At 50.6% G+C, this 71186-nt stretch overlaps 1 protein-coding gene across 1 annotated transcript; it reads left to right on the top strand.

The window, feature by feature from the left end:
* The first annotated feature begins 45592 nt into the window (after window positions 1–45592).
* Window positions 45593–70378, top strand: RSPO4 (R-spondin 4). The gene is made up of 5 exons (XM_054045914.1): window positions 45593–45886; window positions 63072–63260; window positions 63727–63870; window positions 64331–64516; window positions 70197–70378. The coding sequence occupies exons 1-5, from the start codon at window positions 45808–45810 to the stop codon at window positions 70274–70276; spliced, it is 678 nt and encodes a 225-aa protein (XP_053901889.1). The 5' UTR covers window positions 45593–45807; the 3' UTR covers window positions 70277–70378.
* The last annotated feature ends 808 nt before the right edge of the window (window positions 70379–71186 follow it).

The following is a 71186-nucleotide window of genomic DNA, read 5'->3' as shown; positions in this document are numbered from 1 at the left end:
ACAGCCGAGATACTGAACCGCGCAGCGTCGGTTGCCCGAACACGGTCATGACTTTCCAGAAGCCGTTTGATCTTGTATTTAATATAATGGCTCCACACCACGCAAAGCATGGTGAGAATACTCCACGTCACGCGGTAACTTACCCTGCGTTTCAGTGGGTGAGCGGAGCGGATTCTGACTCCAGAAAGAGGCTCTGACTCCAGGAATGGCAACCACCCAATTGTAGCCATTTGCCAGTCCAAAAGCAGGGTGCTGCTGGAGACAAAGACGTTAGATCCCCCGGAATGCAGCGGGGTGGCATGAACGGATTGTTCAAAGGGAGGCAAGGGGGTGTCAGCCACTCTCCGTCAAAACCAAAGCGAGCTAGAGGGGATTTAGCTACAGAACATCCAGGCCTTTAGGAGCTGTTACTTGCCAGCTGTCAGGATGACTTTGAGAGACCCCTGAAGTGATCGGAGGTGGCAATTCCTGTGTTCCTTTGGAAATATGCGCAGATCAAACCCTCATGAGTAAAGAATTCTAAGCTGAGGCTGAAACTCACTCCCTAGCTGCACCGATGGGTGTGGGGGCCTCCGAGGTCCCAGAACAGTGGCTAGTCTCACACGTATGGAGCATGATTTGGTTCTTAGTTACTCCCTGTATTTGGCCCTAACTAGGAAGGTGTTGGAGTGCAGGGATATGTACGAAGGGACAGACAGAGTGCTATATATGTGCATCTATATTTGCCAGAAGCTGGGAACGGGCGACAGGGGATGGATCACTTGATGATTCCCTGTTCTGGTCATTCCCTCTGGGGCACCTGGCATTGGCCACTGTCGGTAGACAGGATACTGGGCTGGATGGACCTTTGGTCTGACCCAGTGTGGCCGTTCTGATGTTCTTGTAGCTACCCTAACTTGGGGAGGTGCAAGCTATCTCTTAGGGACCCATTCCGCTCTCCTTTGCATAGAGTGATCCCTCTGACGATAGTGGAGTTGCCCTGGATTTACACACATGGAACTGAAGCAGGATTTGGCCCTTGCGCTGCATTTCCCCAGAGATGTGCCTGATCTGCGCAACCATCACAAGTCTAAATGCATTTGCATTTGCACCCTATTTGACATTTTCCACGGGCAGGGCTTACGAGGATACAAATCTACCGAGCACCAGAAATAAAAGGCTAAAAAAAGGAGAGTGCCTAACCCAGAGCATGAAAATAAATGGGCAGGCCGGGGACGTGCAATTTAAATATGCAAGCGCCTCTTCCAACAGTTAGCAACCTAAATGTGGTGCTTAAATACAGCTGAGGCATTTACACATGTAAGGCATTAGGGTTTGTTTAGAAGCCCTTTATTGCAATACTTGGTTCTTTATTTCCTACAAATTAAATTTACTGAGGGATACATTTTGATTGTGCAATTATTTTGAAAATAGTTCCTTTGGGCTTTTTAATTTCCTTTGTTGTAAAGATTTAAAACGCTTAAAATGAAAGGACAAAAAAAAAGAGAGGACAAAATACAAAGAAGGAATGAAGGTGTGTGTGTGGGGTGGGGGGAAAGGTGACTTAATGGAGATTGGAAAAGAGAAGCGTCTAGATCCAGGCTGCCATTGACATCTTGGATGTGTCTGTGTCACTTTCCCCATCCATTACATAGGGGTATTGATCTCAGCGGGTGGCATTCGTTCATAGGTAATTCTCTGGACACACAGTGTGGGAGGCGGGGCAGGGCTGTTATCCCCACTATACAGATTGGGATTGGAGGCACAGAGAGGCTAAGTGACCTGCCCAAAGGTCATACAGAAAATCTGTGGTAGGACAGGGACTCGAAGCCAGGTGTCCCAATCCTAGACTCGTGCCCTGACCACCCTTCCTCTCTCTGTCAGTTGCTATGTTTCCAACTCTTGCAACCAGGGCCGGCTCCAGGCACCAGCAAACCAAGCACGTGCTGGGGGCGGCACATTTTCAGGGGTGGCATTCCGGCCATTTTTTTTTTTTTAAACTTGGGGCGGCAAAAGCCTAGAGCCGGCCCTGGCAGCACCAGCGCGTCCCACATGGGAGGCGCCCTGTGGCCGCTGCGGTTCGCGTCGGGGAGCAGCGCCCGCACCTTATGGATGCGCAGACTCCGAGTGCAGGAACACTCGGGCTGGGGGCCGCCCCGCGGGGCACACAGAGCCGCCTGCAAGTGCGCAGGGCGGCCACCCCCCAGCTCTGCAGCCGGGGCTGGGCGAAGCAGCAGGGCAGACAGGAGCAGCAGCAGCAGCGGGGCCATAGTGGGGACCGGTGCCCGGGGCGCTGCCGTGCGGGGCCCGCGTAGAAGCTCTGCTCCCTTTGGGGCTGCCCGGTCCCGGCCGGTCCTGGAAGCGGGAGCCCCGGCTGGAGGGACCCTGGGCTGAGGCGCGGCCCGGGAGCCCCGCTGCTTACCCCAACCCTGCCAGTGCCAGACCGGCTGGAGGCGAGGGGGGAGCGGGCAGAGTCAGCACTGGTGGGGGGAAGCCCGGAGTTGGGGTGGCAGGGGGTGCGGGTGGGGGGGAGAGCCCAGCTCTGGGGTGGCAGGGAGTGCGGGTGGGGGGAGAGCCCAGGGCTGGGGCGGCAGGAGTGTGCGGATGTGGGGGAAAGCCCAGGGCTGGGGCGGCAGGGGGTGTGGGTGGGGGGGGAGAGCCCAGCTCTGGGGTGGCAGGGGGTGCGGGTGGGGTGGGGGGCAGCCAAAATTTTTTTTGCTTGGGACAGCAAAAAACCTAGAGCCAGCCCTTCTTGCAACCCTCATGTTATTTGCTGTTTTCCTTAAGGCCCCAGCTCCTGGAGTCAGGTGATTATGGGAGAATCTCAGCTTTCTTCTAGACCTCATGGTTGCTGAGAGAACTTTGAAAATAGGAACCCTAAAGCCTCAAAAAGCAAAGGCAAAAAGAGCCCGATATTGATTATTTTCTGGGCTCTTATGCATTTTCTCTTTATTTTTCTATCAGAGGGTAGCCGTGTTAGTCTGAATCTGTAAAAAGCAACAGAGGGTCCTGTGGCACCTTTGAGACTAACCAAAGTCTCACTTGCATCTGAAGAAGTGAGGTTCTTACCCACGAAAGCTTATGCTCCCAATACTTCTGTTAGTCTCAAAGGTGCCACAGGACCCTCTGTTGCTTTTTATTTTTCTAGTTGCTCCATTTGTGCAGCTCTTGACTTTTGAGCCTGGGGAGGTGTGCAATGCACAGGGATCCTTGTAAGCAAACTATTCAGATACACGGTGGCAGACCCCTCACAGAAACACATGTGCGCACATGCTCATACACAGAGCAATTTTCTTTTGCTGACACGAAGGTGATGTGGTAAATAAAAGCCATTGGCCGGAATATCGGATACCTGTAAACAATTTCCTGGTGATAATGGTTCAAATTATCCTTCCAAGCTGAAACCGCTGCACAAAATTGAGCTCATCCCCTTGAAGAGCTGCTACATCTTAAATAGTGTCTTACCTCCTATGGCAGCGTGCCTGGCATTCTAGCACCCACCTGCTAGGAGCAGCCCTCCCGCGGCCCCATCCTCCATGTTGGCCTTTCCCACCTCACTGATGTTCAGACACATTTTTCATCTCTTACATTTCTTTTACTGTTATCATCGTCGTTTCACCTTCTGGGTCTGATTCACCCCTGTGTCTTGTGTCATCACTTAGCCCCCTGCGTGCAAGTGTGAAATATTCCCGGATTTGCTAGCATTTTCCAAGAGCCAATGACTCACTACTCAAGGCACGAGTCCGTAGAGAATCAGGACAAGCCCTTTGAGACGCTCAGATCCTCACCTCTAAGGGAGATGTTTCACCATCAAAATATTTATCTCTTGTGTCTATTTATTTTGGTCAAGTTGATATCTGTATATACCAGTTCCCCCACGGATTGCAGCAGGGGAGCTGGACTGGTGCCAGAGCCTTGTGTGGTGTAATTCGGTGTAGACCCATTGAAGTCAAGCCCTTAGCGATAGGATTCTCACACGGGAATCATACTGTAAGTGCAGTTCTTGTTGTTGATCATTACCATGCACGGGGTGGAGGAATATCAAAAAGACTTGAAAGGGAAATTGATTCATGAATCGCACATTTGTTTGCTCAGTGTGAAAACCTCCCCTTTAAGAAAAGCTTTCCTTTTTTTTAGCCCCTCCTGTCAACAATTCTTATTCCATCTATAAACCATAAGGGAATTTCCTTCCCATCTGGTTCAGCAATGGCCAAATTAGCAAAAAAACGGCTGAGAAATACCCAGCCTCCACGTTTATTTGGAACTTATTTTACCAGGAAAATCTCAAGGACATCCATCCATCTTGTTTCCACCAGCATCCCGATGCTCCCCTCTCAGCGTCTAAAATCAGGGTGAAACGCTTGGAGCCATCAGTTCTTCCCAAGTGAACCAAAAATGCCCCACCGTGAATGGCGAGTCCATCAAGTGCCAGAGGAAGGAAACAAGTGGCTTTGAAAAAATGCTCCCTAGCCAGTCTGCTATTTCATTAACAAAGCACAACCTGACAGAATAGACGTAGAAAAGGCTCTCTTTCGAAAAGGTCTCTCTCCGGTAATAGTTATTGGGAAACTTCCTGGAAGTTCAAGTTAGATTGAGGCTGACAGATTAGCTGCAACACAGATCCAATCCAGAGCCAGCTCCCAGGCTACATTCATCTGTTCTATTGCCCCCCTGAATTTCATCACCTACTCAGGATAAGGAGTTACCATGAATAAATTCTCCGCATGACCGTACAGTAATTAATCCTTTGGCGGATAATACTCTGTTTACATGCCTCAAATGCCTGCCCAGAACTGCCAGCGTTCCTTACATATATGGCTGTAGTCTGCCACCTTATCTCTGAGAAATACTGCACCATGGCCTGGATTATAACCCCCCTACACTGGTGAACAGTTACTCATTGAAATCAACATGATTACTCATGTGAGTAACTGCTCACCAATGACAATAGGGGTTCACCGTCTGACCCTGTGTGAACAGTCCCACTGATTTGCATGGGACTACGTGTGGAGTGTGGGGTTACTCGATGTAAGTAAGGCGGACATCACCTGGCCCTATCGTGAGTGTGACTGAGAGAAGATTTCATTCCACCCCCTTCACTATCCTTCCCCCCCAGCAACAACATCAAACCAAATTCTTGCTCCTGAACATCCCCCCACCCTTCCCCACACCTGCCCAGAGCCCTGTCTTTGCTGATATTATGTATCTCTAGCAGGTTCCTACGATAAGCCGCGGAGACACTAAGTTTTAAAATTAGCAAAAGTTACGTATTTTCCATTCACCTTGATTTCCGAAGTGGTTGAACCATTTTTGCTTAAACTTTCTCTCTCTCTCTCTTCACACAAACACACAGGTGCATGCACAGACACACACACACACACAAATGTCAAACTAAGGCACACACCTGGCATGGGAAATTTCAGCCCGACAGGTGAAAGTCTGTCCAAAGCACATTACACATCTGAAAACAGAGAGGTACAATGGAAAGTGTTAGGCAACCTGGTCACTAGGCACCACTGCTGCTCCATCTAAAGGCTCTCTCTAGATAAAGAGATGGAGCCATAGAGTATCATTTGGGGTAAGGATGTTGAGGGCTGGTGTATATTCAAAATCTCCTTTGGAAGGGTAGTCGGGTGTGTGAAACTCCTTCCCCTGAGCCTCTAAGCTCAGTTCAGTCTACTGAAAAATGTACAGACTCGAGGAGTGAACGCCTGCCACCCTGATGTCAATGGCACAATTCCCATAGATTCAGTGGGGACAGAGTTTCACCCCAAGAGATCTAGAAGCAAGACTTCAGGGGGAATTTTCTAAGGCACAAAGGGCAGTTAGGGGCTTTGCTTCCCTTTGTGCCCTGGAAAATTGTCTCTGGATTATCTCCAGACGTGCAGAACTCTGTGCGTTGCATCAAAGCCACACTGTATCGTCATCGGGCCCTCAGCTGAGTGCAACATGGGAGACCCCGAGTGACAGTGACGATATTTTTTCCTGTGAAATTACACATGACCATTTTTGGCTGTTGTTGGTCAGGGCTATTTTGCAACTCGGCATTTGGGGTTTTCCACGATGATTCTGGGAAATGGCCCTTTTTACGTTGACAACATGGACAGTTTGAAATTTTGCATGTTTTCTATGCAAGTAGATGTTTGCCCTATCTTGAAATTTTGTATTTAAACTACGGCGTGTTTCTTGATTGACAATAGGAAACATTTGGAATGCAACGGACCCATTTTCACACAAACCTGAGCGTAAATGTCTGTGAAATTTTGCCTCATTTTGTACAAACTGGCAATTTTTGCACATTCAAATAATAGGCAAAAAAATCTCAATGTCAAGGTGTTGAGATTTGCTTCTGAAACAGAGCATGTAACAATGCACGTAGCAAGAGCCAGATCTATGAAATAAGACCTCAGACCAGGGCAAGATCACTTACATGTTCACACACAACTGCGTATAGTGTCTCCAGGTTCCCAGTAAAAGGGAGTTTCAATTCCAAGTGGCCTCTCAGCAATTTTCCTGCTGTCTTTGAGTTTGTCTCCTTTTGTTTGGTTGTTTCACTATCGGAAAAATAAATCAATGTTATGATTTAATCACTGGCCCTAAGAAACTGGCTTGAAGGTCTGGAGTGAGAACTGGCAGAGGTCCAATGCAAAGGTGGAGTTTAGTGACCCCCAGTCGGTGAAAGCAGGAAGACTATTCCCTGGCCCTTAAACTTTTCCTTTGGTTTGATCAATGGAACTTCACCAGTGCTGGTGCTTCTGCATAGGGAACTTGATCTATTACTTTAACCTGTTGTTGTACAGCTCTGGGTCTGGTTTGCTCTACCCTGCCTCCCCCTTGCAGCACTGGTATAGGAGCCGCCACTCTATGTTTAGAGTCTGACACCTCATTTTCTTTGTGTTCCTGGGCACGATGACACTAGCAGGCTCTGCCCTCATTGACACATGCCGCTGCCACATGCTAACATGGGCAACTGGAGGTGAAAGTGATTGAGGGAAGGGACTGGAGAGCCTCCTGACACTCCTCTCTCACCCCAGATTCACACCAATGTAACCCCACTGACTCAGTTGTGTGACTCCTGATTCACAGGAGAGAAGAACCAAGCCTTCAGGTCTTATCTACACTATTCTTTCCCATCCTACTCTCTAACTTCCCAATGTTGCTACCACCAACTTGATTCCACCAATCCGAGGATGGGGAGCCCTGGTGTAGAAGAGACACCCGTGGCTGCTAGTGTTTTCATCACTGTGTCATTCCCCCATGCTCAGAATGGGGTAGGCAGCACCATGGTGAAAATGGTGGTGGCCATGGCAGTCTTGTCTACCCAAGCACCTCCCCCATTGCTGTAACTGGTGAACCTGAACTGGCGATAGTGGGAAATTTTGAGGACAAAAGGGCAATGTAGACCTAGCCATGGGTTCCAACTTGGACCAATGCTTTGTGGCTGCAAAGAAGTTTCTTAGGAAACCCATCCAATTAGTTGGTGCAATTTAAAGTCAAGAAAAGGGCGATTAAGGACTTTGGGAGTCTGGATATGGCACACAGGTTCAGCCTTCATCCCCCTTCTATTGCAATATCCAAGGACGCACCACACCAATGATTTCAAATTTCTTTGATGCACCGACATTTTCTTCTCTCTCTGAACGCTGTTGGCAACCCCCATTTATCCCATCGCCTTTTTCTGAAACTTGGAACCAAGCGAGATGATACGGCGGTCAAATTTCTCACCCAGCAGCCCCCTAGGACGAGGGAAGCTCTCGCTCCCCTCCAACATCCCATCACCCCTTCAAGAAACTCTCCCTACTTGTGCTCCGTTCACATTTGGTTCCAGTTTGGGTGATTCGCGACACCTGGGGCGTTGTATCCCAGCAGCAACAGATTCCAGAGCCTGTTACCACCTTGTAAATCTGACGCACATTAAACAGCAACACGTGCAGGGACGTTAGTTCTGTAGTAATCGAGGTTTCTTTTTTAATGACAGGAAAACCCTCTGGGCATAAACCATGAGCTACTGACACACCTCGTGCTCCAGGAATATGTCCCACTTGCCCATTTCTCTCTGGAAAGTCTGGGATTCGCTTGCCAGTGGTGCTAGGCAGGGGACGGATGTTGAGTTCCTTTATCTCTTCTGGCGGAAAATTTGTAAGTGGACAAAATCAGGAGTGGGAGGAAGGCAGTGTGGCGCAGAAGCTTGCTGGGCTTTTGTGACTGAGTGTCGGGCACAAGGAGCATCAGCCGGTAAGTACCCGCCACGCGGTGCCCAGCACGTCCACAGGTCGCTGATTCCCAGCACTGCATGTTTCTAGAACGACTGCCTCTGGGCATCCAGGTCAAGACAGATCAACCCTCTCAAAACTCCCTGGGAAAGGTGTGTGTGTGGGAAGGGGACATCCCTGGCACGGCGGCTGAACTCAAGGAGGCTTTGAACCCTTTGGGCCAGGGATAAAACCACAGTCCTCAATCACTCTGAAAGGTCCACAGTCGTCATATTTCCTGTTAGCTCAGCACTTCGGTTATAGGCTTCCTGACCCCCCATCTGCCCCTGCTACCCAGCCTCACCCCTCACAAATGACTATGCAGAGGAGATGAGAGCTAGGGAAAACTGGCTCACACCTGGCAGCAGGACTCTTTGACAAAAAACATCACAGACACCTTGAAAGGAGACAAACCCTGAGCTCCCGCCCTTCTGATGTCCGTCTTCGACGTTCCAGTTTCATTGTGGACATCGTTTTCCTACTGGAACCTATTAGCGGGCAGAGGAATGTGATGCTCACAGAGATGAAAATGACCAGCAGCCCTTTAATGAGAAACAGTGACATTTAAATGGGGTGGAACGAGGGAACAAAATGCAAAATTGGCCAAGAGGATGAATGGGTTCCTTTATGAGAGCAAGCTGGGAAGACATGGCTGCTACATACTGCACTCTTAGGCCATTAAATAAATGCCTGAGCTGCAGGAGGTGGAAAGAGAGAAGTAATGTGGTGGAACTGGGATCATTCAGCCAAGGAAGGGTGCTATTGTCTCTACTGGACAATAGGAACAAAGCATCCCTGGAAGTCCCCATATGGGAGAACGACAGAAAAACACGATAGAAGATTTCAGTAAGAGGAGGGGTAAAGGAGGCTGTTGTGAGGCTGAGCGGCCTTTTTCCGAACTGGAGTGTGAGGGAGGAACCACTACACTCCCCTGGGTGGGCGGAGCCAAACCCGCCCCGCCCCCTCCCTGGAAGTACCAGGAAGTAGAAAAGGAGAGCCCTGGAGCTCAGTGGCTGCTGAACCACAGGACAGACCGGATGTCTCTTCTTGGGAGCAGACCCCTCTGCAAGAACCCAGAGCGAACCGACGTCTTGCTGTCAGGGGAGGCAGATGAGGACCCTGAGGAGCTGCCGGAGCGACGAGTGTACCCCGAGGAGACAGGGGATCTTTGGACCACGGGACCTTCACCAAGACTGTGGTAGGAAGTAGCCCAGGGGGACCAGACTCTAGTCCGGTGCTGCTGCTGGAGTGTGAGTTGGTGTATTGCGGCGGGAATCCCCGCTGACCCAGTGCCAGATCACCCTGCCACTGTTAGGGCCCTGGGCGGGGACGTAGTGTAGTTGGGTGGGACCGCGTCCCCCTACCCCCTGCCACTCCACCATAGGCCAGAAGGCCTGTGTTGGCATTCACCCCCTGCCTGAGCCCCGAGACTGCTTTGATGCTCACCCCTGCAAGAGCCCTAACTGTTTGCCAGCCTGCCCTGCTTTAGGGCCTGGTCTTATAGACTGCTACAGCTCTGTCTTGAATACAGGCCAGAGCCCTAACTGTTTGTGGTTCTGCCCTGCCCAGAGGGCCAGAGCTCAGTGACAGACTGCTAATTACAGGCTGTTAATTACTGTCTGCCCTAGCCAGGTGGCTGTGGGCCAAAGACTGTTTGTGGCTCTGCCCCGCCCAGAGGGCTGGGGCTCTGTCCTATAAGACTGTTACTTGCGGTCTGCCAGTAGGCAGGCAGAGTGGCCTCCCTTCCTGCTCGAGCATGAGAGACCCCTACAGAGGCACCATCAATTCCTAGAGACACTTGCATTGTGAAACGTATCTTTATCTTCATCTTCTCGTTCCATCCATCCATCCAATTTTTAAGGCACCCATCATTGTAGTATCTCAATTGAAGATACATCCGGGATGCTCTGAGAAAACAGATTTCTGAGGAGTTTACACAAACTGAGCAGATGAATTGGTTGCCTAGATCCCACTGTGAAAGCGTTATGTTATCTCCTGGGAGAATAGCCATTGACTGGGTGGGAGGAAAGTTGGGCACTATGTCTTATCTATCTTATCTATCTATCTTATCCCTCCACACTGCTCCACTGTGGAAACATGATTCTGACCTGCACAGACCACTTTCTCCTGAGTGAGACGGGATCTTCATCCTTCTTCATTCCCAGGCCATGCCAGCTAGCCTGCTTGCCCTGCTGGGAGACATCTATCTCACCTAAGACTCTGAAGAAAAGCTTCAGACGAGAAAGGAATTGCTCTAGTTCTTGACAGCAGGTTTGAATTTCCAAACAACGGGGAGTGTTTTCTGTTTTCTTTTTTTTTTTTTTCGTGGCGGTAAAGCAAAGAGGCATGCATAGCAATCCCAACCATATGGGCATGGGCCAACTGCTAATATGGAAAATAATTAAATGGATGGATTTTTCTATTAATAACAAGGAAGGGGAAGAAATTAGAGTGAGTCTGACTGTGGAAGGAGGACAAAAATATACCAGGAACCTCCATAACCAGGTCATTTAGATGTGTAGGGTGCGATTGGAATCCCAGAGACATGGCCCAACCAGGGGAATGCCTGAGGGTTTTAAAATGACCTGGGAACATACCAGCCCTCCTGGACGACCTCCCATAGGGAGAAAGAGGAAACCAGCTCCTAATGGGAATGTAACCGCCATACAGTATGGCCCTGCAGCAGGGAAGATGGTTGTGGCTTCATTCTGTGCCAATTACTTCAAGGCAAGCACTATAAAAGGCACGGGATCCCATTCCCACCCAATATGGAACCATATGCCCAGTAACCAAGTGCATTTGCAGCCGGCACGGTAGGTGGGAGCAGGAGTCATTGCAACATCACACTTGTACATTATTACAAGGGAAGTGAACCAAAGAAATGAACTGAGCAGAAACAAACTCAAAATGATCCCCAGGCTAGGGACTCTGTGTGCTCTGTGGCTGAGCCAGGAGACACTCAATGCAGGGCAGGACGGTGACCATCACAGCACACAAATGCTCCGTCTTCTGTTTATCAGACCCATTGCAGATCTCACCACAACTGTCCCCTGGCACCAACGGCTCTGCCCCTGCTGGGTCTTCATCATTCCTACCTCAGCTGTCTCTGCATCTGTCCTGCCACATCCCTATCTGCTATGCCTTTGCCATTTCACTGTCCACCACGCTGCTGTCTGTCTCTCCGCTATCCACAGTGGCCTCTGTCTTTCACATGTCTCTGCTCTCTCTCCTCCTGCCCCAGATGCTGCCATTCCAGGTTCTGTCCCTGCTCCACTGTGGCATCTGTTTGACCTTATATCGGAAGCTCACCATGCCCCTTTGCCATGAGGGGTGGCTGACCGTTTTCCTGCCAAGCGGTTGGCAGAAATTTGACACAGAATAACAGACTCAGCCTCTGCTCTTGGGGTTCATCAAATTTTAGTTATTTCTTGCTGGGAGGGGTCTGAGCTCCTAGGATTCCAATACAGCAAGAATCAGGAGGGCAGGAATTGACGCTGGGCTGAAGGGTCCCAAGGACGTAGCTGGGGATGGACCCAGGAGTCCTGGGCATGGAAGCCTATCCCTAATCATTCTGTTCTTTATTCCCACTACAAAACATTACGTTTCATTCTCCCGTCTAAGGACAGATTGTTACGTGATCAGCTGGCTGATACAGTCTCGCTGCTCATGGTTGTCTGCAGCCAAGGCCAATGACTTGCACGTTTGGCTCAGAGTTTCCGTCACTGTGATTTTCTTCATTCTCTTTGAAGGTGGCGGTTATATCCGGCCGGTGTGACTGTGGCGACCCCTGTGTTTTGACCGCAGTCCATGTGGAACGACGGGTGGACTTGCATCAGCCTGAACAGAGGACACAAGCCCCTATCAGAGGGCTTCTCTTCAGACCAAAACCTTGGGGGTGGAACTTAGCACCCAGGACATGACAGAGACTAGTGGAGCTGCTGGAGAAATGACCCTTGGTTTTATCTAATTGGTTCCACACCGGGGTCAGTGACAGGATGTTTGACGTGGGCCTTGAGATCAGCGGCCAGTGCCACTAAAGAGGATGCCAGTGAGGTAGATGAAGATAACGATAGTGAGGCACAAGATGATGTTGGTAAAGCAGATGCAGATTCTTTAACCTTGAAAAAGTTTCCCACATCACCTTTTAAGCTGCATTAAAAATACCCTTAGGTCCAGCTACAATATATTGAAACATCTCGAGCGCTTTCTTCTCAAGCAACTCCCTAGTGATCTGAAAGTGCACATGTGGGTAGATTCCGTGCTACTGATGGCGCTGCAGAGGGACGAAGGCATTATTTTTCCTGAACGTAAGGACAGGCAGATCCTCTGAAGAATTCCTTAAAGAGCTTTACAGAAACTCAGCTGCCTTTGAAGTTACTGGCTGCAGGAGACTCAATTTTTGAATCAAAAGACACCAGGACCTCATTAGTGGGAATAGAGCTAGGTGAATGCAGTCTGTGGCTGTCCGTTTGGCTTTCTGAACATATCAGCTGGCCTTTGTTCTCTTTCTGCAGATAGTCTAGCTAATTGGCTTGATTCATGTCTTACTTATACTAGTGTGAGACTGGAAGTGTCAGGTAACCATGGGTAGGTTTTCTATAATAGGTCAGTATGTGGTTTCTTGTACCTTGCTTCAAAGTACCTTGTTTCAAAGACAATGGGCTAGATGGACCTCGGAGCCAATCTGGTCTGGCCAATCCTATAACAGGAAAGTATCCTAAGATTAAAAGTACAGAATGATTCACCAAATCCCTCAGCTCCCACAGTACAGAGTGACTGGGGAATAGATCATGTGCGCAACCCAGCTGGTCATTGGAAATCTCTCATGATATCGACGTTGCAGGGTTTTAAAGTGCATTTCTTGACACTTTTTGTTGCTCTATAAATGTTTTATAATGTTTGTCTGTCTCTGACTCTTCAATAAGCCCACAATGCTTTGTAGGCTACATTGCACCTCTTTGCCAACAGCTGCTCTGTTCTGGTGGCTAAGCCCGACTGCAGGAAGCGCTGAATACAAGCGGCTCGATCCCGCTTCAGATCACAAAGCAGTGCAGAATTATTTCAGCGGTTATCAAATTAAAATCACCTGAAAGAACTGAAGACCCACAATTCTATGTTTATAGGTGGGACACATTTCAAAAAAGGGCTTTTAGATAATTTCACTCAAAATAAAGTATTTCTAAGGAAAGCGAGACCCCTAGAATTTAAAAATACCTTTTCACTCCCTTTATCAAACCTCCACAGAGGCTTGAAATGAAATGGCTTTGCCTTCCTTGCTATTTGCCAAATATTGGTTTGCTTCTTGTATTTCCAGCAATGATCCTTTTGTTTCCCAATTAAAAATGTTTTCACTCATCTAGCCCAAAGCGCCAGCTGCACAACACCCAGCAGTCAGTGCTCAGCGGATCTACATTCAGTAGGTCCAAGGAAAGTCATCTCTGCTTATAAGAACCGTTCTGCAAACGGTACTACAGAGGGGCAATTGTTCTGACGTCTCGCCCGCGTTCATCTGGTACAGATTACAGCTGTGAAGAGGCATAGGCCAGGCTGCCTGCATACATGTGAGAAAAGTATCCAAAATACAGAGGAGATCCGAAGTGTAGCCAAGTGACCATGCCTTGTAGGGACCCGGATCACCAGCCCAGCCCTGCTCAGGTTTTGGTTGAATTGTGTTTAATCCCATTCTGTTAATTTAGGGCCTATGGTAAATAAATAGACTAATAGCGCTTCTCTGTGTGCTAACTGCAGGCTCCCCCAATACCAAATGTTATGCCTCATTTACATGACACCCCCAGATTATATAAAGACTAGGTGCTATTCACAATGGGCTTGACCCTGCAAAGTGCTGCTGAGAGCTGCGCTCCAATCCAGCCACGCCCGTTCAGGACATGTGTCTTTTAGAAGATGAGTAATCCCATTGGCTTTAATGGGGGCTGCTGGGGGCTCAGCGTGTTTGAAAATAAGGCCAATTATCTAGGAGCCTAAATATAGGTTTCAGCAACAAACGTGAGGTCCTCGTTTTTTAAATCTTGACCTTGGTTGATGGGGAAGCACAATGCTCTGTCAAGGTTTGATTTCCTTTTAAGTCACTGATATGATTTACTGCTAACCCCATCTTAACAAAGTCTGGATTTCTTAAACTGGGAATGCTCTGAGGGCTTTTTTACAGAATCAATGAAAGGTGAGAATAAAAACGAACACAATGCAGAACAAAGCCATGGGCTTCTGCAGGGAGCGTGCTGCATGCGCTCGGAAAGGATGTGCTGCATGTGCACTGCAGGGAGCGTGCTGCATGCGCTCGGAAAGGATGTGCTGCATGTGCACTGCGGGGAGCAGGCTGCATGCGCTCGGAAAGGATGTGCTGCATGTGCACTGCAGGGAGCGTGCTGCATGCGCTCGGAAAGGATGTGCTGCATGTGCACTGCAGGGAGCGTGCTGCATGCACTTGGAAAGGATGTGCTGCATGTGCACTGCGGGGAGCGTGCTGCATGCGCTCGGAAAGGATGTGCTGCATGTGCACTGCGGGGAGCGTGCTGCATGCGCTCGGAAAGGATGTGCTGCATGTGCACTGCAGGGAGCGTGCTGCATGCGCTCGGAAAGGATGCATGCACTGTGAAGGGGCACGTTACATGAGCTCTAGACAGACGTACTGCATGCAATCTAGAGAGATGTGCTGCATGCTCTCTGGAGGGGTGGGCTACCAGGGTGCTCCTTTCTTCTACTCCCCTTTTTAGATCTCGCCCATGTGTCCACAGGGAATTCCCCCTCCAGGCCAGATTGACAATCTTCTGTTCAATCCCCTGCCTAGGTCTTTTCTGCTCATTGGACGTGCTGGGACAATGAAACCTTCCTTCTGTTGTGAAGATGCCCCAAGCCAAGGGAAGACTGTCTGGGTTTGGGGTTCACATTGTGATGTCTTCTGGTTAGGGAATGGGCAGAGAGCAGCAGTTGTGCTGAAGGCGGCTTTGTTACCTCCGGGTTGTTAGTCTGACGGTTTCTAAATCACACAGCATGTTCCCCACCATGGAGTCTCCACTGGCTCCTGTCATGGATGGATTGGCTTCCATTAATCTGGAATCAGGGAGATACCAAGCATTATTCCCTTAGCCAGGCAACTGTCGAATGCCTTTTGCCTGAATGAGAAATGCAAGTTCTTTTTTTTTTAAATGGTATTTATTTGTTTGTGGTCTCAGTGGTCTCCAGTTGTGTTTGTTTTAGTCTGGAGCTAAATGAGTTGCTGTTCGGATATCTATAGCCTACACATACCCCCAAACCACCAGCACTGTAAACCTGGATGCATTCAAGTATACAAGGCCAAATTCTGTTCTGTTTCACACGTACGACCCCTTGCACTTCAATGGAGTTGCTCCAAACGATCTGAGAGCAGAATTGGCCCCATTGTGTTTGAAGGCAATGGGACAACTCATGGGACATCAAGCAATTGCTTTCCCTTAATTATGCGTTTGCAGGGTCCAGGTAGCTAGATCACTGACCTAAGGGACACACCTTCTAAGCAGTGAAGAGAGAATTCACGAGTTTAAAACGAATGGCGTCTAGGGGAAAGAAGGAAGAACAGCAAAATCCATTTTCATTTATTCTGCTATTTTGTGGTTGCCAGAATCAAAAACAACAAGAATAAGTCAAATTCAAATTCAGTTTATAGCTCTTGGAATACATTGGATTCACCTCTCTCTCTCTTTGAAGTCTTCTGCTTCCATGGACAATCATCTCTAGGACCGTATTGCTTTTAGGTGGATCTTTTTTGGACTCAAGGCAAGTAACTGACGGAAACAAAGGATTAACATGGAAGCCCTACTCCTCAGTAAGCACCAGAGAGAGATTTCTCAATGGAAAAAGTACATGAGAGGGTTTCTAGCCAAGAAAGTGACCGTTGGTTGTGTGGTCTTCAGAGAGAGCCTCAAAATAGCAAAACAACATAATTAAAAAGCACAGCACGCCATTGCTTCTAATGATCCCCCCGTTCCCAGTAGAGGAGGCATTCTACATTGGGGAAGGGGGGTTGTGCCACTCTCCGCTCCTTCATTATGATACGGTATTAAGATATTTTCTGCAAAAGGCCAGCCGTTGGAAACAGAGCGGTTGTACATTGCCACGGTGCTGCCTTTGTCTTTGCTGTACATAGATCTGCAATGAGCAAAGAACATAGGCCAACGTTTTCCAAAGTGACTAGTGATTTCAGGGGCCTCAATTTGGGGAGGAAGGAGCTGAGAAGCCTTAAAGGGGCCACATTTTCACAGCGCTTGCTCCCTAAAAATCAGGCCCTTTAAGATGTCTCAAGCGGGGCCACAGATTCTTTTCCTGCAGCAACTGCCCTGCTGTCTTCTGCAAAGAGGAGGAAAACTGGTTATTACAAACCGACGTTTCCCACAATGGAATAGGGCCTCAGTTTCATCCTGGAGGAATTATTCGCCTTTCGGTCACGAGGGAAATGTGCCTTTATTCACATTTCACTGATGGAGTTTGAAGGAAATAGTTCATCCTCTTCCTTCCAGGTTTTCCCACCCTGAGTTATTCAGCAGCTGGGAGAAGCTCTCCTGGAGTGGAAGGCAGGAGATGGGCATTTTCTACTATCCTTATTAATTTGATCAGTAAACAGAATTAGAGCTGTATTGGCAAAGGAAAGCTGCGTGAGCCAAAACAGGACCATCTAGGCAGAGAGGAAGGATTGTCCAGCAGTTAGACAGCTGCACGGTGTCTCCTGGAAATCTGTCCTTGATGTGTCAGAAGATTTTTCATTCCATCACCTCACTACTCCATCCTTGCCTTTAATACTGGGCCATTTTCATCTGATTCCCAGTTCCCACCCCACCAACTTGCCGAGGCCTTTCGCCAAATGCTCTTGCTTTGTCTCTCTCTCTCCGAGTCTGTTCCCTTTTCCTCTCAGTTTTGCGGTTCAGCATTTTTTGAAAGGATCGTAAATGGAACTTCATCTGTGCACTCGAACCGACGCGCTTCCCACAAAGACATAACATTTGAAACAACTCAAACATATTAAAGCTAACTTTGTTTTTAGTCCAACTCCTGAAAATTAAATTTGGTGGTGGTATAAACAGGATATAAAGTGCTGCAAAAAAAAGGGCTCGGAGAGGAATATTTTTCTCCCTCGCTCACCCTGAAAGAGAGGAAGCAACCTGTGGGGATCACATCACATGGCATTCCTATACAATATTAAAAACCCAACAGCTAATCACAACCAGATCCGCTTCCCTTTACTCCATTCTTTTTAAATATCGTACGAGAAAATTGACATCCGTTCAGTTTCATCTACGTGCCACCAGCAAGCTGATCAGAACGTTGTGCGTTGTGGGAAAATAACAGGCCAATGAGAGTTTCCGCAGGATCAGATGTTTTGTTTAATTCTCACGTGGATGGATAAAGATGGGGGGAGAAATGATGGGGGTGAGGGGTGAAGGGACATTGCTTGAAAACGGGAGACAGAATGTGGGATGGCAAAGAGACAGGACTGTGAAATGAGACCTCTGAAAACACTGCAGCCAGCACAGTTCTGATGGGAGCTAAAGCCTGCTATCCTAAAAGGGGATGAAGGATTTAAAGCCGCTTGATTCAGCAGTACCATTCTATGGCCCTTGACAACTGCTTCCATCAAAGGAGGCTTGCAAAGCGTCTCCTTTAAAAAAACTCTCATTGTCTCATTGCTTTTTCATGAAACCTTTATTGTCTGAGTGTTTCATTTCTTAATTGGGTGTATTTCTGTAATTAGAAAAAATCTTTTTGTGAGGCCCCAAAATAAATGGGGATAAAATAAAACAGAGTGAGTGAAACCAGAATGACGAGTCTGTTTTTACACACAATCTGAGAAGATTTTCTGCTCCTTTAATTATGGCCAGAGTCTGAGTGGAACTAGGGTGTTCTTTGTTCCCTGGGCCTGAGAAAGCAAGTTCATAAAGTCCCAAACCCTAGAGTGGGAACAGCTGGACAATGCAGCTAACAGAGCATAAACCATTGTGGAGATATTATTTATTAAGGACAATTACTTACATTTCTAATAGCACCTTTCACCAGAGGATCTCAAAGCACATTCACAAACATTCAGTAACTGAGTCTATCAGCTTGTGGTAGTTGAGGGACAGCAGTGACACCTGGAGGGTGGGATTCCGCTGCTCTTTAGCCCCCTTGGAACAGTGGGAGTCAGGAAGCGAAGAAGACGATCACATCTGGACGAGAAAGTCCTGACTTCAGACAGCATTTGGTAAAACCGCAAGGGTGAGCGCCGCGCCTCTACTAGACATGAGTTCTTTAATGACCACAATTCATTAATAGTCATGCTCTGTATTATAGTTGTATCGAGAGGCCCCCAGCTCCAAGATCAAAACCCCATTATGCAAAGCACTGCACAGACGTAATCAAGATCAGGGGCCCCCTTGTGCTGGGTGTGACGGTGTACCCCATAAGGCTTCATGGGAATATGCTTATGAATGTATATATGGTATAACTGGAATATGTTTTATGCTACATATGCCATGTAACATATCTATGTAAAGGTTATGATCTATTGAATACATTCCTCCTATTTGTATGCATGTATCATTTTTGTACTTGAAGTTAGGAATATCAGCTGTATACTTGTTTGATTTCTAAGTAGTCTTAGTAAAGCATTTGGTCAGCTTCTTGGCACATCAGTTAGCAGTTTCCAAGGGGGTTTCTGTGATCAAACCCGTCACAATGGGCACAGACCCCCTTGTGTCGTCACTTTTCTAGGCTCCTTGCTCCCATCTCCTGACCCTCACCGTGGTGTCTGGGCACTGCACCCCCGACTCCTTTAGTGGCGGAGGGAGCTTCTGATTTGAGAGTCCTGCTTGAGGTTAATTTAAATCATAAACCCGAGTGGTCAACTTCAGCTTCTGTTTATGCTTCAGTTTCACTAGGACTTAAAGGCCCCTAGATGTCCAGTACAACTAGTTCTTTGCATTAGAGCTGATGGAAAATGTTTGAATTTAGAATTTTTCTGACGAAAACAGGAACATGTTCTTTGCAACCAATGTTTCCATTTTTCAACCACCTCTAACTCGATTTATTTTTACAGCTTGCCTGGCGTTTTGGCAGACCGCCCGACGCCGTGGTGGGGGATCAGGAGAAGAAAACAAAAACAACCTTTAATTACAAATAAAAACACATCACACACAAACAAAGTAATGCACAGCTGTCAACTAATCACACCGTCATTGCATCATTTGCGTAAAATCTCCTGATTTCTGGACCATCGGCCTCAGCCTGTTTGTGGTAGGACTTCAGTTTTCTGCCACAGTTTAATGGCACCTCCAGCACACAATGCCATATCATACCATGTTGATGAATTGGTTCAATCCTGACTTGAGAGCCCCTAACACCTAAGAGGGTCAATGATATAATGAAAGGTTTGAACCAAAAGTCACCTTTCTCCAAAGGGACTGGATGGCAAGCTGCTTAGCTCCACCATGCAGTGAAAAGGGAGCCAATGGGAATGATTCTCAGATGCACCAAGGCCATTTTACACCTCTGCCAGAGCTGTGTGAAACAGTCTGGCGTGTAAATAAGAATCGGGCCCTGTAAGTTTACAACCAGGAGATTCTGTTACAAACTCTCGCAGGGCAGTTTGCCCACATGGCTCTGCCTTGGCTGGTTTGTAGAGGAGCCCCCAGGGGCTGACATTCGTTTAGACCATGATCCCACAAAAACTTATCCATGTGCACCTTTAAGTCAGCGGGGGCCACTCACATAAACGGAGTTACACACGTGTGAATCTTTGCATGACTGGGGCCTTGCCTGGTAGAACACTAATCCACCATCTGGTGACAGTAGTTGGTGTTTATTATAATCCAGGGGTTTATATCTCTTTATATTAGTAAGTAAGAATTGTGCGGCTGCTGAATCATTGAATATTTCACTCTGTTAACAGCAAATTCTGTAGTAGAACAATGTTCCTCTGAGGAATTTGCTGTTAAGAGAGTGAAATATTCAATGATTCAGCCGCCACACAGTGCTAACTTACTAATAAAAAACACCAAGTCCTCCTGAGGCACATTACTTGTTGGGTGCAGAGAGGAGGCGGAGCTGAGAGTGAGGCTGAGTTTGAGTCAAACTTTTCACGCTAGTTGCACTCGCAGCTTCTCTTTGAGGTGGGGCTTACGTGAGCTGTGGTGCTGCATTGGCTGAGGAGAGAAGGTTGAAATCTCCATGTGCAATGCAGCAACTCTGCCCCAGCAAATGTACCGCTGGCGACTTCATGTAAGCAGCCGTGTGGCTGGCGAGGTTTAATATGCCCATTTTAAAGACAGAGAAAGTGAGATGAGGAGCAGCTAACTGACTTTAGGCCACACCAAGAATCAGTGGCAGCGTGAGCCCACCCCAGGCTCCTTCCTCTCTCCTGGCCGTGAATCTAGACGTGAACTCTCTGATTGATCCCTAGCTGTATAAAGGACTGAGGTGATTGCCTTCGACAGCAGGGGTTGGAATCAGTGACCCATGAGATCCCTACCAATCTTGCATTCTTAAAACCCCACCTTGAAACAACACTAAGCTAGAGGGAAGTTCAGGCTGAGATCCAAGCTTTGTGGCCATACCCAGGAGTCCTAACTCACAGTCCCTGGCTCTAACCTCTGGATCCCTACTACTGCTACTCGCATGCATCTCTCATCTCTGGTCCTCCACCCTACTACCTCCAAAGCAACCAGACGGCAGTGGGTTGAGATAGCACTGTGTGCTCTGCCAGGGAAGATTTCCTGGGAAAGTTTTCTTGTTAGGTTTGCAATTGTTAAAATGTGAGCCAAGCCCCAAGACGCTGAGAGGGGTGTTCCGGAGCAGCCCACCCCTGCAGGGCAGCTCTATTAAGCCCTGCGGTCCCAGCCGTTCCTCTCATCTAAAATGAAAATTTTTCAGTCAAATAAACAAAAGTCCTGTGATTTGGCAGGTCATTTGAACTGGCTTCTTCCAGTTCCTGCCATTAGAACTATTACCAGTTATTTTTTTATTAAAGCAAGCATCTTCCCCTCACCATTTCCGCTTTTTATTTTTATTTTTCGCCAGATTTTCCGAAATTCACATAGGTTTGTGGTGCTTTCTGACATCAGCGACGACTGCAGCTTCTCAGGGGAAATGATTTTCTCAAATTTTGACCAAAAAGATATAATTACTGCTCTCATTCCACTCCAGAAATATTGAAGGTTTTTTCCCTCTGGTTTTATTAATTCTGAGAAAAGCATTTGTAGGTCACCTTAACACAGGCACACAGACTCTCTCTCTTCCCCGCACTGCTTTACCAAGAATCTTACTCAGACACTTCAAAGAGCTGATGTTTTTCTGGTGACAAGCTGTTCCCCGGCTATGATCTGTTTAGCACTCACAAGCTAGGAAAAGCAGAATCCAGTTAGCGCTTCGGCAGGAGATCTCCAAGGTAAATAGGGTCCTAGATGGAGAGGAGTGGCTGAGAAACCAAAGATCTCCTGTGGTTCTACTAGAACAGATAGGATAGCTGGCGAGATAGTTAGAAGCACCAGCGGTGACTTATTTGTTTGGGAAGGGCAGAATTTATTGGGGAAGGGAGAATTTATTAATTTGATTGGGGGCCAAGTTGATTATTCAGGGAGTGATGGAATGGAGTTTTGGGGGGTGGGGCTGACTTCCCAATGGGAAACCTACATGATGTGCTAGTCCCCAGCAGACTGAGCTGAAAAAACAAAGTTCCTTCTGAGAACCACAGCCCATGAGCTATTTTGTGGTGTGTGTGTCATCCTGATCTGGCTCTTAGGAAAATACGATTTCCAATGAGTAAGCAGACAGATAAGGATGACCCTCAAAGGCCTATTCCCTAGGGGACATGTCCATTTCCCCCTAATCCAGAACCTACAAGGTGCCACAGATTGTAGTTCCCGTCATCTGGCAGTTGCTACAGATTACTGGGCTAGGACAGGCCGCAGTAGGGTACCATACAGCTGAGTGGTGTGGCTAGTCTCAGGGTTGGAATGTTTTCTGACTTTCATAAAAATTGGAACTGAAAAACAATAAATGGGAAAAATCCAATCAACCAAAGGCCAGGATGGGGGAAGGAGATATGATGGGAGTGGATTTTATCATCAATCTGTCTCTCTGTTTTACCAGTGCACCGGAGTCGCCACTGTGCATATGGAAACAGGAAGACAACATCACAATACTCAACCTTTTCAAGAGACTTGGAGCTTCCCAATAAAAGCAACACATGCAGGCGAGAACTGGGCAGCCCACTGCAGAGGCTCCAGATGTGGAGACATGAACTTTTAATTAATAATAAAATGCAATGAATGAAAAAAGGCCCTGTCCGCTCAAGCTGGCTGGGAAGGGTTTTGCATGACTGGGCCCTCGTTGAATTACAAAGGAACAATATGTTTTCACGTAATTAAGACATTAAATCAAAGCCCATGTTGTGAACACCAGCATACCCCATCTCGAAGGGACGTGTGTCAAATTAAAAGTCAAGCGGTAAAAAAAAAGTTTTGTCAGTTGCTGCATCTGCGGCGTGCCCCCTCTTTTAAAAGGCTGGCCCGGGGTTGTCGTTCTGTGTGGCAATGGAGCACTGCTTCGAGATGTCAAGACGGTTTAGGGATCCCGGGACACATTTTCTGAGGTGTGGCCTCCCTTCCGGTGATTCCACACCAGTGTTTGCATCACGTGTGCATGTAACTACCCACCCAAATCAGGCCGACATAGGTGCACATTTGATGGGTGCAAAGGGGCTGGTGGGCCTCTTCTCAGTTGGAAATATAGACCTATCTGTCTGCCTGGGCACTCTTGTAAATGTGCCGTCTGTTCACAGCGCACGCAATATGGTCCAGCCATTGGCTTTCTGCTCCATAAAAGACATCAGGGTGGAGAGTGGCTTAAGAGATACTGTGACTCGCATGGACATGGGCCTGTTTTTTGCACTTTGACCTCCACTGGTGCATGCTCTACAGGGGACAAATACTAGCGCCTGCAGGGGCTAGGTTCTGCTACCTGGAGACAGGTGTTTTGTGGGAGAGAATTCCATCCCCTGCACATGCCGTGTTAGAATCTTCCAAGTGCACAGGCGGGCATTAGCGGAACGAAATGTGTGCAAATTGCACATGTGGAAGCTGGGTTTAAGCCACAAAAGAAATCAGGAGCTTTGAGATCCTTGGAGGGAAAGTGCTTGGTGCCAAAAATAAGGTTCTGTATAGAGGTAAAATAGATGTACACCTATTAGGGGGAAACAAATCATCTGGATATAAAATAACTGTTGCAATTGGCCCCCTTGTTGGGTTGGTCTCAGCTGTGGTATCAAGGACTGCATGGAAATGCAGGCTCACCTGGCCTTCACTCTTAGGACTCGTCCCTCCAGCCTGCTTAGGGAGCCAGCACCTAGCAGGATTGAGCCCTCAGGCCCTGCCCTGCCGGTGATCTGTGTGAGCAAACCCTTTGGACTATGCGTTGCCTTCCTGCCTGCGGTGGGACTCTGTGTGGGTGAAAAGGCCTTCACTGGAGGGGCACATTGCAGAACTGGGGGCTTAGGCTTCTACCCAGGCACATTCACTACAACGGCCCTAGAAGCTAGCCTGAACCCCCGGCTCTGCAAAGCGCTTCAGCAGGTGCCCAAGTTAAAGCACAGGTGTCAATGGAGTTATGCACATGCTTAAGCCCTTTGCTGGAAAGGGTCCTGATCAGGAGCTCAGGACCCGGGGATACTTTGAACTGGGCTTGGAAGGATTAGATTGGTATCGGTCAATGTCAGTAAATGTGGATTCACGGTACACACAAACACTAGACATGTACAGATAGGCCGGGTGAGAATAACACTGCTTGAGAACTTATTCTAAGGATATTGACTTTGTATTTTTTGGCACGCCATGTTGACAATTGGTGTTTTAATGGTTACAAAGCTTTAACTTTTTGAATCTCAGCATCTATTGGCATTAAATCTTTTCCGACCTCCCATTTTGTCTAACCCGCCCCCAAAATTTCCTGTGACTGAAAATTTAAATCAATACAAATAAAATGCTTACAAACATACACTGGTCTTAGCCATTGAAATGATACCAAAAAAAAAGATGTCTGCCACGCCTTCTTTGAAACAAGTTGAGCGAGTCACCCCAGGAAATGCACATCCATTTCTTCAACCAACGTGCTTAAGAATCTTCTTCTTCTTCATATGGCTGATGTAAATGTAGAGCACCGGCTATAATTTTACATTTACATGGTTAAGCTGGATCATTGCATCTGGAGCAGCAGAGCGTATTGCTGTGATGCCTCCTTCGTATTTGTGAATCGGGCACTGAGTTGCTATACGTTCCATGGTCTGTTCTGGGGGACCAGTCACTCACTGGAGAGTCTTTAATTTTCCATTTGTGCAGCAAGAATCCACATCCTCCATGGTTTGTGTGGATACGGTCTAGGGTTGCCCATGAGCTTCATGGGAGATCGAAGAAAGGATCTTCTGCATCAGGTCTTTCACGAGGTGTTTATTTGTGACTTGTGAACTCCATTCAGCTATCCAAGCTTCATCAGGGTTGAAGTTGCGTTGTTGAAGGTTAAATGTGTGGGTCCAAATGGGCTTATGAAACTTCAAGCCGTGTTGAGGGACATTGTTAAGGTCCCGGTGGATGGGAAGAGGTTCATTTTCCAGTATCTGCTGGAATTCCCAAAGGGTTGCAGCATCGCGGCCAATAGATGGGGGAGCAATGTGTAACAGCACTGGTAGCCAGGGTGTTGGGGTTGACTTGAGGGTTTCAGTGATGCATAAGAATAAGGCAATGGATTTAGAATGGTAGGAAAGCTGATGGGTTTCATGATCTTTAAGATATATCTGATCATACCACGTGTATTTACTATGGTTAGTTATATTGTAAGCCTTTCCAATAGACCCTAGATGTTGTAACATATGTTTCACATCTTTATGTTTATGAAACACATTTGAGCAAAGATCTTACATATAGATGGCCAGTGAGTATATGTTCTTTTTCCTTATGACTTGCTGTACAAAACCTGGGTAATCTGTTTAGCTTCTGGTAAGGGAATTCAACTAGAGAGGAGATTACAAAGCACCAGCCTTATTAGTTGTGCCGGCTGGATAATACCATAGTCACAGCAGGGATCTGTAACGGGCTGTGTTTACTGTTAATGCAGCCATTCAACCACCCGACTTAAGATGCATCTATATGGTAGGGGAATGCGTACAAGGAAATAAACATCCTCTGTGGTTTCGGAAAGTGCTGGCTGCAGAACGAAACGTGATCTTTGTGCAAGTAGGTTTTTTTGCTGGGGACTTGCTCTTCAGTCTGGCTATTATTGCTCTGTTGCTTTTTACATACATGATCCCGACGAGGACTATGGAACTGAATTGGTGGAACAGTCTGAATCCATTCTTGCTGGGTGTAAAAATCCACTCCGTGACCAACGCTGGTGATAAGTGTTGGGTGTCAGTAGGTAATGGACTCGCACACTGCTGGACACAAAATAGTCTTCTCTTGTCTCACAGGGCTAGAGGACTCACTAAGGCTAGGGGAATCGGATGGCTCAAAAGGCTTGATAATGGGATGAGAGACCCTTCCTCTCCACATTACTGGTTCAACTCCAATCCAGGTTGATCGGAACAAAAAGTCAGAACAGACTGATGGATGTCCTGGGCCCATTTGAGTGATTTGGTGAGTCTCAATCCATTACCCAGCGGTGTCCATCTGACAAATGCCCCCGTTCCAATTGGCAACTAGAAGTGGCACCTGCTTCTATAGGTGGCACCTCCAGACCAGGGCTGAGATGTGGCACCAGGCCATATGACGCTGCCTGTGCGCTCTGCTTTCTGTTCTGGGGCAGAGAGAGGATTTCACTCCCCATGGCTCTGGGCCTGGCCCCTTTCTCACAGGAATAGTTCATACTCGTGAGCTTTCTCCCATTGGAGCCACAGGGTTGATTCACTTGCAGGATCAAACCATCGACCCGCTTTGAACTATCTGAAAAGGAATAGAACTCCTGGGTCTGCTGATTCCTGTGGAGTCAGGCGCTGACACTGGGCTGGATCGGTCAATTGACGCTCCCATCAGTCCCTCCAAACGGCATGATATGGTGATTCTGGGCATACCGGATTCCGAAGAGACCAAGGGAATTCTGGCTACAAAAACACCCTCGATTCACAGAGATCAATAATAAACACAGGAGCTGCACGGCAAGAAAACCCAGAGACGTCTCACGGCTACAGACGGACGGCAGGAGAGGAGAGAGAGGTTCAAACCGGGGTGCGCTAGAAGCGAGTAACCTGCCGTGTGCAGCTTAGGGCCCTTTCTTTCTTTTATTGGAGGTAGAGGAGTCATTGGAGACTGCACACTCCGGACCAAGCTCTGGCTGGCCCCTGAGCAGGTGAAAGAGCCTTCTCGCCCCATCTCCCCCAGGGCAGCCAGAACACAGTGACAGGGAGCTGGGGCATGCTGGGTAGGAAGTGCTAGCCCTACTGACCGCGCTAGTGACTCCGGGGGGTCTGGGAGGGGCAGGGCGTCAGTAGTTAGGGCACATCCTTCCTGTGTGACCTGGGGCATGTCACTGAGTCTCTTTGCCTCAGTTCTCCAGCTGCGAAGTGAGAATAATAGCAGTTCTCTACTTCCCAGGTATTTGTGAGGACAAATAAGGGTTAAAAGAGGATTAAAAACATTGTGAGGTGCTCAGATATTTTGGTTATGGGGGCCATAGAAGTACCTCAGCCAGACAGACCAGGGCCTGCCCCAATGCCACACATCAGCAGGGGTGCACTGGCTGCCCCTTGTGTAAAGAAGAACCCAAGCTCCATCCCAGTACGCAGGAGACGTGCCTTGCATTTCCAGGAGCCTTCTAACCTGCCACTGCCCAGCACATCGTTTTACCCAGCATGCTTAGCTCTTGCCAGGGCTTGCAAACCTGCCTTCTTTCAGCAACGAGTCTGCTCCAGTTCCAGCATTTATACTTGTGTCCCATGGCAACAAAGTTCAAAGAGTGGCATCTTTGCCAGTCTGTTGTCTTCATTTCAGAACCTCGTGGTGCTCGGAGTCTAGTCAGAGAAGTGGCTCAGGGTTTTGGAAAAGTCCCACATTTTGGAGGATTTCCAAGCGGCTGGGAAATCCAGCCATTTATTTTTTCTTGGAAAAATGGGGTTTTTTTTGCAATTGTTTTGGCTGTGACAGTTCTGATTTTCAAAGAACAAGCAGCAGGGCTGGCTGTCATCTTTCCCGTTAAGGGTGATAGAGCTACTTAGAAATTTGGAACACATGCAGCGTTTCAAAAGCAAGTCTGCCAGGGCTTCCAGGGACCGCAGCTCTGGGATAGCCCTGCCATGTGATCTGCCCCAAAGCCAGGGACCCCGGGGCTTCCGGATTCCTGGGCCAGCTTGTTCCCAGCACTGCCCGGCGCCCGTAGCCTGGCATGGTAGGGCGTGTTGGGTGTGGGGCCAAAGCCCCCAGGGCTGCAGAGATTCCAGGCAGTTCTACAGCCCAGGGTCTGTGGTAACCCCCCAGGGCTGGCTCAGTTATTCCAGGAGCCTCGCCAGCTCCAGATCAGGAGGGTGCAAAGTTGGTTCAAATCCACCTTGGCTTCCCCTCTCCCGAGGCTGCGTGTCACCCATGAACTATATCAACCAATGCCATTTCTGACCCCCAAATTGAGATTTTGTAAAACCAATCGATTTCCAAGCCCCAAAGGCCGAGTGAAATGTTTATGCTGATTTTCCTGTACAATTTCTAATGGAAAATGTTTGTAAACAAATGAGCCATTCCCCAGCTAAACTGGCAACCCAAGCTAGTCAGCTCCCCGAACTTGCTATTGAAACTGGCTGGCCGCACTGGGCGAAATGGAGGATTTTTCACTCTCTGGAGAAATGTAAATAAAAGCAAATGAACAGTGAAAAGCGACTAGAAACAGAGCAGACAATACAGATAAAAAAGCACATATGTCATAAGCCCCTAATCCTGCAAACCTTTCCACACGCGCTTCAGCATGTGTCCTGCTAAAGCCCGTGGGACGAGCACGTGCAGAAGTGTCTGCAGGGTCAGGCCGTACGTGGTTGTTATGTGGGCCGTGCTCCTGGATACTTTGAAATGAATAAAAAAGCCTAAATCATATGAAATGGGCACAGAAAGTCCATTGACATCACAGCAGCCAGGGCCGGGTAACTGCAAGAAGATTTGAGCTACTGCCCGAAGGTGTTTTTTTAATTTTCTTTTGGCGGTGGGGAGCGAACGCAAGATAAAAGCATACTTTCCTTTCCATAAAGGTTCATGGCCTGGCCTCTACTCAGCCGCGCTAGGGGCATCAATCTCTCTTCTACCAGACTTTCTGTCAATGGGAAGAGATAACCACTGACCTCATTCGGCCCCCCTCCCTGGGGAGCTGCCAGCACTGGCCATGGGGTGAGGCTCTCCTGGTTCTGATTAGGATGAGGGAGGTGTGATCCTTCCCATGATTCCCAGCCAAATGGCCCAGATCCCAGGAAGGGGGAAGAGATTCCTCATCTCTGGGAGGTGAGGCGTTATTCAGAGCTCACTCTCTCTTATCACCTAATCCTATCGGCATCTGGGTCTAAAACACTCACAGACAAGTAGAGTGCAGAAAGGACTCTGTTGTCCCTCCCGTGGCTTTCCTTTGTCTCCTCCCATCCCCATTTTCGCTGGCTCATGCTCTGATCCAAGGTGTAGGAGCACCTCCTGGGTGCCAATGGGAGCTGCCTCAGAACCCTGTCCCGTTTCCCTCCCACCTTCCCTGCCTCATGCTGATGGACACAGCCCGGCTTCTGTGTCCCCAGCAGCCAGGCCTCTGAGGAGTGAGCTTGGGGGGAAGCTCTGCTAATGGGAGGGCAGCTTTTGCGGCACAAAGATGGTGCCCTGGCCAGAGCCTGAGGTCTCCAGCGTCCTGCAGGGAAGGTGATCAGGAAATGGGGATGGGAGGCTGCTCCCCAGTCCTCGCCTCCGTCTCAGTGCGGTTTCTCACCGCTCCTCCTGATGCCGTTGGATGGACAAGGGGTGGGATTGCATCGAGTCCAGTCTAGGAACAGGGGCTGGTCTGGGTGGGATTAACACGGGTATAAGCACACCCCGCCTGGCACACCCTGCCCCTGTTTGGGATGGCAGCAGGTTTCAGAGTTAGGATGAACAGGGCAGGTCACACCCCGTGGAGTGATTATTTCAGGCTGGCTGCAGATTCAGGAAGGCAACCGTTCCACTCGGGTCACAGTTCCAAGCTTTTCTTGGCCTCCAGAAGGGCTGGTAACTTTTTCCTTTTGAAGTAAAAGGTGAGATTCTGATCTCAGGAGCTGGGGGCTCTAGGCCTCTGCCTTCGTCTGGCACTGGATATGGCCTAACATGCCTGACTGCAGCTGGCCCCACATACGTTGCTGAGATTCTGTCAAGCGTTAACTGATTTTCACACATCCCCATGCAGCAGGGCGGGGCTGTTTTCTCCATTTGACGGTTGGGAACTGAGGCCCAGAGAGAGAGTAAGTGACTTACCCAAGTCACACAGGAAGCCAGTAACTGAGGAGGGAACTGAACTCAGGTCTCACAAGGCCTAGGTTAGCCTCCACCTCCCAACCACTAGGCCATCCTTCCTTCCCCTTCTATGCTCTCTGGAGAGCACTTTGACCCTGGGGTCAATGCCTGAGCCAGCTCCAGCCCCTGAAGTCTCTCTCCCTGATGGCAGTGGAACTGGGGTCCCTTTGCTGGCACGCAGCTCTGCACAGGCGGTGTTGTATGCCAAGCAGATTGAACATGGTCCAGTGCCACCCAGACATGGAGTCCTGGCCTCCGGGAACTGCTGCCCTGTATTCTATTTTGACAGCTGTAAGAAAATTGGAAGATGCTGTCTACATGTGTCAGCAATAACCAGGGAGCTAGTGCCGAGGGCGGTTTCTGTCCTGGCCACCTATAGGAGTCAGGCCTCTGCTGGCTGCAATCATGGCAAGTAGCAGCTGTAAAATAAAAGTATTGTTTCAATTATTTCCATTATATAAAGTCATGCTATTTAATATATTCTACCTCAAAGGGACGAAAGTAAAGAGATACAATAATATCTGCCTGGGGAATCTGCCCAGCTTGCAGGAAGGAGGAATGCCGTTTCAACACCTTCCCTTTTCCCCTCTCCCCTCTTCTCCCCATCTGTTTCTCTTCTCCTCCCCTATCTCCTTTCCTCTGTCACTGCTAAATACACATTCCATTTTTCATATTTGCTTCTGTTCTGGCACCAAAATTCCTTCGCAATCATAGAGTACTTTGACAGCCGGGCTCACACCACAGCTGGATCTAGGGTGCCGCAGGATTTTATTTTAAGATGTTCAGTTTCTGTCCATGCTCAATACCCGGTGGCATCTTTGGGCCCCATCCAGGAAGTGGGGTCCCACAAGCATCAGAAAATTGGCTCTGCCTTCTTGGCGGGGAGCAAAGTAGAGGCGAGCCCCTCCTGGAAGCTCTGATTTAAGCTTCTTGCCTCCCCTCATCTCCGGTGTGAAGAGCAGACGCCAACGCTGGGCTACTGGAAGCAAAGGAGCTGCGCTGATCTGTTTGGCTGGGCGATGGAATGATAGTTACAGTGTCAGTTTCACCACATCCTTTCTGACCCGGGAGGGTGTCAGGACCCAGATACAGAAAAACTGCCTGGCTTCTGCTGTAGCTTGTTTTGAAAATCACGTGAGATGGGGCGGGGCGGGGCGGGCATCCCTTCCAGCCGAAAGAATCCGGTGCCATGAGAGGAATTAATCTGTGCCTATGGATGCAGCCCAGGTGTGGCTGCAGACAGGATCTGCTTCTGATTACCCTCGAATTCTGCTGGGCCGCAGCCATGGGGCTGGATCAACGTCTTCTAAGCTGCTCACGTCAATGGCAGACAATTCTTGCTTGAGAAGAGGAGGTGGGGACTGGCTTTCGCAGCAAGCCACACCCATGGAGTTAACCCAACAGCACAGCCCTTTCCTGGGGTTTCTTCCTCTCAGGCACTTCTGACCAGACCCTCACTGGAGATCCAGTCATCACACCCAAGCAGAGCTCGCCCTGTCTCGGGGGAGGCAGAGACTAGTTCCCTCCAGAGTCACCCCGGCTGTGAGGGAAGGAAGCTGTTTATAGCCTGACCCCTTTCCCAGCATGCCCCACTGAGAAGGCTCACAAATCTCCGCCCCTCTGGCTGGCTGAGGGAGAGGAGAACTTGGCCTCACCCACATTTCAAAGCGTCAGTCCCACACCCCAGACAAGGTTAGCAGCCTGGGTTCCACCACTGGGACCACTTCCTCTCTCTCAGCCCTGCCTCCTGCGTGCCCTGGGTCTCCGCAGAGAAACCCCTGCCATGGGGTAGCATGGCCCTGGAGACTCCCTCGTCGGTGTTAAAGGGCCCAGGTACCCCATTAGACACTGGCTCAGAGGTTCAAGCCAGATTAAAAACAGCGAACATTCCTGAATGGAGAGGGCAATTTCAGTGCCCTAGTGCAAAGCACTCTGGGTAATATTATGCAAATCAAATGACCTGGCAGCACTGTGAGGCTTCAGGTTTGGGCCGAGCGATCGTGGGTGGGTCAGCCAGGACCGGTGCTGCTCTTTTTCAGCAGAAACCTGACTGGCCCAACACTGTCTCCATCTCCCCTCTTGGACTTGGTAGCCCAGTGCCTCCCCAGGAGTGGCTCACTGCTGCCTTATTCCGGGTCGGTCCACGCCAGAGAATGGTGCCAGGGGTGGGGCTTCTTGCTGGGAGCACAGCATTTTCTGGATAGGACGTACAGTCAAGGGCTTGTGGGGTGAAGATCCTAACCCCACAGTGGGTTCTTGTTCCTGTCTCTCTGCCCTGTTTAAGTGTATAAAGTAGGGTGACCAGACAGCAAATGAGAAAAACTGGGACCAGGGATGGGAGGGGGGTAATAGGAGCCTATATACGAAAAAGACCCCAAAATCGGGACTGTCCCTATAAAATCAGGACATCTGGTCACCCTAGTATAAAGGAAGCTTATAGACGCTGCCAGCTGAACTGTTATTGAACAAGTTATTGGGCTCAAGTCAGGAGTATCTGTCTGAAATTCAGTAGCTCATGTTACATAGGAGGTCAGCCTAGATTATTACAACGATACCATCTAGCCTTAAAATCTAGGACTCTGTGAACTGGCAGCTAAGGACAAGTGCGATGCTTTGGAAGCATGACTCACCAGAGATTATTATATTGAGCTGGGACATATGCCACGGACATATGGACTATTCTGAGGCTATTGTATCTACTTCCAAAATGTTCTGTGTCCTTAGGGGCTGGCCAGTGACTGTGTTCCTGGCTCAGTAGGGCAGCTAAACGATGTTTCTGCAGGAACTGAAATCACAGGGGGAGGGTAATTAATGCAAATCCCTAATGCAGGGAACAAGTCTGGGGAAGTTACAGCCCTTCCGGAATAGCATGGATTGGTCTGACCTGATTCAAGAGGCCTGGCAGGCAAGGAACAAAACGCTGTATATAGAGACAGCCCTGATCTGGGAGAAGGTCGCTCTCACTCGCTCCAGGAACTGACATGAAGCCATGACCAGGAGAGACAGGTGCTGTGTCAAGGGCCTGAAGTGGTTTAGCGCTATCGGGGCTCCATGTGGAAGAAGGGGAAGTGCCTGGCACACTGGACGTCCATATAAGCCGTGTATTGTTTTCATTATGTTGTCTATAACTAGAACCTTGCTGCATGAGAGCTGGCCGCTTGCTGTCTTTGCTTCCGGGAGAACAGGACTGCAGGTGCTGAACTCAAGTCAGACCTGCTAAGATACTTCCAGTGAACTTCAGGAGTCTGCAGCCTACAGTCCAGGCATGGAGGGAGAGATCTTGGGTCTCCTCTCAGAGAAATGGGGACGGCTAGAGGCCTGAGACCTGAGTGGGGCTCTCACAAAGGGTGAGAGGGGACGTCACCTCAGGAACTGTGACTAACGGTAGATGGAGTTTACTTAACCAGACTAAGGACTTGATTCTCCTCTCACTTGCACCAGTGGAATTCATTGGCCCAGCTCCCTAGCAGCAGTGAGGATGCAGGACAAAGTGGCTCACCTTCTACTCAACTAAGCTTTAATGACACAAAGCTCATCTCAGTGTCATGAAGGAAGGTGGCGCTCTTTGAAGAACCCAAAGTTGCCGTGCTGTTCGATGCATCAGCTGCAGGGCTGAGAAGCGGAGGGAGAGAGCTCCAGTATTTCCTTTGAAATGTGCTGTATCCATACACACTTACTAGAGAAACTGCTTTTGAAACACTGGTATGCGAGCTGCTGTGAATTTCCATTCTTGTGGGGAATGGCCTGCTACCATCCAACCATCTGGGGTTGTTATGATGGAAGAAGAATGCTGACTATTTTTCATCCTTATCCACGGCCATCCATTCAAATCCTTCACTGATCAAACCCATATTCATCGTTTTGGATGCACTTGAGTTTCTCCTTTCTCTCTTCCAATGTTTACTCCAACACAAATACGTCCATAAAAATGTTGAGTGTATCTAGGGCGAAATTGTCTGTTTCATTCTTGGCGGCTCCATCAGAATTTCTCCTTCTTCTTTTCTTCCATCATTACATTCATCCCTCTGTTTTCAACAAGCTCCAGAAATCTCTTTCTCTCATTTCACTGCACTGTCCTAAGCCAAATACCCCATTGCATGCATTTCTTCTCTGTTTTCTTACCAAGTTTGGCGACGAACAATTCCATAATAATATCAAATGGTCCCTCCTTCATCCAGCACAAGCTTATATGTGAAAAGCCTTGAGATCCTACAGCAGGGATAGTCAATAGATGGGCCGTGGTCCAAATCTGGATTGCCAGATGCTTTTGAACAGATCCTGAAATCTTTTGATTTATTATTATTATTATCATTATTGTTAGTTTTTTAAATTATTTTCTCTGGAGTCTGGATTTTGATTGTATCTTAACCAATAAATTTGGACCTTGACAAAAAATAATGGACTCCCCCCATCCCCCAGGAACATATGTTAGACAGGACTGTTGCTTGGGTGTCTTCGACCATTAATTATTTTGGAGGGCCACAAACCTCTTCCAAAAATTAAGTGAAAAAAATGGAAGTGTTCCATTCCCTTCTGAGTGGGTGAGATGAGGAGAGATGATGGAATTACTCATTGGGAATAATACTCGGGTATATTTAGCCCTTTGTTCTATTTGCAAATCATTCCTGAACTTCTTCAGTGCAATCCTTATTCGTACATATTTGCCGGATGGGTTTATGCAAACAAACTTCAACCTATGGAATGTTCATGAACGGGTCACTTGGTATATGAGGTGTGTGACTGGTTGCCTATGTCACATGGTATCATTTGCATTCCCTGACAGGGGAACTAAAACTTTTGAAACAGAAGAACCAAAACCGAGTGAGCGCTTAAATAGCAAATAACAAATCGTTCATTCCCAGAACAAGTTTTCCGGGGAGCAGTCACACCCATGAACATTTGTGAAAATGTCAATATTCATCCGCAGTGTCACCAGTACTCAGAACCCACCCGAATACTCACTAGTAACAAGTACTCCACATCACCCAGAGCAGCAAACTTAACTCTCTGCTTTTATTTGAAAAGCTCTCCTTGTACTATTCAACCAGCTCAAGTGAGGCGCTGAAGGACTTGCTGGGTGTTATTACCGGAGGGCAGAATGCTAATGCAATCCAGCTGATTGGGGGCTTTCCTGAAGTGGACCATCTTCTGTGAGTAAGTGGCTAGGACTTGGGCCACAATCTTTGTATCCGATGAGTGACATTGGCTTACAGTAAGAACATGAGGAAGATGGTTTCGTGGTTAAGGCACAGGACTGGAGTTCTAGATTCCGTTTCTGGCTCTACCATAGATAATAATACTGCCTTTCTTTTGTTTATTTTGATTGTAAACTTTGGGGTAGAGACTATGTGTTTGTACTGCACCTAGCACAATCGGGCCCTGATCTCAGTCACAAATAACAACACCTTAGCTCGGGATCATTGCTAAAGAATTCCCTCTACTTCCACTAAACCCCAAATGTTTCTGTGTGAGAAGCAAGCGGCTGGCCATCAAAGAGAAGATAATGGAAGCTGATGGTATTCATTCTGAAATTTGTGTTCCTTATAATATAGGGAAATCTTGACAACAAACTGAGGGCAGGAAATAGATTCTGCTCTAGGGCTTCTACTCATCTTAGAAAACAGCACACGTCTGAAAAAACCCAACTCTGAGACTCATGACAATTCATCTCACTTTTTTAATAGATCTGACTTTGGGGCTGTTTTTCAGGAATTTGTTGTCAGTTTCAATTAAAGATACAAAAGTCATAGATCTGGGAAAAATGGGAAGATAAAGGCTGGGGTTTTGGAGGAGAATTTTGCTGAGCTTAAGTATGTCAGCTGTATGTTATGTACTGAATAACATTATGACTCGTCAGAGAAGCACTGCTTCGGTGTCTCACAAATGGTTTGATTTACAAGGGGGCTTCATCTCAGTATTAGCCAGGCACGAGGGAAGTTTTAATAAGGGAGAAATAGCTTGCCTGGGATTTAATTCACTTGTGCCAATGTTGGAATAATGGGCAGGAAGGGGGCACCTCTCTGCCCCCTTCATGTTGTTTTATGGCCAGTCCCCAGGACAGCACATTAGATTTCCATTTACTCAAACTGTTTCCATGAGGAGCCCAGGAAATGAAACTACGGATGTGACCGATATTAATGTGAGAATCAGCTCATCGGAAGCTGGTGCTTAAAGACCTGAGATGATGTGAGCATCAGCAGGATGGTACTAAAATGAATGAATAATGCTGGGATTACTCTACTGACTGTAACAGGTTTACATCAGCGACAAATTGTCCCATTGTGTGTATCAGACATGACACACGTACCAGCTCAACTGTCTCCCTCAGCTGTTTGGAGAGTAGTCATATTTCTGTTGCCCCAGCACCCACGTTTATCAGCTTCTACAGACAGAGGGTTAGGCATACAGTTGCATGTGCAAACTGCATGTACAATTTGTGTGTACACCAACCAGCATTGCTCACACCACTTGGGTTACTCCTTGCACAAATTGCCAATTTACCGTGGAATTTCTGGATGTGTGAGTGCCATCATGGCAGTGGGATGGTACGCACAGATAGGCATACAATTTTGCATTCATTTTACACACACAACTGTGGGAGCATTTTGTGCATGCAACTGCACAACTAAACATCATGGAAATCTGGCAAAAAGTGCATCCTGATATCCATCCCGTACTTGAGCATGACCCAAAGGTGGATCAAAATAAGCTAGGTTTAGAATTCTGAGCCTTTCCCTCTTGAGTGATGAACTCTCTGAATGACACTAGAAAGGACGATTTATTCATACCAGTACTCCACAAGCACAGACTAGGACAAAGCAGGGGGTGGGACTAGATGACCTCCAGAGGTCCCTTCCAACCTTGATATTCTATGATTCTATGAAAGAATCACATGGAAACATCACACAAGCAAATCTTCAAAAACCTCAATAACAAATTTGCATTTTCCAGGAGCCGCAACTCTGTATCCTCAAAGGAGTAAAACTTTTCTCTAACGAACATGCTCAGTAACTTTCTCCCCCAGCACCAGCTGAGCCACTAGACCCTTCAGAAGTGATCTGCTGCAGTATAATTGTGTGCCAGAGGGCCTCTGGGAAGCCCAGGGTCACCTAGTCTTCATTCCCGCTCCCTTGAGCACGTTCTGAGCAGTTGCAGAGACATTGACCTGCTTTGCACCAACTCATCCTCAACTCATGATCTAAACATTCTCTATCCTAGATCCCCTCCACCTCCAGACAAAGAGGGCGCATGATGGGCAGTTGCCATGGTGGTAGCTGATGTCACCTCCAGAAAGTTTTCCATGTTTCAGAGACCAGCCCTAGCAGCTCCTCCCATTACGCCACTGTATTACACAGGTCCCTCCGTCCTACAGGGAGGGCAAAAGGGCAATTATGCGGGGCACCATCTAAAAAGTATTTGTTCTTAACAAGTAGAGCAAGTGTTTTCCTGCCCCGATCTGTGTTATCATTCTTACCATCAGAGAGTAGCCTCTCCCCGTAACACTAACCAGCTGTCTGACCTACTGTACTTTGTGCTTAACCCAGAGATCAAATGCAGGGCAGAGAGCTCTTCTTTTGCCTGTTTAGGGCTAGATTTTCAGCAGGCCTTCCTAACTGCACCCGTGAATTTGCACGAGTACATCCATCTCACATGTGCACAGCGTGCAGTCACGCAAGCAAAATGGGGATCTGCACCCACGGGTCCCCATTGGTTTTTGTGTGTTGTGTGCGTACAAATTAGATGAGCTCAGAAAGGTACAATTAAGCTGGCTGAATAATTGGCCATGAAGACCTCTTTGTCTTGATGTTTCAATAAATCTGGAGGGTACCGAATCTAGACAGCTGTGGGGTTGGGGCATGCCATATGTCTGGAAAGGATTTTCCGCAGCATAGCAAAAGCAACCTCAGCAGACACACATTTCCAGCAGCAGCTGTGTATTGAGGCACAAACCCCACAAACGTGCATCGCCACAACCGTCCCTGCTCACCCAGCTCCAGCCGGTAAACGCAGACACGCATGGTCACACACGCACACTTGGAATGTCCCGCTTCACCCTTACACATATACACAGCGAAGCTGACACACTCCTGGAATGATCTGCGCCTTCCCTTACACGTACCCATACACACTCGGGGTGCCCTCTCCTGCACCACACGCACGCGCACGCTCTCGAGAGATATGGGAATTGAATCACTCTAAGGCATTACTTTCAGCTTGTTTGTTTATGGAAAGAAAAGCCAAGCCAGCTGCTGAAAACCTGCGTTTTATGGGTAATTTTTCAATTTATTTCACGCTGGCATTACAAAAAAAATCCAACCTTATTACTTTTGCTTTCCGATGGCAAGGGCCGAAGGTTCTCAAATGGTCTCTTTGTCATCGGAATCTTTAACTCTTTGGGAAAGGATTTGTGTGTGTCTGATGAGCGTGGTGGGGCTGGGGCAGAGGGAATGGCTGTAAGTGGTAAGAAGCGGGGAGCAGGGGAGAAATCCAAGAGAAGGAATGAAGACAGGAGAGAGGGAGATCCTGCCCTCACACACATCCCGTTGATTTCATTGGCAGCTGACTGCATGTATCCGGAGGGGGACATTTTGCCCAGAGACAGTGGAACGGATGGGAAGAAAGGAAGGCATTAACGTGGACAGACATCTCAGTCTGCTGTAGTCAAAGCCCCGATCATGGGATTCCTGTTTAATCCGGTTGGTTCGAGCAGTGAGCCCAGGGATGAGCGGGACATCCCTGCCTGCGAAGGAAGAGCTCTCCGAACTCACCAGTCTAAAGGGAGCTGAACCGGAGGGACAGGCTAACTTTTGTGCCAGCGGGACTCACGCTAGTGCACTCAAGAGAGAGGAGCCTGGGCCCCAGTGTTCAGAGCCTGTCTGCACAGCTCTGTGAGCACCGGAGCACAAGCCCCACTAACACAAGGCTGTGAAGACTCGTGCCCAGCTGCAGTGTAGACACACCCCTGGATGCCGGGAGCCATTGCTGAGTGCCTAGCAGCTTGGGGTCACTGAGCCATGGATCCGATCCCCACTGCGCTTGCAGAGGGGGTCAGGCGTGGACTCAGGGCTGTTTCCAAATCGCCCCAGTTCTAGCATTTCCAACCCTTTACGTTTTCATTGCCCAGTGAAGGCAGGCAGGGCTTGCTGTCCAGGCCGCCAAACTGGCACTGCTGGGGAAGGGAGTGAGTTCCTATTGCCACGGCACAAGCTGCAGAGAACTGAAGCTAATAACTGCTCTTGGCAACAAGCACCTGGCTTAGCCTTGTTTTCTGGAGCAACACCCAACCCAGCCTCTTTAACAGGGACTTGGGCGGGGGCACTTCCTTACAGATTCATTGCTACTTCTTTAAAGCCTGTGGCCCGTCCGTAGGTGATGGGTGGGATAGAATAACCCTTTACCTGGCCAGAGCCCCCCAGATTAGTATTTATTATTAGTCTTGTGGTAGCACCTAGTAGTAGTAAGCACTCACATAGAGTGAAGAGATGGGTCCTGTCCTCGGTTGCTTACAGCCTGAGCTGAAGCATGGATTTTGCCGGATACCTGCGTCTAGAGCAATGCACCTCCTGCATGACAGGCCACACGCAAAAGGGCTTCCCTGGGGCAGGGTTAGGAGGCACTCATCTCTCACCCCCCGACATAGAGCAGTGCAAAGGAGAGGAGAATCAGGCCTCCAGAGTCACTCCCAGCTGAGCTGAGAGTCCCTAGGGGCTGCAGGGGCGAGGTAGGTTTGGTTGGGGACTTGAACCTGGAGGGGGGCATTTGGGAGAGGTTTAACGCTTGCGAGCTGGAAGCATTGCCATCACAATCCCAGTCTGAGAGTAAATGCTTGTGCATCAAATAGACGCAGAATATTCGATGTCCATTCCCGTCTGTTCCAATGAAGAATTAACCCGTTCCAGATGCCCTGTGCTTCCCTTGCAGGATATGAGTAACTTCCATTAAACTCACCGTATCCATTGAGGGGGTGGATAAGGCCAACATCTCCTTCCATTGACTGGAAGCCAATATAAAGGGCAAAGTGTGTCTGTATTTAGGTTCCAAGCCAGCAGCTTCCTCCTGAACACTGGCTGGAAAGGACAATGCTACTGAGAAAACGAGACGTGGGACACAGGACGCCAGTCTGCATAGAGACGCAGGCCCAGGGTCGCTGTTCCGAGCGTTCCTAGCGTGGCTTTGGAGACAGCTGTGAGCTGTCAGGGAATGTTGGGTATACTGACGGCCAAACAAGCTGTATGGCACACAACCCACTTTGCATCTCAAGTTCTCCCATGCGACCACAGCCAGAGCCCAAATTCAGGCTGCTAGTTCTGCATACGCCTATGAGGAAAATGAGGTGGAGAAGTGTCCCCAAGGCCCAGGCTGTTCACACTCACAGACCTTCCGCAGCACGGGCTGGGGCATCTGCGGCATGAAACAGTGACTCCTTTGCTTGACTCCTTTACCTGGCTGATAACTCTGCCTGTGTGGGACATAGCAGCCATTTTCTTCTCAGAATTGCTGCCGCCTCTTGCAGAGGAGTTGCACACCCGGTGCTCTCTCCTATGGAGACTCCGCTATTGTTCTTTCTTGTTTCGTTGTTTTCCCTTAATCTTATACAAAAGGAAGTGAGACTTTGCTCGTTGTGTATCGGGGCCACCTGGGGCAGGATTTGAGATCAGGAGCTTGGTCACTGAGCATGTTAGAGAGCATGTGACCTAAGCCAGCTGGAATTTGGGGACACAGAACACGGCTGCTCATGCTGGAATTTTGCCAGGACCTGAGGTTAACACACTTACTCTTCTGTAGCGTACCATGGGTTGGTTCTTTAGTCCTCACAAGGGTACATCTCCTGCGAAAGAGGCACCTTCAGCCATACAGCGCTGCTAGCAATGCACTGGGTCTGGACTAAAGAATGGTCCCAGCTGAATCACTAGAACCGCTTCCCAAAGCATACATGGTAGACATTCCTCAGTGGTCTCCCATCGAAGTACCAGCCAAGCCCAAATCCGCTTAGTTCGAAAGAACTAACAGGATGGCAGCATAAAGTGGCATAAGTGTAGATTCTCCATCAGGTTCTGCACTTTGTTCTTTCAGGAAGTATCAGAGGAGTTTTAGTAGATGGGCCGACATGTGTTAAAGTGTAACAGGTGCTAAAAGCCTACGTGAATGTGAGCGCAGAATGGAAATATATTTAAGGACTTATCACAGCTTTTCCCTTTTGAGAGATGGTTGTATTTTCCCCTATGATGGGGGATTCTTGGTCCTTCTCAATCTAGTCTGAATTTTCCATGCGCCTGGTTTTATAGGTTTCACAGAATTGTTGAGGACTGGCCCAAAGAAAGATTAGAGCATCTTGAAATGGGAACCCTCTACGGTAAGAAATGAGAACGTGGATGGTAAGCTCAGTAAGTCCCCTGACTCACACACCGTGCTGGATGGGATGGATTTACTCAATGAAGAGAGACGTTTTCCTATTTGTTGAATTTCATTCATGGTTGCAGTTGAGTTTACTGTGTTGCCACTGTCTCTTTCTCAAGAGCCATGGGGACTGCTGCTATTAAACCTCCTGGCTCCAGTTTCAGGCTGGCTTCGGCTCCCTTGCTCTGTAACACAACCTTACCCTTCCCTGAGTCACTTTGAAGACTGACCTGAAAATGCCAGACAGTTTCAGGAACCAGGCTTCTTTGGGCCACCTGAAGAACAGAGAATGGGGAAGTGCATTAAGCACCAGCCACTGCCCTTGGTTTGGGTTCTGCTGGGATAGTTTGGCCAAGAGTGTCCCCATTCCTGGGAAGTCACATGGCTATATCCTTACGAAAGCCTTGCTAGTCATGAATTCCTCCTGAGGGACTTGCTGGCTTGAACATCTGGAAGGGTCTCAATAAATGTCACATTAATGGCAACCACAGGAAAGAATTTTATGTTGCATTCAAAGTAGCTGTTTCATTATTTTGGGGAAGCTTTACAGGCTGGATCCTGCAACTTTTCACCTATTCCGACATGATTAACTAGTTCCATTGATGTCATTCAGGGAGGATGACTCACATGAGCAAGAATTGCAGGCTCAGGCCTTAAATGCCAAGCAAAATCATGTTAAGACAAGAGACTATTGCAACTGAACTTCCAATAGGTTTGGCTAACATCTTCCTCACTAGTCGCTCTCTCGTTTGTTTTAAAATGGCTTCTCTCTTATCAACGTCAGAGAGAGAAGTTGCCGCTTTGTGCCTCAGTTTGCCCAACCTTTGAAATGGGTAAAACGCTCCTTACCGATCTCCTGGGGCCTTGTGCAGCTTTGCACAATGCTCTGAGAGCTTTAGGTACAGGGTGCTAGAGGAGCGCAAAATATTCGCCAACATGCCCTTCACATTCACCCCATTATCTGCAGATGGAAAACTATAAGAGATGAGCACAAAACAAAGCTCTGGAGCTGAACACCCAAGACATTTGTGGGGCACAGAATCCACATCTGGATCCCAGTTTTGCACTCAGTCATAACATATGCTACTATGTGCAGATCCAGCATCGCCTGGTTTCTTGGAGGGATTATTAACTGTTACCTCCCTTGTATTTCCTTCGTTTGCAAAGTTTGAATGGACACATTCTCTTCCATTTGAAAATCCTATAAACTTTTTAATTTTATAAAAGAAAGAAAGAAAGAAATGTGTTTGTCCTGGATGTAATGGACATGAGCTTATTACCTCATTGATTCACCAGGCAACCAGCAGGTGTAAGTGCCCTGTGATGAAGCGGAGAAACTGGCCGCCAGCATGGCAGGGGTTAAAGAGAGCTTTTGGGCCCAGCTAGCCCCGCCCCCATTATACCTGCAGCCAGGCCGGGAGGGGGTAGAAAAGGAGAGAGCGGGGCCCAGGTTGGGGCTGACTGGTGAAGAGGCAGGAGCTGCAAGGAAGAATCATTAGCTTGCCAGCCAAGCCAGCCACCAGGGAGCACGTTCTGACTCCCAGTCAAGGGAGACTGCGGAGGAGACCTAGGAGCCACCAGTAACGGGGTGACTGCGGCCCAGAGACATTGTGGGGTTCAGCTGCACCAAACTCATGGCTACCCCGCCCGAAGGAGCCTGGGAGGAGCCTGGGACTGTGGCCAGGTACCACCCACAATCCATGAGAGGGCACCACAAGAAGCCAGCCAGAGAATGGGACTATGGGGGCCCTACTCCAAACTGAAGGGGCTCTGGTAGGAAGTATCCCAGGGCCATGGCTTTACACTCCCTGCTCTAAGTGCCCCCTGTTCAGGGGTCAACTCACACAGGGCCCTGGGCTGGGACTTGGTAGAGTGGGAGGGCCCAGGTCCCCCTACCCCCTGCCTGAAAGACTGAGGCACCTTGGCCAGGGAAATAAGGGGGGGGGCAGGAAGTCAGGTGCATCAACCACTAAGCCACCTGGCTCTCCAAGTATCCGGTTACATGCCCCATCCTACCTTAACCACGCCCACTGTCCTGGGCGTTCAGTGATCAGCATGCTGGCTTCCACAGCGCCCAGTTCGAAGCATTTAACAGCACCCTGTCACCGACCTCCCCCTTCTGTGTTTCTCAGCTCAGCTTGGGGTCCCCCTTTCCACTAAGGCTCAGTTTTCTCCCTTATGGAGGCGGTGATCCCTTGCTGTCCCATGTCCCTTTGTCTGCCTTTCTGCAGGCCATCTTCCATCCACAGAAGAAGTACTCCTTAGGTGAGGGTCTACCCCCACAACTCAGTTTTGTCCCATAGGTCATCACAACCTACAACTCTGGCTCAGAATCTACCCCATCCCTTGTAGAGCCCATGGGGGTTTCCTCTCCAATCAGCCCCTTACATGCTGACGGTCTCTGATCCCCTTTAGCAGTGAGGCCTTTGAGGTCAGTCCCTCCTCCAGGCCCCCTTACGGGAGTATGGGGGGGTTCACCTCCTGCCCTTCCTTTGGGTTGCCCTTGTGTGAGTGACCCCGGCTCCTTCACCCCCTTTTCCAGTTTCTCTTCTGCCCCAGTATTCTCCACCTGGGCCCCACTTTCTTTGGCTTGTTGTTTTCTATTTAGGGTTTTCTGTAGGGTGACCAACTGCTCTGGGCCTGACCCCCTAAGTCTACCTGGCTGCCCTAAATTTCTCTCTGTACCTCTCCGCTGACAAGCCTACAAGGTCTAATATTGGCCTGCTTGTCACTCAGTGTAAGTGGCTTGTGCTTCTCTCACCAGACAAAGGGCTAGCCATAATCGTGTATCCCACCCCGCACAAGCAGCAATTCTCCCCAAGGTCAGTAGGAATGGGTCAGGACCAGCCCCGGGGCCCATTTTACAGAGTCCCAGCCCTCCTGACTTCCCTTCCCCCCGGCAGGACTTGTCACATTTTGTATTAACTGCTGCTGCACCTGGGTCTGCTCCTTCATGAATTCCTGAAGCACCGGCTGTTGCTCCACCTGCCGTCCCAGCAGAACTTGTTGCTTGGCCTGCTGGGTTTGCTGGAATGCCGGAAGTGTCCTCTGCATCTCCTTGTTGCTCTACCAGCTGCCACATCAGCACCTTGGTCTTTTCCAACTTGGCCTCCCACACGCCGTCTCTCAGGCCTTTCTGGTTCTGGCTAACAAATGGTTCCCAGACAAGCCCCCACTTGTGAACGGGCTCCCACTTCCTCTCCAGGAAAACCCTGGCTTGGAAGCCCTCTTGGTGAATGAAGCAGCACACAGATCCACCAAGGTAACTTCACCACATGTGCTTATTGTTTGTCTCCATAAGCTCCGGCTACAACACAACCCTATAGCAGCAGTTCTGAGGCGCTCCCTCCTGCTGCCTGCATTAGCTGTTTACATTGCCTGCTTCCCTTCCTGGGTTCTCCGGGTGGTGAGCTAATTACCTCGTTAACTCATCCGGCTACCTGCAAGTGTAAGTGTTCCCATCTTCCTCCACATCCAGTGCCCTGGGTGTCCTAAGTGACCAGGGTGCTGACTTCTCTAGAGACCAATTTGAGCCTGTTAACAGCACCCTGTCACTGTCCCCAGTACAGCCAGGCCATAGTAAAAGCGAGCCAGACATCAGTCCTAGTGGTTAGCTCACACAGCCGTCCCACCAATCTGGCTGTCAGCATTTAAACCGCCATTGCTGTCTAAACAATGCAGCCAAACAGCGTGCAAGGCCCAGAGCGAGCGGGACTGGCTGCGAAAGGGTTACGTGCTGGCAAACTCCAGTTCAGAGACAAGGTTCGAAGACACAAGTCTCAGGTTCTACGGCTCTCAGAGAAACATTTATTAGCAGCTTGGAAAACGAGGTGCTGCAGCAGCTCTCAAGAGGACGGGGCACAGATCCTCTAGGGGTGTAAATTGGCCCGGCTCCGTTGCAGTCAGTGGAGTGACAGAGGTTTACTCCAGCTCCGGATCTGGCTTTTAGGTATTGTACCCGTTTGCCTTTGCCCCGAATTCACAGCAGATCTGTCATATGGAGTGTGGTTTAGTAAATTCAAATGATTAATTTCCCCCTTCCTAGAAGAAAGGCTGGAGAGACCAAAGCTAAGTCTGACTAATTCACACGGGCTGGCCCACCTCGTGAGGGGAGCACCGGGATTCAGGGAACGGGATGAAACAAAGCTTGCCGGCACAGCCAGGGTTAATTTGCTTGACTCCACCCAGAGTTTCTGAGCAGTGGACTCCGCGTTGAACCTGACTTCTCAGGCCTGGCAGAGGTACAAGTGCCGTGCAGATGCAGAGTGGGTCACTTCCCAGCTGAGGTGGAGCCTGAAGTGTTTCTGAGTGGTAAACTCCAGCCAATTTGTTTGCAAGTTGGTTTGTTGTTGTGGGATTTTTTGGAGGGGTGTGAGGGTGGGAGGTTGGGATCTGCATATAAAGGACGAGCTCCCTGGACCGGCCATCACTTCTGCGGCACCATGATCCCAGCAGTGGACTGAGCACTGCCCGGGTCTTCGATGCTCCATTCATGCCACCTTCCAGCTTTGCTGTGTGACTGCTCGAGCCACTCGTGGGATGTTGTGAGCTCTGCTTTTGCAAGAGCCACTTTCTCTCCCTCCACCGCCCTCGCTCGGTCTGTATCCGACAGGAGGCACGCCAGCCGCTTGGATGATCTGATTCCTTTCCTGCCCTAAATTACTCCTGCCCAGATGCAGTGGATACTTTTCATGTTGCTGTTATTCATCAACTCCATGGAAATGCTCCTGCAGAACAGAAGGAAGAAACAAGGTACAGTACACGCTGCAGTTCGCCTTTCTAGCTTGACAGCAACAGGCAGAGCTGTGCTCGGGGAGGGCAGCCTGGGCTCAGAGAGAGACCGAGCAACTGGAACAATTGGCAAGTGGGGCAAAAGAATAATCAGCTGCCAACATTATCGCCATAGGACGAGGGAGGCACGCGGGGGGCATTTTAATTGTACCTGGAGCTGAGCCAGATGGTTAAGTTATAGGGGACGGGGCACGGAGCAGTGCAAACCGAGAGGCCGGGGCTAATTCACGACAGCAGACACAAACGTTGCCGTTCGATCCCTTGGTGTGCCCCTCGTCGTTAGCTCGCTCTCGTCCGTACGGTGGGGCGAATACTTCCCTGCTGCGCGGCGCTGTTGTGGGGTCAGCTCAGCTGGGGTTTATAGAAGTGCCCGGAAGAGGCAAAGCCCAACGGGAGAGGTCTGTAGATTATCGAGCAGGTCATTCTGGGGAAGGGGGGATGGATAGTTTAGCTGACTGTCACTTGGAGAGCTTGTGCGAGGGATCGGAGGGCAAAGCAATGGCTTTGCGATAGTGCAGAACTGGCTGGTTTTCATGGCGATTCAATGTTTTGTGCAATACCTCGTCTCAAGAGTAGGGGAGCAATACCTACCATGGCGGGGCCCCAGGCGAGTGGCTGTGCCATTACAGAGCACTGAAATCCCGCGTACAGCAGATTGGCCGCCCAGCCTTTCCAGTGTCGATATTTCTGTTTGGGTGGGGAGGGTGGGAAAGTCAGGGCCACGGCTCCTCACTAAACAGATTCAAACATTTTGGTCCAAATTCATCCCGGGTGTCATCTCTGAGTCAACTGCACCAAGGGTAAGTTTGGCTCTTTGAGGTAAGTTCTACTTTGGTGAACTTCCCTAGTCCGTTCCGCTAGCTGGGATTCGTTGGGTGAAACAGACGTTTTGAGCCTGGCTTTGGGGACCGCGAGCTGACTGCTGGCTGAAGGCTCGGGCTTTGCTCTTCCCAGCTGCTGTTGCAGATAGATCCCCCCATGAAAGAACAAACCTGCTCAGAGAGACCATTCCTGGCCACAGCCCTCTCTGCACCACCTGGCTGAAGAGTGGCCTCCTTTGGCATCTCCTTTCTGCCACTGCTGATGTCTAGCACTTACGTATGGTCAGAGCCAATGTCCAGCACTGGGTGAAGATCATATTGACTCTGGCTCGAGGCACGGCAGGAAGTGCCTCTCACCTGCACATAGGTAGCAAAAGGGCGTCAGACAGATCCATCTGAATTCTGCAGCCATCAGGATTGCCCCTGTTTTTATACCTTGCCCTGTGTCCTGAACAACTCCCTTTTGTAATCAGAGCCTGCTGGAGAAGTGACCAGTGTTAATGGGAAAAGGGCGACCGAGTTGCCTCATGGGAGTCAAATCAATGTTCTCTGTTTTTATTGTGTGCTTTTGTAAAAGGTGTTGAGTTGACGGGCGGGTGTTCATTATGTGTTGTGCAAGACAGATCCATTGCAAAGCCCTGTGATTGCACATGGTATGTGCCAACCATGCTGGAGGCATGTGCCAATGTTCTTCATGTTCTGAAGATTCAATACAAAAGGCCAGATCCTCAGCTGGTGTAAATCCATGGGGTTCCATGGCAATCAATGGGGTGGTGCTCATTTACGTCAGCTGAGGAACTGGCCCACTGACTCTGCGGTGTAGATAAACAAATGGCGTCAGTTCATCTCGTATTTAAAATATTGCACAACGGACGAACACAATATGTCTAAGACAAATGGCCCCAAGGCTGCGTAGCCAAGCAAAGTTCGCTGCACTGCTCATGGGAGAAACACGGGGAGTCCAAGGCTTTTGCTGCAGGGTCCAGTAATTGCCACTGGCTGCTCTCATCCTGGGACGGGGGGATAGGGATCCTGGAGTCTGGTCCATTCTCAGTCTCTCCAATTACCATTTTCTTTCATCCTTCAGCTGGTGTTGTGTGAAGCGCGTTCTGAGAGCCAAACAATACCTTTGGGATTGTCTCTGGCTGCAGAGACTAACCAGATGCCAAACGTTTCCTCTGAGAGCAGTAGTGAGGCAGGCAAGCATGCCTCTGGGATTCTGCATGAAGTCTGTTACGGGGGGCTTGTGAGGAGCGAGCCTGTAAAGAGAATTTGCTTTAATCAAGAGGGGCAAAATATGGAGACAGATTCTGACCTCAGTTACACTAGTGTAAGTCTGGAGAACCCCCCTTAAATTCTACAGAGAAACTTCAAACGTACACCAGCATACCTGAGGTTAGAATCCGGCTCGTTGTCTGTGATTGTGGGAGGGATGGTTTTCGTAATGCTGAAAGGAGTCTGGACTCCTGGGTTCTGTTCTGACTCTGCCACTGACTATCTGCCTCCTGTGGGCAAGTCACCTACCCTCCTCTGGGTCTGATTCAGATTTCACTTACATGGGTGTAAATCAGGAATTACTCTCTACATGTGAATGGAGTTCTGGCAATGCCAAGCCACTGCAAGGGAAATCAGAGCCGTGGCTTAGCAAACACAGGTACCTTGGCTCCAGCCAACTTAGAAATAGCAAGACCTGATATAGTGAAACATTAGGGAGTGAAAGAAATATTTAAAAACGATCACTGATGATTCAGATGCCTGCGATTGCTCATGGGCCCAGGGTCCCCCTTATGGTCCCATAGAGACTAACAAATTTATTAGAGCATATGCATCCGAAGAAGTGGGCTGTAGTCCACGAAAGCTTATGCTCTAATAAATTTGTTAGTCTCTAAGGTGCCACAAGTACTCCTGTTCTTCTTTTTGCGGATACAGACTAACACGGCTGTTACTCTGAAACTTATGGTCCCAGGGATTTGACCTTCAAACAATTCTCGGTTATTGTCCACACTGTAGATTTAAACCTTCACAGATCCATCAAAGAGTGATAGCGCCAGCCAGTAGATGTACAGTGGTCCAGCAAAGGGAATTTGGGGAACACGTCAAAAGGAAATATCCTGGGGGACAAGGGGAGTTCTTTACCCAGGATGCCTAATTCCTCCTTCGAAGGCACGTTGGCTATTTATAGCTCAACTTCAAGCTACCACAAGGCTCAGATATGTTCTCTATTCAGCTTCTAGTAGATCATAGGATGCTTCACAGTGGTTGGTACAAATGATTCTGGGTGGCATAAATTGAGCAATGAATAGATTCTGCGGAACAGCTGCCCACGACCAGAGCAGCAGGGCTATCGAGGGTCAGGACTGAAGTCCATTGGCAGAGTAGCATAGCATGGGACAGCCCTTATGCACCGCTTCCCTTACATGAGGCCAGAATTCTCAACCTCAAACACTAAGGGCCTGATCCAAAGCCTTTTGTGGCCAATGAAAAGACTCCCATTGAGCTCAGTTGGCTTCAGATCAGACTTTACCTGCACACCCCATCTTGTATCTCCTAGACTCCTAGACTTTCAGGCCAGATGGGACAATCGTGATCATCTAGTCTGACCTCCTGCACATCACAGACCACAGCACCTCACCCACCCACTCCTGTCACAGACCCCTAACCTCTGGCTGAGGTACTGAAGGCCTCAAATCATGGTTTAAAGACTTCAAGATACAGAGAATCCACCATTTACATGAGTTTAAACCTGCAAATGACCCGGGCCCCATGCTGCAGAGGAAGGTAAAAACCCCCAGGGTCTCTGCCCATCAGACCTGGGGAAAATTCCTTCCCGACCCGAAATATGGCCCTCAGTTGGACCCTAAGCATGTGAGCAAGACCCAGCAGTCAGACACCTGGGAAAGAATTCTCTGTCGTAACTTAGAGCCCTCTCCACCTAGCGTCCCATCTCCCGTCGCAGTTCAGGTCCATGCCACTGTCGGCAATCTCATCACACCATCCCCTCCATAAACATACCAAGTTCAGTCTTGAAGCCAGTGAGGTTTTTTGCCCCTCTGCTCCCCTCGGAAGGCTGTTCCAGAACTTCACTCCTCTGATGGTAGCTGGGTCAAGTTTCCTTTCCATCCCTCCCTCTCTGAACTTTACAGGTGAGAGAGTGAGTCATCAGCTGGGTGTAGCTCTTGCTCGGTTGTATCATTGGCTCCCTCTGCTTGAAAGAGTCACTGAGATCCTTTCTGCTCTTCTCCCTAGGGGCTCTTTTGCTGGACAGTTCCCCAGTAGCACAGAGCCGAGCAGAGGAGGTGTAGCAGCATGACCCTGGCTGCTGGATGTTAATACAGAGCCTGAAGTGTCTGTGGGAATAGGCCAGCCCCAGCTACTGGGATCTGACTGAGACCCGACCGAGAGAGAAGAGCCAAGAAAGACTTTTAGGCTTGTACGAATTGGTGCGTTAGCCACGCAAAACTTCCATTTGCTCTCTCAGCCAGCTCGTGTACCAACTAGGGCTCCGCCCCAGCGAAGCACCTTTGCTTCTGCTTAGCTTTCAGCATGTGAGGAGTGGTGTGCTGGATGGGAGCCAGAATCCCCGATGCACTCACAGTCTGCGAGTCAATCAGACCAAAGACCTCACGTGCATAACCAAGGGCTACCGTGGGATTCTCGCGTCCCTTTTTCTCCTAGCATCAGCATCATCAATAACAGAGCTACGCCCCCCTGCAAAATGTGAATCTGAGGGATTTGGAGCCTGGGGCTCTCATGATGGGACCTGTAAACTCCATGCACAGCTTGGGAGTGCTTGTGTCTGGGGGGGTTGGATTGGGACCATCTCTAATGACTCCACACCCACCCACCCATATCCAAGGCAGGTGTGAGGCGTGCAACATAAAATCAATACTTGAAAGAATGTTTCTAATTACAATCGCTCCTTTTGGCATCAGTTATTTCTTTGCTGGCCTCACTCCCGCTCTCCCTTCTTCCACAAAACTAATCCTGTTTCACATGTTTCTCATGCTGGGGGTTATGTCTAAGAACATATAAGAGCGGTCATATTGGGTCAGACCAAAGGTCCATCTAGCCCAGTATCCTGTCTCCCGACAGTGGCCAGTGCCAGGTGCCCCAGAGGGAGTGAACAGAACAGGTGATCCTCAAGTGATCCATCCCCTGTCGCCCATTCCCAGATTCTGGCAAACAGTGGCTAGGGACACCATCCCTGCCCAGCCTAGTTAATAGCCACTGATGGACCTATCCTCCATGAATTTATCTAGTTCTTTCTTGAATTTTTTCTAAGGCTTCCCCCCATCGTTATATGCATGGTTCCCATTCATGTTGTCAGGGCTGGTGTATACCTCCCTCTCCCCACCTCGGTGCTTGGAAGGGACAGTGCTAACCAGTGCATCTCACTTGTTCTCCTGCTCGCTGTTGAAGTTACCAGTCTGGGCCTTGAGTTTGCTGCTCCATTCCCTTCCCTCTCCCAAAAATGTACACGCCCCTCTCCTCAGCTCCGGAGGATTGGGTGAAATGGAACCTGACTCCCAACCACCCTTGGTTCAAGGGACGACTGTGTGAAACCCACACCTTCCCGATGGGGGCTGCAAAATCAAAACGCACTTTCCTCAGCCCATCCCTGCTGAGACCCAAGGGGTGGGCCCAGCCCTGCAGCCCCGGCTTAGGCACAGCTCCCTCTGCCTGGTCAATGCACTCCAAAACTTTCCCCACACCAGTTTGGAGTCTGCACGAATCAGATGTCCGGTGTACATCAGGAGGAATTCCATTGAAACCAGCAGAGCTACGCTGGTGCAAACGAGGCCAGGATCAGCACCAACACTCGTGTTTTCTCGCCCTTCATGTGACTTTACGGGACGTGGCCAAACTCACCAAGCAGAGTGGGCTGGTGCCCAGAAGGCAGAGGGCTTGCAAACAGCCTGTGTGGGCTGCATGGGGGGGATGCACTACTCTAAGCTGCTTCTCTTAGAGCAGCTAGAACTCGGGAAAGGAAACTGTTTTGTTGGTGACTTCTCCATGGCTAGGTCTATGCTACAGGCGAAGGGTGTGATTGGCCCCCCTCGTGTCGCTCTCATGGAACCAGCGTGAGTATAAATAGCCCAGAGAGCGGCAGCGGGGGCCCGGCTGAGCGGGGCTGAGCACAAACCCACTGGTTTCAGGCCAGTTTCTATACGGCGCAGCTGGGCCCTGCCTCCACGACGCTCCCTGTGCTGCTGCTACACGGCTGTCTATACTCGTGCTAGCCCGCTGAGAGCTAGTGTGAGCATGGGTACACGCCGGGCATGAGCCCCTGGGACAGGCATGGCCCTGCACTCCTGCCTTCTCCTAGAAATGGCTTTGATCCCCCCAGTCTGTAACACCGCAGAGCACTGGAGTTGTGCTTTATCAGCCCTCACCCTCGCACAGTCCTGGGCAGCAATTCTAGTGTTATACAATCATCAGAGAGGGGAGAGATTGCTCCATGCCAAGATCTACCTGTACCCCGGCATGGCTCGGCTCGGCTCTCCTGCCACTTCCTTCCGGTGCTCCTTTCCAAGTCTGGCAATTAACGGGCTAATTATCCCCTTAGCTCTGCCCCGCTCAGGCTGAACTAGTAATTAGCCACCCCTGCCCTCAATCAGGCCCTCTCCGGGGGAACTAATTGGATTTACAGTAACCAGTGCTGGCTCAGCTTCTGGTTCTCAGCGCTCTGTCACATGCCCATGGTTCGTAGCATAGACGTTGTCTGTTTCAGCTGGTGCCATCCCAAGCTAGGCTGGGAACTACAAACTTCTTTCAGCTGCTCCGCTCCCAGCTCCCAAACAAATTGTCGACAGGGAATGCAAAAAATATCATAAAAACCTAAAAGCGCAATAGACACTCGTAAATCCCTCGGCATTTCAGTGAAGTCCCTCCAGCTGCAGCTAGGAACACAAATGTTGCAGGCATTTAGCAAATATGTAATGTCGACCATAACAACTTAATGGGTCCAAGGTGCATTATTAACTGGAGGGGAAAGCCAAGCCATAGCGAATCCTCGTGGCCACAGTGAGCCTCCTCCCAGCACAGCGTGGTGCCAGTTTGAGTCCCTGGGATCTGAAAATGGGGCTGGGGGGAGACAGCAGCCGCGGCAAATGCCTCTGTGTAAAAGAACCAGGCCCGGGAGCCAGGACAGATGCTGCTTTGGGGCAGTCAGCTGGAATGTGGCACCGGGGCCCTCGCCCCCAAGGAAGCTGCCGGGTTCTCCCGGGGGCTGCGTCCCTCGCTGTCAGGCAGCGCACGGAGGTGTTTGTGCTGAAGGGAGCAGCTGAGGTTTCATCTCCCCCCTCCTCTCACTGAGCAACAGGAATTGCTAAATTGTTACCTGTACCTGGGGTTTCTCTATTGTCTTCAGAAGTTTCTCCCAGACCCCCACTCCCTCCAAATGCAACAGGGCCCAATTCCATCTCAGTGACACTGGCGTAAATCAGGAGTCAATCTACTTCAGTTACTGGTGATACCCTAGTGTAAGGGAGAGGAGAACCTTAGGGCTCCTTTCATGGGAGTGTCGCCAGCAAGCGGCCAGTAAGCAGTGGCTAGCATTCTTCAGCTCTGTTCGGTGGTCCTCACGTCTCAGTGGGTGCTGGGGATTTGGCATGAAAGGCCTGTGGCCACTGCGCACCTACAGAGCCCTTGACATTTTCAAGGTGCCCCAGAACCATTGACGAATCAACGCATGGCATGGAAGAGCTGGGACCCTCCTGTTACAGATGGGGAGCCGAGCTGCAGAGAGGGGTAGTGACGAGACCCACACCTTTTCCTCTTCCAGGCCTCAGCTTGCCCCATGCAATGATTGGCAGCAGTGCCATTCATTCAGCATCGTGGGTTGGCTTGAGATTTGTCTCGTGAAACTGACCTCACCCTTGGGAAGGCAACTCCCATCCTTTCAGGTATTTATAGCTGTTCCTGTATGTTCCACTCCATGCATCGGATGAAGTGGGTTTTAGCCCATGAAAGCTTAGGCCCAAATAAATGTGTCAGTCTCTAAGGTGCCACAAGGACTCCTCCTTGTTTTTGCTGATACAGACTAACATGGTGACCCCTCTGAAATCTCTCCACCAAGGGGTAAACTGAGAAGGGACTCTCTAAAGGAGCCACTTACAGCAGCCCCTCTGCCCTGGCCACTGGGAACGTGTCTGAGAGTGGACATGGCTCCTGGGAGGGGGCAGCCAACCGGCATCCCTCATTGCCCAAGCCCAGCAGCGCTTCTGGAAGCTGTAGCGCCGAGCTCGTCTGTTTGGACTGTAAGCTCTTTGGGGCAGGGGCTGGGGACTCCCTTGCGGTGGTACAGTAGCTAGCCGTAGTGAACGTGGTTAATGAAGGACATCACCCCCCTCCCACCTCCACCTGCTTTTGCTTTCCTGATACACTGTCCACCTGGTTAGTGCCCCACTCCTCGCATTTGGAGCTGCTGGGGGTGGGGGAACCTGCATGATTCCCCTCTGTAGTGATGCCCCTGCCAGGGACGCTCCACTGAGGGCTTGATCCAGAGTCCGTGGGAGTCACTGATCTCAGTGGGGTTTGGATGCGGCCCTGTGTGAAGACGGACTGACGACGGGAAGCACGGGGGCTTTGGAGCAGAAGCCCGTGCTGTTATTCTGAACCGGCTACTGCCCAGGAAACAGAACCTGCTCTGGAATGCCAGCTGGCTGCAGGGGGGAAGGGGATGTTGGAAAGGACAGTCACACACTGGTGTGCGAGGGGTGGGAGGGGGAGATGGAGATGGAAGCACCAGTGGTGCGCGATTCGACTGTAAGTTCTTCGGGGTAGTGACCAGATCACACTGTATCTTCCTATAGTGCCTGGACACTGAGGCCTGCATCCTGACCGAGGATGCCAGCGGCTATGGAAATCCGGGTAATAGATAATAATGGTGATCGGCTCAAGCTGCCAGCCCCACTCTGCGTGTGCAAAGCCCCTATGAAGTTGTTCTGGAGGAGGATTCCTTTCTCCCTTAACTGGGATGTGCTGTAAGCAACATTACAGACCGCTGGGAAACCCGTATCAAAGACCCGCCCTTGGGGGGCGCAGCCCCTGCCTTAAACGGCCTCTCACAGCGGCCCAGGCTCTCCACAATGTAAAACCACAACAGACTGGGCCCGGGTAGAGCAGCATCCTCTCCCAGGAGAGCTGCTGGGGCATTCTGGACCCCCGCCTTAATGCACAGACAGGACACACCCACAATTTGAGCACAATACTCTGCCCATTGCACGCTAGGTACTGCTTACGTAAAATCCCAGGCAACGTGTAGATCATACTAAGCAATCAATTTGCAAATACCTAGAAGATAATAAGGTGATAAATAACAGTCAGCATGGATTTGTCAAGAGCAAATTGTGTCAAACCAACCTGAAAGCTTTCTTTGACAGGGTAACAAGCCTTGTGGTTAGGGGGGAAGCGGTAGTCCTGGTATATCTTGATTTTAGTAAGGCTTTTGATACTGCCTCGCATGACCTTCTCATAAACAAACTAGGGAAATACAACCTAGATAGAGCTACTATAAGGTGGATGAATAACGGGTTGGAAAATTGTTCCCAGAGAGTAGTTATCAGTGGTTCACAGTCATGCTGGAAGGGCATAATGAGTGGGGTCCCGCAGGAGTGGTCCTAGGTCCGATTCTGTTCAGTATCTTCATCAATGATTTAGATAACGGCATAGAGAGTATACTTATAAAATTTGTGGACAATACCAAGCTGGGAGGGGTTGAGAGTGCTTTGGAGGATAGGATTAAAATTCAAAATGATCTGGACAAACTGGAGAAATGGTCTGAAGTCAATAGGATGAAATTCAATAAGGACAAATGCAAAGTACTCCACTTAGGAAGGAACAATCAGTTGCACACACACAAAATGGGAAATGGCTGCCTAGGAAGGAGTACTGCGGAACGGGATCTGGGGTCATAGTGGATCACAAGCTAAATATGAGTCAACAGTGTAATGCAGTTGCAAAAAAAGAGAACATAGTTCTGGGATGTATTAGCAGGAGTGTTATAAGCAAGACATGAGAAGTAATTCTTCCGCTCTACTCTGCGCTGATTAGGCCTCAGCTGGAGTATTGTGTCCAGTTCTGGGCGCCACATTTAAGGAAACATGTGGACAAATTGGAGAAAGTCCAGAGAAGAGCAACAAAAATGATTAAAGGTCTAGAAAACATGACCTATGAGGGAAGATTGAAAAATTGGGGTTTGTATAGTCTGGAGAAGAGAAGACTGAAAGGGGACATGATAACAGTTTTCACGTACATAAAAGGTTGTTAAAAGGAGGAGGGAGAAAAATTGTTCTTCTTAACCTCTGAGGATAGGACAAGAAGCAAAGGGCTTAAATTGCAGCAAGGGCGGTTTAGGTTGGACATTAGGAAAAACTTCCTAACTGTCAGGGTGGTTAAGCACTGGAATAAATTGCCTGGGGAGGTTGTGGAATCTCCATCATTGGGGATGTTTAAGAGCAGGTTGGACAAACACCTGTCAGGGATAGTCTAGATAATACTTAATCCTGCCGTGAGCGCAGGGGACTGGACTAGATGACCTCTCAAGGTCCCTTCCAGTTCTATGATTCTATGATTCTAATCAGCGTCACATTTTGGTCTCACTTATGACTGGGGAAGCTGGCAGGCAAATCAATGTCTTGGCAACATGAAAAATCTGTGTTGATAACACATGTGCCTTTCAAATGCTTTATAGGAAGAAAAGGGTTTACGGGTGGGATGCTGATCCTGCTTACTTTGGTAAATCAGGAGTAGCTCCTCGGAAGTCAGTAGTGTCCTGTCGGTGGGCAGTGAGATCAGAATCTGGATGTTCGTATTTTAACTGGTTAGGTTTTGGTATCAAGTGTGGCTCCATCTTCTCTGAGATTCTTGTCAACTAACATTCCCTGGCACGTGTAGCAAAGCCTCCTTTTCACTGGTTCCTTGGGTCACTTAACATGACTTTCACCGTCGATTTAATTGGCTTTAAACTCTATTTTGCTGGGACACATCAGAGCCTTAGGCAGGGCAACCAGGACAGCTGGAACCTACATTTTGTTTAAGAACCGATACCATTGTTAAAGTTGCTGATGACCCTTTTATGGTTCTTTACACTCCAAAAAACAACATGCACGTTCCGTACACTCTGTTGCAGCTGTATGTACGATTACTGCATGCAAACACATGCAGCTGCAGGGCAGTTTAAGTGGAAGATGCAACAAAAGTGCCCAGAGAATCAAGGGCCTGATCCAAACCTCTTTGAAGGGAAAGGGAAGTCTCCCAGTGGGCTTTGGATCAAGCCCCAGAGGTATCACTATAGAGACTCTCTCAGCCCCTGGGATTTTTATTTTGCCCATTTTGTTTTTATTAAGCTTTGGCTATGTGAAAAACCTGGCTTAATGCAATAAGATCCATCACCGATTGAATCAGCGCTTGGGGGCACACCAGCGCTTCTGGTGCAGTTACCGCAGAACATAAGATCTCATTACAAATATTAAATGTCTAGCCCTTTATATGAACAAATGCCCCCAAACCCTTCTCAGTGTGACTAGACGCAGCTGTTTGTGTGTGCATGTGCGGTGCCTTTAGATGACGAAGTAGGAGTGCATTTTTGTACCTGGACGGGGGCCTCCCTTTTAATATGGTTTAACGATCCCATTGCTGGTGGTTTCAGCAGAGCCATCCAGTGACTCTGGGGTTGTGGGTGGAGCATGAGCAGAATAAACTCAGCTTTATCCCCATCCCAGTCTGGGTCCTATAGAAGATACTCACGAGCCTTGGGATCATTTGTGTCCTAAAGAGCTTCAGGGCCACAGGGATTTTAGCCAGGCTGCACGTTTTCACACCCACTTGTGCCCACATTTCGTTGCACCCACAAATATGGACACACGCCCATTTTGCACACATAACTCAGGCAGCTGGGTGGCCAGATAGCAATTTGTGGGTGCAAGCCAGGGATCCACATGTGGCAAATGGACGCAGGGCCCCTTCTGAGATCCCAGTCGGATCCATGAGCCAAAGGGGGCTGCGACGTCAGAGGCAGGGGCTGCCCTGCCAAGGTGCCTGAGGCAGACAGCCTGAGTTCCTGAATGAGGCCGTTAAACTCGAGGCAGGTCGGGCTGAGGGGCTGAGAACTGGCTGAGGCACCGTGCGAAGACAAAACCAAGCCGCTTGGACTCTGCTCTGGGGTGAGTGGGAGCCCACATTCTGCTGGGAGCTGGAAATAAAGTTTTGAGGTCCAGGTACAAATCAGCCGCACTCTGCATGTGTGTGTGTGTACACGCATGTGTGCGTGTGCATGTGTGTGTGTGTGTGTGTGTACACGCATGTGTGCGTGTGCGTGTGTGTGTGTGTGTACACACATACAGGAGAACCTCAGAGTTACAGACACCTTGGGAAGGGAAATTGTCTGTAACTCTGAAATGTTCCTAACTCTGGCTCCAGCAGTTCACACTCCGGGCCTGGGCCAGGTTCCAGGGGCAGCAAGGCGACTTCCTTGTAGGCAGCTTTATGGCCGGCAGGGGTGGGAGGTGAGTCCTCCCAGTGGGGGCGGGGGTGTGAAAACAGCACCCCCCCGCCCCAGCCAGGAGAGGGAGGCAAAAACAGCAGCCATGTCTTCCAGGAAAGCTGCACAGACCCCAGTGCTGCTCCTGCGCCGTCTGTCTTGGCTGGCCGTGGGGTCTCCCAGCTTCGCCTGCGAATCTCAGCGTCCCCATCTCTGGGGCTGCCCAGCATGTGGGGTGGGGACAAGTGGCCCAGATGTGCCTACCTTTCAGATGCAATACAGGCACAGTACTGTACTTGGTTTTGGCGGGGATGGGGGGGTTGTTTTGTTTTTTGTCTCCCCTACTGCCGGATTGGTTACTTCCCGTTTCACGTGGTGTCCGGTTGACCAGTCAGTCCGTAACTCTGGTGTTCATATCTTTAAGGTTCCAGTAGTAGTGCAGTGTATATTTACTAGCCCGTTTTTCTCTTCAAACCGGCTTTGGCCTCTCTCATGTTCGTGTCAAAGCCCTCGCCTGGCCGGTGCCAGCACCTGGGCTAACGGGGATGGATTCATAGAGGGCAAACATCACCTCCAGTAACTCTAAGGCCCCTCCCCTTCCATTCCCTTCCCTTTTAACAAGTGTGACACCACTGCTGCAAGGGTTTCTCCAATGGGAGAAGGGGATGTAACGGTTAGAGCAGAGGAAAAGGATTCAGGACTCCTGGGTTCTTTTCTTGCCTCTGCTTTGTGGCATGAGATTGGTTATATTGTTTAACATCTCTGTACCTCAGCTTACTTATCTCCACCATGGATGTAATACCACCTCGCTCCAAGGGTTAGTTAATATCTCTGTGGCGCTTTGAGGTCCTTGGATGAATGGTGTTACGGAAAAGCAGATGTTATTGAAATCAGAGCTGTCCCTTGGGTATGGTGAATCGGGGTGACTGCTCCGGGCCGCGCGCATTGGGGGGCTAGGAGTGCCTGGGGGGCCAGGCCAGCCTGGGGGTGGGGTTAGGGATGCCTGGGGGGCCATGCCGGCCTGGGGGTGGGGTTAGGGGTGCCTGGGGGCCCAGGCTGGCCTGGGGGTGGGGTTAGGGGTGCCTGGGGGGCCAGGCTGGCCTGGGGGTGGGGTTAGGGGTGCCTGGGGGGGCCAGGCCGGCCTCGGGGTGGGGTTAGGGATGCCTGGGGAGCCAGGCTGGCCTGGGGGTGGGGTTAGGGATGCCTGGGGGGGCAAGCCAGCCTGGGGGTGGGGTTAGGGATGCCTGGGGGGGCCAGGCCCGCCCGGGGAGTTAGCAGGGGGCCTGGTGCCAGGTCTGCACTCACCAGCAGGAAGCGTGCGTTGTATTTCTTTTTCTTGCTCGCCCGCCACTGCCAGCGTCCTAGCGCCACCGGAACATGCCAGCGCCAGGCTGACCCCATCCATTGCCCTTCTGCCCCAGCCCCTCCCTTTTCTGGGAGCCCCCAGCACAGGGGGCCCCCTCGCCCCTAACACAGGTGCCATCCTGTGACTCTCCATCGTCCCTCGCCCCCCAGCACTGGTGTCCCCTCCCTACACCAGATTTCACCTGTATAAAAAATGATAAGGGGGGGGCCCCATACAGGTCCCGGGCCCTGCACCTCCCTAGGGACGGCCCTGGTTGTAGTATTGGGCAATAAGACGATGCCTGGCTCTACCCTTTCCTTTGACATTTAACAGGCCTTGGCTAATTGTTTCAGGTCAGGGAATATTTTTAACCACTAACTGATCCTTGATTTAACATGCTTTAGGATATGTGCAACTGTTATTTAATTGGTTAAAGATGCCTCCCACATGTACTGCATTATGGGCACTAATTAGATAAGGTTATTCATTCACAGAGGGACAAATCTAGCAATCTTTGCGAAGCCCACAATTCAGCTAAGCACTTCAGCCTGTGCTTAAGTCCCTCTGAAGCCTCGAAGTTAAGCATGGGCTTAAACGGGTTGCAGAATTAGGGCCTGAGTCTGTATTTTACTTAAGCAGCACTCCTATCAACCCCAGAACTCACCGAACTCCATGGGAATTTGGCTGCCTATGGGCTAGGCAAGGACTGCAAGGTTTGGCCTGTGCTGTAAATTTCATTTTGTATTTATCACCCGTCTCTCCATGGAATGTCCTGGAAATCTTCCCCGTAGAGCCCTGCCTGGCATGTTTGCTGCACCAGAATTTATGGAGCTTTACTCCTGCGGTACAGAGGTGGTCAGTAAAGTTCATAGTTAAGTAACTTGTGTGTCTCAGGCCTTTGATTTTACAGAGCAGCTGGTGACTGGTCACACGGAGCCACAGTTCCAAAGGGTTCTAACAACAGTCCAGGGATGTCTGAAATGTCCCAGGGTTGACGCCAGTGGTTTTGTGGGTGTGTATATTTGTGTGTGACCCTTCAGCCCCCATGTGCATGTAAGTGAAGGACGAGACTGATCTCTATCTCAGCTGGTGAGGTTAGTTAATGTCTGTGTAGTGCTTTGAGATCCTTGGGTGACTGGTGTTCTGGAAAAGCCGATGTTATTGTAGCACTGGCCAATGAAAAACAAACAGGAATGTTGGACACACAAAGGGAGGGCTGAGTGATGGTTGGTGAGTGATTCAGAGAAATCATTACAGGCAGACAGACGCCAGGAGCTAAGGAGAACGGAGCCCATCTCTTCTAGGACACTCGTTCAAATACTGATCGGTGAGGTCCAAAAGTCAGTCCCCATTTCTCAGCCTGTGTGAAACCAAAGGGTGTCCTAATTCCCGCCCGCCCACCCATCAGGACAGCAGACAGCCTCGACAGAGGCCAAGCCCTGGACGGAGACGGAGGCTGGCACCTGTCCTGCGGTGGACGTGGTTCCCCGAGTAGCAGGCGGCTGGCTCTGCCTACGGATGGAGTATCACTGGTGGGGGCTGTGGGACTGACGCATCCTTTTCCTGGTGTTCTGTCTGCAGCGTTCAGTCTCCAGGCCCCAGCAGAGTGGCACACGCAGGCACGTTGTATGCCATCGCCCAGGCCCGGTGCTGGGAAGTGGGGCTTAGGAGTGAGAATTTTAAAGGGACAGAGTAGAGAGTAGGAGGCCAGTGCTGTGTAGACAAGAGAAGTGTGACTGGGGAGGCAAAGCTGAGAGCTACCGCCTGGCATAGGTGCCGACTCTGTGGGTGCTCTGGGGCTGGAGCACCCACGGGGAAAAATTGGTGGGTGCTCAGCACCCACCGGCGGCTCCCCGCCCCAGCTCACCTCCGCCCCCTCCCCTGAGCGCACCGCATGCCCACTTTTCCCCCCTAGCTCAGGAGCGGGCTCAGGGCTGGGGCAGGGGTGCAGGCTCCAGGATGGAGGTTGGGTGAGGGAGGGGACTCAGGATTGGGGCAGGGGGTTGGGGTTCGGGGTGCGGGGTGTGGGGTCCCAGCGGCGCTTACCGCGGCTCCCAGGAAGTGGCCGCCAGGTCCCTGGGGCCCCTAGGTGCATGGGCAGCCAGTGAGATTCCGCGTGCTGCCCTCACGCCCGCAGGCACCGCCCCCGCAGCTCCCATTGGTCATGGTTCCCAGCCAATGGGAGCTGCTGAGCCGGCACTCAGGGTACAGGCAAAGCACAGAGCCTCCCTCGCCGCCCATGTACCTACAGGCCGCAAGGACCTGGCGGCCGCTTCCGGGAGCTGCATGGAGCGAGTGCAGGCAGGGAGCCTCCCTTAGCCCCGGGCCCCACTGCGCCGCCGACTGGACTTTTAACAGCTCGGTCAGTGGTGCCGACCGGAGCCGCCAGGGTCCCTTTTCGGCCGGGCGTTCCGGACACCTGGCAACCCTAGCACCTGGGCGTGGCCTGCTTGGAGTGGCTGAGGAAAGGTTTGATCCCCTCACTGCCTGCTGCAGGGATTCTTGTACCTTCCTGTGATGCAGCTGGACGGACCATGGCTAGTGACAGGCGACAGCTCTAGATGGGCCTCTGCACTGACCCGGCCTGGTCATTTCTACACTTCCATCCAACACCCACAGGCGCCTTCCTTGGCTGCAGTGGGCCCTGGAGCCGAGCCAGACAGCGCCGCAGAAACGTAGGTGCGAGAGCACAAGCTCGGGGCCAGGTGTTCTCCCGTATCAAGGTGAACACGTGGACACGGGAAGGAGCCCGTGAACACGTGGACTGTCCAGCTGAGTTTCTCTCAGGCTGGGGGCCTCTCTCCGGCCCTTGAAGCGTCCCGATGTTCAGCTCCCACTGGCAGCAGTCACATGGGACCCTCCCACTCCCCTCCGACACTGCATGCTCCTGGCTAGCTTCAGGAGGAGTCCCCAGCCCCAGCGTCACACTTGGGGATCACTCAGTACTTAAGGTGCTTGCAAGAGCTCTCTGCTTTATTCTGTGTCCAGTTCCAACGGGCTGTGCCTAGAACAACCCCCCCAGAGCTCCACAGCCCCGCACCTGGACTCTGTCTGGGAAGTTCAGCCCTTAAAGGCACAGCCCCTAATTCCGCACCTCACTAGCAGATGCTATGGGGATGAGCGGCAGTTGAGAGCCCCTCGGTTTCCAGCTAAGGGGGACGGTGGGGCTGGATGCTGAGTTTGGTGCCTTTTGGCTGAAGCGAGGGAGCAGGCTGCAGGGTTAGCCCAGACTCTTCATTCAAACCAGCACCTAAGCAGCCCTCCACCAGCCTATTAGTTAGCTCCACTCCCTCCTTCCCTGGCTTCTCCCCGGCATTCTCAGCCATCCCTGCACTAGCTGGAGCAATGGTCAGCCCAGCCTTGGGAGCTGGGGATGATGTAGGACAAGAAAGCCTGGGGCAGTTTGTTCCTTCCTATTCCCCCTCCCCCTGCTCCCGGCTCGCTCAATGCACCAGCTGATGGCAACAGCCTCTCTTCTCTGCCTTTTTTCTCTTGCAGCGAGCGCTGGCTTGTTTGAGAACTGCACGGGCTGCGTCATGTGCTCGGAGGATAACGGGTGCATTGCCTGCCAGCAGCGTCTCTTCCTGCTGATCTGGAGAGATGGGATCCGCCAGTATGGGGCGTGCGTCCACGCCTGCCCACCTGGCTACTTCGGGCTGCGAGGCCAAGAGGTCAACAGATGCACAAGTACGTAGCTCTCCTACCAGCTGCAGCGCTCACCTGCCATCCAGAGGGGGGCGCTCAGCTCCCTCTTGCTTCGCCCTCCCCCGCCATGCCCCACCTTATGACAAACAAGGCGCGGGCCTTTCGGAAAGGGAGAAGTCCGGATTTCTCCTCTTCTTTCCCGCCTAAGAACGCTGCCCCTCCAGTCAGCTTTACATTGCATGGGGAGCAGGGCGGTCTAGTGGTTAGAGCAGCAGGCTGCGCGCTAGGACACCTGGGATCTATTCCTTGCTCCATCACTGCTCTGCTGTGTGACTGGAGTAAGCCACCTCACCTTTCTGTGTCACTAAAATGGGGGTGGGATTTTTCAATGGGCTTTGAGATCCCCGGGTGACTAGAGGTGCCCTGCTCTGTCGTCCCTGTTGCCCTAACACTCCTCTTGCCAGCCGAGGGGCGGCTTCACTGACTGGTGCCCTGTGCCTCCCTGCAGAGTGCAGGTCGCCAAACTGCGAGAGCTGCTTCAGCAAAGATTTCTGCATGAAATGCAAAGAGAAGTTTTATTTGCACAAAGGGAAGTGTTTCAGCGCGTGCCCGCCGAACACCACGGCCCAGCCCAGCACCAGGGAGTGCCAGGGTAAGTCTCGGGTAATCTCTGCCCCTTCTCCCTTGGGACGCTCCTCCCTCTGCCCTTTCCCATCTCAGCTGATTCCTGAACAATCCCGCATGGGCCTGGGATCCCCCAGCACCAGATACAGGATTTCAGTCCAGAGCAACTCAGGTTCCAGGCCTGATGCAAAACCCACTGAAATCAAAGGCAAGGCTCCTATGGGCTTCAGTGAGCTTTGGCTCTGGATTAAAGGGGAAGGGCATGTTTTCCCACAGCCGCAGGCTGCAGTCTCTACAAGTCCGTCCACAGCGTTTCTTAGCCAAGCTCTGGCCCCGCCCTCAAGCTGTGCTCGCACGCATCTGGCTGCCTGGGGTTTTGTGCACATAAATCTGAAATTCTGAGCATGCGAAAACTTGGCCGAGCAAAGTGTGTCTGCAGGAGGCAGAAAGGCCACTGTTGCATCACTGCTCTTTCCTGCCCCTGCCAGAGATGTGTGAGATGGGACCCTGGAGCGAATGGAGCCCCTGCAGCAACGAGGGGAGAACATGCGGCTGCAAGTGGGGATCGAAGACCAGGACGCGCGAAGTGGTCAGGAGTACCAAAGAGGAGGTGCTGACCTGCCCGGCCCTGCTGGAATCCAGGAAGTGCAGAATGAGGAAGCATTGCCCTGGAGGTGAGGAATGGGGTGTGAAGGAGATGATGCCCAAGCAGGCTGGCCAAGGAGACTGGATGTAGTCCTTATATTTAGAGCCACTGGGGGGAAATTCAAACCTTGTTTATGTCCCTAAACAACCAAAGAGAAGGGGGCTGAGTTAATATGATTTCCCCATAGCAGCACACCTATCGTGACCGGGAAGCCTTGATCGCATCTTGGAAATCAGCCCAGGCGCATGTCCATAATCCATCTGGCTATGAAGAAAATTGCGCTCACACAAGCATCCACATGTGTGAAGCAATCCTGGAGCCAGGGCCGGCTCTGGCTTTTTTGCCGCCCAAGGCAAAAAAGCCTCCCGCCGCTCCCTCCACCCCGCCCCCCAGCGTGGCAGGGGAGGGCGCCGAGCCCGGCCGGAGCGCCAGGGGGAGGACGGCGAGCCCGGCCGGGGCTCCGCTCTCCCGGCGGCCGGAGCCGGAGCACCGCGCCGCGCCGCCCCCCTCCAGGTGCCGCCCCAAGCACAATCTTGGTGGGCTGGTGCCTGGAGCCAGCCCTGCCTGGAGCTGGCCCTGCAATCCAGCCCCTTACACTCCCATTTCCTGGGGGGTTGCTCTGCCAGTCTAGCCCACCGCTGTGCTGTGAACACCTGGCTGTAGCTCGAAGGTCAAGCAGAGAGAGCCAGGAAGTGTCTATAACCGATCAGACTTCGCTGGGGTAGACCCAGGAATTGAGTGCAGGTCCCGCTGGGGACGCCGGCACAGCCCGCTGCAGCGAGCTGCCGGCCTAGGCCAACAGCTGTGGGCGCATGCTAGCTGCGCTAAAAATAGCTGTAGCCGTACCCTTTGTCCTCAGGCCTATGCCAGAGCCACAAGGCCTTCCTCTCCCCCGATACGGGAGGAGGCCAAACCAGAGGAAGGGAGCAGCCACTTGCTCTGTTTAGTCATTTGCAAAGCTCAGGGGTTGCGTTCAGGGTATTTTGTTAAACATCAGAATAAAGACAACGGCGTTACACAGCGCTGAGCGCGCCAACTGGCTCACTTGTGGGCATGTGGCTTAAGGCACTAATCCATACGGGTCAGACTGTGCCTGAATGACTAAAGGCTGGAGCCTGACAAATGAGCCCCTGGATTCTAGGCCAGACGCCACTACTGCCTCACGTGACTCTGCTGTCTGCCTCAGTTTCTCCATCTGCCAAATTCCTGGCTCGGAGAGGTGGAGTGAGACATCACTGTTTTGAGGTCCTTGGATAAAAGGCTTTAGAGAGCTGCAGAGTATTATACACAGGCATATTTGCTAAATTAACATGGAGTATTTGAAAGGTGATTTCTGATCCGTGGCTTGCAAAATGACCCCTGCCAGGAGAATTGACCCAAGGAGGTTTTGGCTAAATTGGGTTTTACCACTGTAATGTCCCCTTGACAGGCCATGAAATCCATCCTGCCCCCTAATTCCCAACTTATCCAGTCCCGTTATCCAAACTGGGGAGTCTCCAGCTTCAAGGATAGCCTGCTGCTGAAACATAGACCCTTCTCTTGCCACCATCAACCTGTATCCAGCCGTCGCCACTTTCGAGTTTCCCAGACAAGTGCAAGGGATTCTCTGCTTAGGAATCAAATCTAAAATCCTGGTTGTGGATCTTTGGGCCCAATAGAAACCAGAAGGTAGCTGAGCTCACTCTTGGATGTGATTGGCCGGGCTGTGAGTGTTCTTAAGAACTGGCTTGTAAGGAGTACTGGTCTGTCGCCCTTGGAATGAGATCCCAGTTCCTGGCCCCAGCGTTTGAGTGATTTACGGCTCTGAGCCGGGGCTCGCTGAGTGAAGAGCACATTGCTTCAAGTTACAAAACCCAAACGGGGGAGACAGCAAACGAGCGATCAATCGATTGATCAATAGCTCGTAAAAGACGTGGGGAAAGAATGCAAGGAAAGGGGGAAAAGAAAGGGAGACAGGACTGATAGAGTGGGGAAAGGAGGAGTGAAGGGCTGAAGTAAATAGAGATCTGGAGACTGAGCATAGAGAAATTCCTCCTCCTCCTCCTTCTTGGCCCTTTCAGCTTGTATTAGGATAATAAGTCACAAATATTTTCCGCTAATAACGATGCCTATGAGCAGCGATCTTCCGCTGGCTCATCATTCCGGATAACTCGGAGCATTGGGGAGCATAATGGGAGCCAGGTGGCATGAATTTAGGGGAAATGTTGCTTTCTCCTCTTTCTCCTCCTCACCCAAGCTCTGAAAACTGGTGACAACTGGGTGTCCCTGCTCCTGTGCGCACTGCTCCTGAAGCGGGATGTTCCACTGGCACTGAGCCAAGCTGGTGTGTGTGTGTGTCTCTTGTGTTGTGTTGTGTGTCTTGCTTTGGCTGCTCCTCCCTGCCGCGTGCGCAATTGCATGTTTATTAGTCACTGACCTTTCAAAACAATGTGCTGCTCCATAACAACAAACCCCTCCGTCTCCTACTGTGCCGAATAACAGATCCAGGCAGGACAATCCATATGTCGGCTTGGAGGGAGCCTCTGTCAACAATCTAGACTCGGCCCTGGGCCTCCTGGCCACCATCCGTAGAGTGTTGGCACACAAGATCCCGGGGGCTGTGATGCTGAAGAGGATGATTGATGGGTCATCGTAGCTGTTGCTTCAGAGCCACCACGTCAGGCATGTTCCCAAGGCCTCCCCCAATCTCTGTTGTAGAAAGGCGTCTGGCCTCAGGGGTTAACATGGACCCAAAAGAGGACAGAATAACTAGGGCCCTCCCCGACTCCGGGGCAAGAGGCAAGGGCTAGTGAAAGGAACGAGATGTTGCGGCGGCATCAAAAACCTCGGGTGACTTCTCTCCACTTCGCGGGAGGAGCAGCCTTCCCATCCGAGCCACCGATGAGTCAAAGTTTCCTTTGATGGCTCAGTGTATCCCCCCGTGGATCACAAAGCATGGAGTTGGAGCAGCCCTTTGAAGCTACCAGAGCAGAGCCGGGGGAGTTTTAAAGGCAAGGGCTCCTTTCAAACGGAGACGTTGGAATGGGGATTCTGCCTCCCTACGGGGCAGTCGCTGGAGCATCAGTTCTTTCCAAGGCCGTCAGTGAATCTGATTTACAGACGCTGTTTGGGGGAAGCTAGGAAAGGCTTTAGCTTGTTGTCCTCCTGGGCCTTGACAGCTCAAGGTGACATCATCGGCTGGATTCCACCCTGGGAACTGACATGAAACAAAACGGAGAGGATGGGCCGTGATCAACGCTGCCGGAACACTGCCGGGGTAAGACGGAGAAGGGGAAAAGAAAACAGACACCCAGCAAGGAAAGCAGATGTAGGGAGAGGAAAGGCAGAGAGTTGGGAACAATCCTGCGCAGTCCCTGGATCAGAAACCCCACGGGAACAAACGCCCAAGCAATGGGTCCATCTTGTCAAAGCTCCAGACACAGTCACAAGCTCACACCTTGGTTCAGAGAGTGAACTCACCCTGGACACTGGGCCTTGAGCCCACCAAATTCCAGCTCTGGGGGGTATTCAGCAGTGCATAGGCCCCTAGCTAGTTTTCTGCCCAGAGGCGTAGGTGAGCCAGACAGAGGAAGAAAGGTACATGTCTGAAGAGACCAGCCAGGAGGTTTGTGTGTGTGTCACCGCCCGTGCCTTCTGTGGCCATCTCTTTAGATCCCCGCACACCAAGCAGTGTGGCTTTGATGGCACAGTCGAGGTGCTACGGGAGCTTCCCCTCCCCGGCCTGTGCAAGCCACGCAGAGGCCGAGGCTAGTGCTGTGACCAAGGGCTGTGTCATTCCAGAGGTGGCGCTGTTCTCTCTGAATTAGTGGTGCACGGTGGGGCTCGGAGACACTGGGCACCCTTCAGATGAAGCCTAAAACCTGGCACCTGACCACTGGTGCCTATAAAAATTCTGTGACCCCTTTACAAGATCAGGGGTGTCAACCCTGGTGTCATGACCAAATTCCCAAGGGGCATTTCCACTTCACCTTCTGAACCCCTTCCCCCTGCGACTGAACGCAGTGTTCTTCACTTCCTGTCCTAAACTGTCCCGCGACATGGCTGTTAAATCCCAGATGGGCAGGGCTGACAAGAGGGGAGGAAAGGGGGGACAAGGGTACTAGGGTCCCCCCAAAACCTGGGTACCTGGGGTGAAATGGGAGAGGTTGGACCCCAGCCAACATGATGTGTTGGGGCCCCAAATTTCTCTCAATGAGCCTGTAGAGGTCTCTGCTTCTGTGTGATCAATGAACGGGCCCCCAGGGATAGTTTTTGTATATAGGCTTGTGGAGTTTGAAAAAGGCTTTACAATGACAGGAAACACATAGGGACTTGATCCAAAGCCCATTGAAATCAATGGGAATCTTCCCTGTTCTGGTTCAGGCCCTAGGTAGACTGTCCTCTCCAGGAATGGGTGGGATTGTTCTGGGTGAACATGCATTTGTGTGTGTAGAAACCCGTATTGCTTAGGGGGCTTTGACGATTCCCCCCCGGTGTGAACTTCCCCTTCGTGGCGCACGCCAGCAGAGACAGGAGCTACTGCTGGGGCGGACAATCCGGGAGCCAACTCGCTCGGGGCTTGGCCGCGTGGCTGGTACCACAAATGAGAAGAAAAATGCAGAACGAATCTTCTGCTACATGGGAAGCCCCGGCAGCCGGGCTCCTCGCAGCGGAGTGGAGCTGGGAGCAGCTGCGGCGAGGAGGAGCACCAAGCAAACTCTTCTCATGTGTTCCCAATCGCCCCGGGGTGCGTCAGATGCTTTCACCGTCAGCGAAAGTTCCAGGGATGTGAGGAATCTGACAGGGCGCCAGGGTCCTCCTGGCATTTTATGTTTCTCCTCTTTAATATCCCTCCCTCCAGCTTTCCCATGTTCCTCTTTCCAGCCCCCATTGACCCTGGGTCTACACGGCAGGGGTGGGGAAAGGGCTCCTTTCCCTACTATGCTGGGGGCTGTTGCACAGAGCCCCCTCCACAGGCTGTCTGGGAGGGACACACCCTCCTCTCCAGGCCCAGGATGGAGCCTGGCTTGATCCCCTTCTCTCCCAGCACGGGGGAAATCTGCCGGAGCAGGGACAACAGCACATTGGCACGGAGGCTTGCTGGGCAGAGCTGAGAGGAACGTTTGACCCTGACCCAAAGCCCGCTGAAGCAGCTGGGCGTCTAGCCACCGAATCCAGAGGGCTTTGGGTCAGGGGGGGTCTCTCTCCGTTAACCACACAGCCCAAGTCTGCTCCTGAGTGCCCAGCCCCCTGCTAGAAAGAGGGTGGGGGTCTCAATTGTGCTGCTCTCATGTTCCTCTCTATGGCAGAGATGGGTCCGAAGGGAGGCCCCCCATTCCCAACACAGAAATGCCGGGGTGCCCGAATCCCAGAGGCAGTGCCCAAATCCCAGAGGTGGGCCCATCTCTGCTTTTATGCCTCCGCTACGGTCACCCAGGGAGTCTGGGACAGAGCAGGGGTTTGAACCTAGGTCTCCTGAGTTCCAGCTCAGGCCATCCTTTGTTAGCTCAGTATAACACCCCTGGGAGGTCAATAGTATTATCCCCACTTCACAGATGGGGAAACTGAGGTCTAAACAGAGCGATTAAATAACGACCCCAAGGGCACAAAGCAAGTCAGTGTCAGACTTGGGGAGGAGAACCCAGGAGTCCTGCTGGGCTGGATGGAGGGGTGGGGCTCCCAAGCGTTCCCGGTTCCCAAGCCAACGAGCGATCCTTTCTGTGTTTCAGAGAAGCCCGAGACCATCAAGAAAACAAAAAGGGAAAAGAAACAGAAGAAGCAGAAGGCAGATTCGCTGGCATGCACCTAACCAGCATCCTCACAGGTGGGACTCCGGGAGGCAGCACTGGGGGCGGCCCCATGGGAGAACCGTGGGGCACAAAGGAGGTCTTCACCCTGAGGTCTCAGCAACATTTCCTTTTCCACATTTGGTTTTCCACCTTTTCCAGCCAGAGAATATTGCACAATTCCCCACCACCACCACCACACATACACACATCCCTACATGCTTCTTTGGAGGACGTTTATGGCCTGTGAAACATTTCCTCTTGCAGCCCGACTGCGAAAGCAAAGCTCTGTTTTCTCCCCTACCCCGGATGCACCCTCACAGTTCGGCTCCTTCTCTGGTGCAACCAGAGCCAGCTGCTGTAGGGAGCCAGGTGACGCTGGCTGGGCCGTGGTGGGTTTGCACCCCTGGCTCAGTTACCTGCCCAGTAAGAAGAGTTACAGAACAGCGCCGAGCGTGGCCTGCACTGCCAGGGGGAAGAGGAGCTTCGAGTCTGGCATGGGACGGCCTCCTCCTCCTCCTCCTTTACAGATGGGGAATGCCTTGAGAGCAAAGGGGCGAGTTATCCCGCGCGGCGCCATCACCCAGCACGGCTAAGCTGCAAAAATGACCAGCAGGACATTCGATGGACCCGGGCCTTCACCAGCTCTTCTGGAGCTGACGGGTGGGAGGTTCTCCTTTCCCTGGCAGGCTCGTCCCCTGCCTCCAGACTGGATTTCTGTGGCGGGTTCCCCACCCATCCAATGGAACCGGAGCAGAATGCTGGCAATGGACCGCGCCGTAACCAGGAGGTGGGAAGCGGCCTCTCTTGGAGAGCCCCATCATTGCTACATTACAGCACAGCTGGCCATGCCTCCAACTCCCACCCAGTACCTTCAGCCCAATTACGTGGGTGCGCAGCGATCTGAACGGCCCCCGTGCCAAGCCTCCCAGC

Source organism: Malaclemys terrapin, chromosome 12 (genome assembly GCF_027887155.1).
Source record: "Malaclemys terrapin pileata isolate rMalTer1 chromosome 12, rMalTer1.hap1, whole genome shotgun sequence".
Lineage (NCBI taxonomy): Eukaryota > Metazoa > Chordata > Testudines > Emydidae > Malaclemys > Malaclemys terrapin.
Note: the sequence above shows the minus strand (reverse complement) of the source record. Positions and strands in the feature narration are given on the sequence as shown.

What these genes read in the sequence shown, in the direction of transcription:
- RSPO4 (XM_054045914.1), top strand. Translation starts at nt 45,808, where the DNA reads ATGCAGTGGATACTTTTCATGTTGCTGTTATTCATCAACTCCATGGAA. An exon ending in AGAGGTCAACAGATGCACAA is followed by an intron (nt 63,261 to 63,726) that starts GTACGTAGCTCT and finishes GCCTCCCTGCAG; the next exon opens with AGTGCAGGTCGCCAAACTGC. An exon ending in CAGCACCAGGGAGTGCCAGG is followed by an intron (nt 63,871 to 64,330) that starts GTAAGTCTCGGG and finishes TGCCCCTGCCAG; the next exon opens with AGATGTGTGAGATGGGACCC.